This window comes from Uloborus diversus, chromosome 1 (assembly GCF_026930045.1).
Source record: "Uloborus diversus isolate 005 chromosome 1, Udiv.v.3.1, whole genome shotgun sequence".
NCBI lineage: Eukaryota > Metazoa > Arthropoda > Arachnida > Araneae > Uloboridae > Uloborus > Uloborus diversus.
In genome coordinates this window covers 245786900-245858250 of record NC_072731.1, presented here as the reverse complement: position 1 = coordinate 245858250, position 71351 = coordinate 245786900, and the positions used below count along the sequence as shown (strand labels likewise).

The window sequence follows — 71351 nt, the reverse complement described above, 5'->3', positions numbered from 1 at the left end:
TAAATACGTATACGGGTATCTGCAAGTATTTTTAATCTATACAGATATACATTCTACTATTAGACGTATATACTCGCTTATACTTGTATATATATATATAAACACTTATAATATACCCAGGTAGACAGGAATATACGCGTACGTACTGGAGTAGACACTTCCATAACAAGCATATGATATACAAGTAAACAGTGTGAGTTTAAATTTTTGGGCAAATTATTAAAATGTGTTAGAGGGGAGGATAAGAAGCAAAAATCATGAGGAACATATGGTCACATGCACAATGCTGACGCGCTACATGCACGCAAAGCCAGAAACTGATGGATGCAAAACAGGTCACAAATTTACTACACAAAGAAAATTTTACACAACATTTTAAGTCTCAAAGTTTTAAAGCGATTGATGAAATTTGCGACCTGCAGCTGTAATACATGAGCGTCGCAATCACAAAGAACTCTCTGTTACAATAACAGGACTTTTGAAATAGTTTCATCTGTCGCTGTGCCTTTGTCGCGATGCTTGTACTAGAGGCCGTAACTGTTAACAACTGCTCTAAAAATTTCTTAAAAACTGAAATGTTGGGTAAAATCATCTTTGTGTAACAAAATTGTGATTTGTTTGCATCTATCACTTTCTGGCTTTGTGTGTATGTAGTGCGTCAGCGAACGTAAATTCCTTAAAATTCTTTGCTTCTTATCCTCCCCTCGCACACTCCTTAGATTTTTGCCCAAGAGCTTGGATTCATTCTGTAGGCACACATGTATATAAGCTTATATACTCGTGTATACATACACGTACTGGTGTATACACGTAAATGTACGTACATACGTCTATACAGGTATATAATTGTGTTTTCACGTATACATACGTATACACTCGTGCTTCACAATATATATATATATGTGAGTACACTCGTGCAAACACGCACTGAATGCATCCACGAATAATCTCGTGTAAACCCGTATATGTGTGTATGTACACTTATATATGCGTGTATACGTCTACTGTACACTTATATACTCAGATATGCATGTATGTACGCGAGATACAAGTGCATACACGCATATGATGTTCGTTTACACGCGTATATACCCGTATGTACACGTGACACGTATATACTCGTGTAGACACGTATACACTCCTATAAGTAATCACGTATACATGCTTATATACTCGTGTATACACGTATATACTTGAGTAGGAACGTGCATGCATGTATCTAATGCATACATGTATCTACTCATATATGAACGTGTTTACTAATGTTTACACGGCACGTATATACTCATGTATACACACATATGCTTGTGCATATACTTGTAACTATAAAAATAACCGAAATATACAAATATTAGGGTTGTTTATAATGGTTTTGCATCTATTTTTAACTATGACCACTTTACCCCATACTATGACCACTTTCCCCCACCACATGGGGTAAAGTGGTCATAAATACAAAGGGAAAAGAAAGTTATAAAGCTACTTAAATCAATATTTATTTTCCTAAAACTCAATGTACTGTGTTCTTTAATAATGCAATGTAAAATAAAAACAAAAATTTTTTAAATGTTTAAAGAATTTATTGTATTTATTATTCACATAATTTGAAAACCTACGATTTTATGACCACTTTACCCCACCAGACCCTATTCAAATCATGAGCTTTTAGGCGACACTGAAATCATGTTTCTATGCAGATTAAAAGTAACTAATTTAAATATTAATAGAGTAGGAATGTATTAAAATGTACAACAATTTTACTTGCAAATCTGAATTTCCCAAAACGTAAATTAAAAAACTCAAGCTCTTTTTTTCTGGAAAACTACTTTACATAATACTTCGAAAATTACACTACATTTTATTTATCATAATAATTATTTCATTTGATATATTTTGGATTTTTATAATAAATAGCAGTACCAAGTTTCAGGGCTATAGGTGCAATAAGGCCTCCTGACCATCGGGCAGTGTTGGGCAAATTTGAAGGAAAATTTAAGATTAACAATTGATTAATTGGTAAACATAACCACAACAACTAACAATGGATCGATTGTAATTGTGGAAAATTACAATTTACAATTTTTTAATTGTTAAATGTTGTTAATTTACCATTAACTAATTGTTAATTGTAGTTTACTACAATTTATTACACACAAATTACACGATTTAAATTTTTTTTAAAACAGAGCGGTCTCCGAGACTTCACAGCCCGTTATGTTCTTCTTTCTCCCCTCCTCTGTAACAGATTAAACTAAAACTGATTTACACAACTTAAAACAAACATTTACATTTAGGAAAAGCTTGCTAGATGCTAGTTCACGCGGCGAGCAGCACCGAACGAAAATACAAAATCGAATAATACTTGAGACTCTGTACCCTGCACTGTACCTATTGATACATAAAATTTCATTGTTAGTTTTAATAGTTTAATAAAAACAAAAATTAATTGCAAAGTGCAGTTAATAGTTTTATTGCAATTAATTTAATTGCAATTACTTTTTTAACCAATTAACAAGGTAATTGAAAAAATATTTAATGCCCAACACTGCCATTGGGTAAAGAAAGAAACCTTGTCACCTTTATATACATAGATTATATTCTTTCATTTTTTCTTTTGGAAAATTAGTGCATTGTATTTGATTTCAAAATAACTATTACAGAATTTTGTAAATACCAGCTGCGTTGCATGGTCTACGTCAACAATAAAAGTTACTTCAAGTGATGCGTGTTCAATAATACGTCTTGAACAAAAAAAAAAAAAATCAGCAAAATTTTGTGGCAGATTTCAGGAAAATAACCAAAAAGGAAACATTTTAAATCCCCCAATTACAGGAAAAGCCTCAAAACAAAAGTTAGAATTTTATTTGTTCATATTCAAGAAAAAAAAAGGCAACAGATCTTTCGTCTCAATGATTTTCTTCACGCTATAAATTTTAATAAAAGCACTGTTGCGGAAAGTTGAGATGAAGCACTGAATAATAATTTGAATGGAGTAAAGCCTTCTAAAAATATAGAGATTTTATGTCAAAATCTAAGTATCATAATTAAGTTTTTAATTGATATTTCCACTAATTATAATCAGAGGACTATGTTAAATAGCCAAACATAAAGGTGGGAAAATTATGCATCTATTCATACCTGGTTCGATGGTCAGTTCACTGTCGTTCGGGAGAAGAAACTTGGACATAGATGACCACATAGATAGATACATAGGTACATACATAGATACATACGCTCAGTTTTTAATTATATAAGATCTAAGTATCATAAATAAGTTTCTAATTGATATCTCCGCTAATTATTATCGGAGGATTATGTTAAATAGCCAAACATAAAGACGGGAAAATTACGAATCTATTGATACCTGGTTCAATGGTCAGTTCACTGGCGTTCGGAAGAAGTAACTCGGACATAGATAGGTACATGCGCTCAGTTTTTAATTATGTAAGATAGCAGAATTTACTTCAAACAGCATTTGTACTGGAGAATTTAGAGTGTAATGTAATATGATCTATTAAGTGAGACTATAAATTAAGAAGACATTGTAAAAGGAAAATTTTTCTTTAAATATTTTTATTTAAAATTAACTGTTATTGCATACAAGAGAATGGTTTGAATAAAAATATTAGAGTATTTACAATATATTCACATTAAAAGTTATGCTAGGTTGCATTTATAGTTCTATAATTTACAAATATAACTCTTTTTTTTTATCGAATACAGCCGATACATTTTTAAAAATCAGAAACCGACTAAAATAATTGATAAATTTCTAAGATCCTAAAACATATCAATTAAAACATTTCCAGTTCCAAGGTATGCATATCTCTCCATCTTGTAACACTGAGTAATAATGAGAAATGTGTAACCGAATATCACGCAAATTGTATTTAAATATAGAAGAATTTTCAAGCATTCTCTCACAACACTGAATCATAAGATTAGGAGTTATATTGTCATCTTTTTCTAAGGCACCAAGTCCAAATTCAGACATGCATTTCATGTGCATTTGCCGTTCTTTGGTTTTCATTCTGCAAGAAAATATTTAAGAAATTACAATTATTCCCGAAAGAATTAAGTTTATGAAATATGTAACTTAATGGATAAAATGTTTCATCTAAAAAGTTACTTTAATTCAAAAGAAACATTTAAAAAAAATTTTTTTTTCTACAAACATGTAAAATGCCTTTTTGTTTTATTAAAATTATTCCTTTTTTTCTGTAAAAGCCTGATATTAAAGTTTCTTTACTATATTCAAAAAAAAAAAAAAAAGGAACAAGCAGTTGAACAGTTTGTCTTGAACTTAAGAAAAAGAAGTTTTACGAGGTTTTGAAGGGATTATAAAAATGTACAGCTGGAACATATTCAGGAATCAGGGAAAAATATCCGGTATTTTGATATATATCCGATATTATCAATTAGCAGAAACTACAGTTGTCAAAATAGTAAATGCATCCTCAAAACACTCTTTATTTTCTTACATTATAATTATAACATGTAGACTTAAAATTAAAGTTTCTTTCATTATTTATATCTAATATTTCATTTTACATTTCTATTAATTTTAATGGAGTTCACATTTAGGATTAGCTGTTTTACTCATTTTTCTTTTGTTAGCTACTTGTACAGTTGGATGATTCATCAGAAATAAATACTAGTGATGTAAAATACCTGGGTATTTATTTTTAGGGGTAAATACCCAGGGTATATACCCGGGTAAATACCCAAAATGGGTATTTACCTGGGTATTGATTTCAAAAATTTATATTCAACTAAAATACTTTTCTGTATGTATTCCACTATGTATATATACAGGGTGATTTGTTTTAACCTCCAAGACCAAGTTAAGATATTGAAAACTTGAAGTAAAAATAAAAATGAGTCAAAAAATACAAATTTTAACTTTTTACACGTGCCCCAAGTCCTCTGACTTATATTTAGGGAAATAATCTCCATTGAAAAACAATTACAAAAAAAGTTTGACATTAGTACAACCAATATTCACTGAGGTATGAAACGCAGCGTTTTGTGACTTACACCACTTTACACTCGCCCTCAGTAACATCTTTTTGGGGAAAATGTAGCAGTTAATGAGTGTTTATATAAAATTATATGTGTGCAGAGGGTGGTTTTTCAAATTGTTCAAGGTTTTGCAGCGTGTTTTGCGTATCACGGCATAACATTTGCATGAATTTTTGAATAGAAATGAAAAATGTAAATACCTTGTGTTTTTTACTTTGAAACCTATCATTCTTCTGAAAGGGTAATAAGTTTTAATCTCATCTTCTGATGGTCCCTTAAAACTTTCAAATATATCCTTGAGTTTTGATTGCACAAATGTCAAGTTTTTTTTGTGTCAGTAAGTTTTAAATGCAGATCATTTCTCTAAATATAAGTTAGGGGACCTAGGGCCGTATAAAAAGTTAATTTTTTTAGTTTTTGACTCATTTTTATTTTTTCTTCAAACTTCCAATATCTTTACTCTGCATCTGATTTTGAATATTTTTGCAATTGAAAGTATGCATCTAGGACTAACGGTTGCAAAAATAAAGGTCTTTTGCAGGTTAAAACAGAACACCCTGTATAACCAACCACATACAAAACAATAAATTTTTCCCTAAAATTTGTATTTTGATCACATATTTAAAGAATTATTGTGTGAAACAACTCAGCAAGCTAATATGATATTCACATTGTGTTGGATATGCCTAATCAATGTTGATAGCCAAATTTCACATATAAAAAGCCATTCTACAAAAAGTAAAAAGCTTAACTGTTTACAAAAAAAAAAAAAAAAGCAAACATCTTTTTTCATTTATGGCATTGAAAAGAAAGATTCTTTGGTTCACGATATGTTTCTTTCATAATTTCATTAAGTCTTTCAATGAAAAATATTATAAACTGTGTAATACATATGTATGTATCAGTTTTACCAATTATTTCATATTTAGATTTAAAAAAACAATTTCTCATTCACTTGCTGCATTTTTTTGTAAAATACCCAGTTTTTGGGTATTTACCCAGGCCTTGGGTAAATACCCAAAAAATATTTACCTACCCGCTGGGTATTTACCCGATCCACATCACTAGTCGTGCAGTCATAAGACATTTTCTTTTCTCCTGAGAAATGTTTAATATCTAATTAGGCACTTTTAATATGAATTAAAATACAAGTAAAAATGGAAGTTTATATTACTTATTAAATATGTATTATACATCATAAAAATACAGACCATAACTTTTTGGTTAATTTTAATAATAAATGAACAAAATTACTATGATTAATGTACTTTTTAAATTGAAAATACCATAGTTCAAAAAATAAATATCGAAAATATGAAGATATCATGATATTTTTAAAATAAATTTCGGATATATATCGTGATATATATATATTGGCGAACCCTGAACGTATTAAAGTTATTGTATGCCTCACAAATTAAAAGTATTCTGTATTGATATTGTTGGAGGTTTCGTTCCTTTAATTTCAACAAAGTTTGTGTGTAACTTTGTTTTTCTTTATTAGTGGCTCATCTAAATATGATATCAACTTTTCATCTTTGAAAACTAGAGAGAGAATGACCCAGAAACTCACTTCTCTAATGTCACAGCCAAGACCCATCCCCCTAAAATTCCTTTAAAAAATACATCTCCTAAAATACCTGAATTCGTACTAAAATTTCATTGTTGTTCCTGAAAAATTTCGAAAATTTTACATTGGCATCTTCGGGCGGAGGAGACCCTTCAAAGTATTTTATCTTAATCTGATGAATGGACATTTTACAAAACATTTCGTTAAAAATTGGAACCCTTCATAGTACTTTTTATTTTAGAACAGACCTTTCACAAAATTCTTTGTTTGAAAAACGAATTATTTACTGTTTAAAACAGATGTCTTACTATACCTAAAAGAAACAGGTAAAATGTTATGCATTTTATCTGTTTCTTAAAAACCTTTCCCGATTATTTATGAATTTCGAAATCCTTTTTCTCCGGAACCCGAGAAAGGTTGTCGATTCATCACAAAAAAACGGTGCACATCCCACATCATTGAACCGATTTAGAACTTTTTTCTAAACCGATGCATCAATACCGCAACGACCAAAAAACTCAACAACCAATGTACAGACACCGGTCTACCATCATTGCAGTTTTAATCTGTTAATTTTTTCTAATTTTTTAAATATTTTAATCGAGTATAATCTTTACCCATCATAAAAATGGGAGAGGATGGCACTTCATATTTTCATAAATAAATTGAGTTTATTAAAAATGCTTACTTATCATATTGTTCCAGAAGACTACTTGCTGCTTCTAAATTACTTGTAATGAAGTCCACTAATAAAAAAGCTGGGCAAGAAGCTGGTACTATAAACTGTCCAGTTGGAGATAACATTAATGGGCCAGCTTCACTAAAGAAATATTTTCAATGGACTTGAATTGAATTTGTTGATGACAAGTTTATACCACAAAAATAAAGATTACTGATATTCGATTTAAGCAAATATAAAATTAGAACATTTTAGAAATTAAAATAACAGAATTTTTTAAAAAAATACTAAGCACTTTTCATAATGCACTCAAAAGGACAAAATAACTTTTCTCGGTCAGAAAGGACAATTTAAGAATTCCTGTAGTTTGTCGAAAATTCCAAGAAAATGACACCACAAACGAAGAAAAGTGCGGCTCAAGTCATGAAGAGAATATCTCATAATTATCTAGCTTTCAATCATAACTTTGAGGGTTGAAACATGTATATTTTTCTCATTGGGAAAGTTTGGTTTGAAATGACTAGAACTGCACTTTTATTCGTTTGCGGGGTCATTTTCTTAGAATACAGTGAAGCACCGTTTATACGTTTCTGAAGGGACTGTATGAAAAAAGCGTACAAATGAAAAAAACGTATAGCAGGATACATTAATATGTATTACAACTCTGCAGGGACCAAATTAAAAAACGTATAAATGATAAAAATGTATAAAAGAGAAACGAATAAACGGTGCTTCACTGTAATTGAAAACTACAGGAATACTTAAAATGTCCTTTCTGACTCAGAAAAGTTATTTTGTTCTTTTTAGGGCATTATGAAAAGTGCTTAGTATTTTTTTTTTTTAAATTCTGTTCTTTAATTTTTTTTAGTTTAAAATATTTCAGAAATAGATTCACCATCACCAAACTTCACCTTATTTTTTCACATAAATGCTCTGTACTAAAAGGAAAAAAACCTGTTGGCACTAAAATTTATTCCTTGTTCCTCTCTAAGATCTATGCTTGCTAATTTCATGCCTGCTTCAGAGAAGCCTTGATTCAAAATTTTCATTATGGTTGCTTTTAACGTTACTGTTGCAAGGCAACAAAATTTGTAACAATGGGTTTTATATTTAAACATTTAATAGGGAAATTGCATGAAATTTGCAGTTTTCCATCCTAACTGAAATAATAATTTTGTTCTTGAATTTTAATTTTTCAGCGCTAAGTTGTACCTTAAGATTAAGCAAATCATTTAGTGAAATTTCGAAGTCTCTAAGTGGTCTAGTTGCAGAGATATAAGCAAAACCAGGCCTCAGATTTCTCCGTGACAATCAGGTCAAGTATAATAAAGGTGCTTAAAAAATACAAAAACTATGGGAATTCATGGCCAAATTTAGTGAAGATCCTACACAAAGCATGAATATGTATGAAGAGCATACACACATACTTCCAAAACATTTAGTCGATTGATCGGCTGATTTTTTTTTAATTGAAATTACATTTGGGTTTTAAAACAAGTAACTATGCGGAATGAATTTATTACTCCTAACCAAAAATTTACAACTCTAGCTGTTCTCTCCCTATTTGATTAAAAAATTTCAAATTATCATGATAGGGGTGAGAACAATGGATTCATGTATTTTTTTTCATAAAAAAATAAGGGATGGAAAAGGTTACTGGGGAAATTTAAAATAAAACTAACTTTAAATGTAAAAAGGGACCAGCTTTTGAAAAATGGTGTTGTGGGGACTTAAAACTAAAAAAGGGAGCCCTTTGCATAGGTCTTTTATGCCAATGTTTTCAGTACTTTCAGTGTGGTATGCAAAGGTAATATAAAACCCAATATTATCTATGTACATTACACATTTATACAAAAACATTAAATGTGTCCTGCTATTTTCTTAATATTGTGTCCGGATTTTTTTCAAAGCCACTATGGAGTCTGCATCTCTACATAGTATAAAATGAAGTCCCCAAAAAGCGTCTGTGTGTTTGAACTCGCAAAACTCAAGAACTACCTGGCCGATTGCGCTGAAATTTTCACAGTTCGTTCCTTTAAGTCCTGAAAAGGTTTGCAGACCAGTTCGAATAAAATTCGATGAATAGTTCTTTTTTTTTATTCCAATTTACGTTAAATTTCCACATAAATTCTCAAATATGAGGGTGAAAAATTACTTGCACAAATTAATATTACACATCGTTAGAAAAAGTAGAATTTTCCGCGTTCTACGCAATTTGTTTCAATGCTCTACCTTTATTACGGCGGGAGTTATTTGCGTTTTTAGCTCGACTTTTTTTAGGCTTAGCTGAAATTTATGCACAACTTTCTTCATAAAATAAATCAATAAAAAGTGAAGGAATTGTCCCACAGCTTTCTTTTTGACGTCATTGGAAGAAGCGACCTTTTTAACTCCAGATCTAACTCGACCTATGGTCGAAAAAATAAGCTTTTATCTCGAAAGGAAAAAAAGTTACAAGCCTTTTTAAATCAAGTTTCAGAAATCTCGATTCCATTCAAACAGTGAACCATTTTCTTTCGCATTTTAATCCTTAAACGTATTTTATTTTGTGTTTCCATGGTTACGCATTTTAAATCCATCTTTCTAGATTTAATTTCTTTGTCGACATTGTTAGGAAGGGAAATTGTGCATGATGTTTTTTTATTTATTTATATAAGCCTGATTGTTGAATGTACGTCACTTGATAAAATTTGTATTTTCAAGGTGGACCGGGCAAAGCTGGGCAACGCAGCTAGTTAGTAAATAAGACAATGGCCTAGCATCCCTTGCTCTGGAGTTTTGCAGTACAGCAATACTGCCGTTATACGCACAAAAGTCGTATCTGTACTTCTTATCAAAATTGAGTTAGGCACCAAGAGGTTTTTTGTCACATATTTCACTTAAATACAATGTTTTACAGTTATTTGTTAATGGGAGATATTTTTTGAAAAAGTTGCACCTGAATCAAATACGTGAAGGAGCAAAACTTTAAACAACAATGGGGTTGTTTCCTTCAGTCAAAAGTAATACTTTTAATCACTGAAATTGATAAAATAAGCAAATAATAATAATAATAATAATAATAATAACATGGACCCAGAAAATACTTTCATTTTCCCTACAGTTATTTTTTAATTATTTTTTCAAAATGTCCGATTTTTCAAACAAGGCGTGGTCTTGATGAAGTCACAAATGATGCACTTGGCGCATCTTTATACCGAGTTTCCACGTTATGATAACCAAGAAGCAAATTAAATATTGCGCTCTACGCTTGCTATCAACCATATTGTTGCCAACACACATAAGTAAAGATGCAAATTAAATATTTTGCTCAGTGAATGGCAACACTGAATGGCATTTCATCATTTGTGATGTCATTGGCAGAAGCGTGCATAAACAATGAAAGTGCACCGATTTAAGTAATTTTTTTAAAAATATTAAACTAAGTCAAATTATTTTAAAAAATGGTCAGATCCTATGTTTTTAAGCATGCTCTTTCAGAAAAAAATACTTTTAAAATTTTGAAAACTATCCCATTTCTTATTTTGAACTCGGTCGCAGATATGAGTTTTGTGCTTAGTATGGCAGAATACTGTACTCAAGAGAAGGAAATTCGAATGAATTATGTACAGTGTAATATTTTTCAGTCATACTACATACTAGCCAGTCTTCGTAATCATTTTTGACATTGTAGTTCAAAGGCAATTAGAAACATGAAGGATATTTTTTTTAAAAACTTACCATTCTACTACAATTTGAAATTTCTCAAGTCGTCGAGGCCATACAGATGGATAACCGTGAACCCATCTATACTTATACAAAGCTGATGTTAATTTATTTAGTTGCTGTATATATTTCTGCACCATAACTGTGGGTTGAAATTTCCGATGATCAACATTGATGCCCCGCAACACTTCAGAAAGATTTTTCTCAACAGTAGGTATTTCTTTGAGTAAATCATCATACTGATAAACTGAATTGATCATCTAAAAATAGTAGCGGTTTTAATAAACATTTTTCGATAAATTGAATCATGCAGTTTTTGAAAGAGAAAAAATTAAAGTGTACTTTGTTCAATAACAAAACAAAGAATTGAAGGGCTCGGGGCAAGAATGGGATATGCCTTGTGACGTGCTCCTTTCCATGGGTCCCTACTGCTGGCCGACCTTGATAGGTCACCCATGATTGACAGACAGCGCCGTCTAGTCTGTGCAATGAATAGGCTGGGACACCGCTAGGTCCTTTGATGGTGTCGCACCTTTTGAAGGCCAATTGCCATGGTTGCGTGTGATCTTTTGCCAAGTGCAGTGGGCGGGCTAGACTTTTTGATGCCTGTGGTCAAGCAAATCAAATCTCTTCCTGACTTAGCTACGATCACAGCGCCAAGAAGTCAACCAATCAAAAAAAATTAAAGTGGCACGGGCACGCCTCTTGTTAGGTTCCTGTGCCAAGAAAATTTTTTGGATCGGGGAGACAACACCAGGACTCTGTGGTGTGGAGTTGGGAAAAACATCAGCGGTCTCACGTACCTGTGGTACGGGACAAAATTTCTACAAGTGCGGAACTGTGTTCCAGAGGCACAATTGTTGTTGTGCCGTATCCTTATTTACTTACAAACTGTTCGTCTACAAAGTCCTCCGCTTGAGGCAAAGTGTCACTGAAGAACTGTGTATGTTCATTTTGCTGAATATGACTGTAAATAGTGTAAATACTCGTATATTCTGATAGTCCAGATTGCACTAATAAATTTCAAGTCCTGCAAAACTGTGTTATTACTTGGCGACGCGTAACACAACCATTTCACTACGCCACAGCCTCATGATGTGAATTTTTTAGTAGGCCAATTTTCAACTCATAAAAAATATTTGTAGAACTTTTCAAAGGTATTATACATTCTATATTCTGCAATACTAAAACCAGATTTGTTTTTCTCCAAATGAAATAATCCATTGTCATGTTTATTTCGGTTTTAGTTATGAGAAAGAAAAATTTTGATCAAAAAGGCACTCCTTGTGGCTTGTCACATTTCTGCCCCGAGCCGTTCAGTTGTTAAAATTTATAACAAAGAAATTTGTGTTCTCTCAAATATGGATGTTATAAAAAGATTTTTTTTCATAGTTTTAATTTGGCTTTATTTTAACCCTTTGGGGCACAGTGGCTTTGCTCGAAGTCACTCCTACCCACTTATTTTTTACTAGTGGTACCCGCACGGCTTTGCCCGTAGTAGAGAATTAAAAGGTCATTTGGTTCGCCTGTATATTTACAAATAATGGATGATGAATTTCTCACCAATTGGCTATATTCATTCGCTCTCCCATTCCACATCATGGTAATTTCGTAATTTACTCGTCCATCTTATGATAATTTTGCTCCGGAAAATGTTCTTAAAATTGAAATAGAAAAAGAACGAAATCGAATTTTTGAAAAATCGCTTCGAGGTGCACGCCCCCATGCTACAAACTAACTTCGTGCCGAATTTCATGAAAATCGGCCGAACGGTCTAGGCGCTATGCGCGTCACAGAGATCCAGACATCCTGACAGAGAGACTTTGGGCTTTATTATTAGTAGATAGCCAACTGACACATCAGTTTCAACAGTTGACTGAAAAATAATAAAATTCTAGGTAGCCTCAAAGAGTTAAATCATGCTAAGCTTGAGTTGTAGTTCATCGTATATTTGGCTCAGAACGGAAAGTTCTAATCCGGTCATTTGAGGTTGATGCTTCAAGAAATGAGGAAGTAGAGGTGGTTGAGTCACCTCGATCCCTTATTAAGTTGTTTTCTACCCCTTACGCAAGTATTCAGTAAGTTACCGACCTATAGCCAGGGCTAATGCAGAAATACATGAAATACACCGCTAGCTCAGTCATCTCCAGCCGAGGACTGCAGTTTCGTGCTTATTAGCACTCATCAGCCCGGCATAGGAGTGACTGAGCTGGAGGTGGAAAACCTCTTAAGGAACCAAGAGTGCCAAACAAACTGGTAGCTAATACAGAATTAGCATTGACCAGACGAGTGACCAAAGTAATGGTTCGGTTCAACTGGAATATTGAAGGCAAGGCAGGAATATTCAGTAAGTTACCCTGACTGAGCTCGCGGTGTATTTCAAGCATTTCTGCCTTAGCCCTGGCTATAGGGCGGTAACTTACTGAACATACCTGCCTTGTCTTCAACCTTCGAGTTGAACCGAACCATTGCTTCGGTCACTCGTCTGGTCAGTGCTAATTCTATATTAGCTGCCAGTTTTGGCACTCTTGGCTTCCTTAAGAGGTTTTCCACCTCCAGCTCATTCACTTCCTATGCCGGGCTGATTTGTGGTAATAAGAATGAAACTGCAGTCCTCGGCTGGAATTGACTGAGCTAGCGGTGTATTTCATGTACCTTACATAAATGTCTCACAACCACCTTTAGAAGTTCCATGGGAAGGCTTATCCCTAGATGCCCTATACCAACTTTTTTTAAAAAAACATTTATTGTTGCTCATTATTTTCTTTTGTACTAATGAACACCTTTTGAGACCTTGCAAAAATATTTTTCTTTGTTTACATACAGAAGTTTTCTAAGGGACAATTTTCCATTAAAAGTTTCCCAAACGTATGTAGAATATTGATTAGATTTATTAGAATCATAGAATATTTAGTTTTAATAATAGGATAAATATTAGCTTTAATATATCAATCAAATAGATTAAGATGATATTTTGCCATAGTAAGCTGACATTCTTACATGTGTTCTCTATACTTTGAAATACAGCTTATGAAAGTTAAAACAATTTTCATAGTTGTTGCATGACCTTTATCAGACAAGCGACTTTAAAATTAATCATAACATAGTACAGTATAACCTCGATTTTACAAATGTCAAGGGACTGGAAAAAGTTATCGTTAAATCAAGGATATCTTTAAATCGAGGATCATAGACATTTTATACAGTCAAACCTGGACCAGTGAAATGTATCATTAAATTTTGGAAATTGTTAAATTGGGTATCATTAAGTTATAAATGTATGTTGGCAATAATGTTCAAAAAATATTTTATAAGTATCTAAGACAGAGCAATTTCAACTTAAGTTTTCCAGTTTAAATAATGGTCATAATAATAATGAAATTAAATTTTTTTAATCAAACATTTTTAAACTTAACAAAATAAATAAATATATTTATCAGAAGTGTCACTAAGGGGGTGGACAGAGGGGGGCGACCTGCCATGAGTGTCACACTTCAGGGTGGTTACACCCAAAATTTATTTTAGAGTTTCTGAAAAATATAAATATTTCCATTCTGAGTTTTAACCCAATATTACAAATTCAGTATAATCAGTCAAAGCTAGTAACATCACTAATGGTAGATGGGGAGAGGGTGAATTTGTGCAGGTTAACACCCCTCTGGGGATGCGGTTTTCAAACACATCAAAAATGCTTGTGAGGGTGTGAAGCATTTCTTTTGAAGGTATCTAGAAAAATATTAAAATATCAACTGTCTCAGAATACTTGGTGTGCCACTGGGAAAGAAGAGGGTCACTAAAGACTTGGTTTTGGAAAAATGGGTTGTGATGTTTCTAAGCGAGGGAACATTGCTCCAGTTTTTGTCTTCGCCTTTAAAAAGTGTGCCAACATAGGAATGAATGTTTTACTAATCAAGAGATTGAGATGAAAATTAAAAATAACATTATGAACGTGGCAACTCCGTTTTATTTATAGCTATTCAATCTAATAGAAGTTGATTGAAAATAATTTTTGACTTTAGGTAAAGTTTTTATTTTGCTCATAAGCTACGTAAATCTCTGACAAGCAGCAGTAAATAAAATTAAAAAGTTTTAGATAACATAAAAAAAGTCAACAGAAACTGCTTTTTTAAACTAACGAAAACTAAAAAGTTATAAGTGTAAAAATGCATCAGCTTTTTTTTTTTTTTTGCTGGTTGACTGCAAATTACTGCCCCGGCTGTCTAGCCTCACTCTAGCCTAGGGTGTGTCACCTGTGCTAGATACACCACTGTTTATATATACATATATATAATATTCTAATTACTATTAGAAAGAGTTAAATAAGCAGTTACAAAAATTATAACTTACATCCAACCAATTTGTTCGAACATCTTCACTGCTCAGTATAATATGACCTTCAAAACTAACTCCAGTTTGACGCCCAAAAACAATTGTTCGACCTTTTAAAACAACCAAAACTTTTAATAAGAAACTACACATTACAGTTCATATACATTCAAAGAAATAAAAGTGCAAAAAGCGTTACAAATATAATTTTTACTCACCAGTGAGGACAGACATTCCTGCTGGATGCTGAATCGTCAATCCACGAAAACTTTGTAAACATCCTCTAAAATGCGTTATACCCCAACCACAGTTCCATAACACATCTTTAAGTTTTAAAGTATTTATTAATTCCTTGGATAATCTTTCAGTTTCATCTCTCAAAGGCTGGCCTTTTCTTAATCTACGTAAAGCTTCCTCAACATTTTCATTTAAAAAGAACCTATTTCAGAAATAAAATGAATGTATTTAAAATTACAAACAATGCTTTAGACTGGTTTAAATCTTCAACATTGTACGTTAACATACTTTATTTTATGTAATACACGTTGTTCCAAAAATATTGACCCATTTCTATGGAAACACTAATATATTAATTTTTTTTAATGAAATGTTCTCTTTAGAAAAAAAAAAAAACTCATAGTTTTCGGGAAACTGGTTGGTAAAATATATAAAGAGGAGCATCAACTGTACCAGCAAAAATACGGAAAACAGCCACCAAAATAACCAATTCAACTGCTCTAACGTCTTAAGACTTTTTTGCTTGGAGTAACATCAAATCCCTTGTATACAAAGTTAAAAGTTACAAGGCAGCAATATCTTTTTCAATTTTGTGCATAAGAACTCCACACAATTGCAAATAAGCAAAATGATTATAAAGAAATATAAATAATTGCACTTTCATTTCCAAAAAAAAGGGTAATATCATCAATAGGACACACAAGTTAAATTTATAATGCAACTTCTTGTTATCAGTACATATTGCTGTCAATGGAGGCGCTTGAGAAGCAGCACATCAAAACAATCTGAAGATAAATTGGTGGTCTATGATTACTTTTTGGTTTAAAGCAACAATGAATATTTGTCATATACAGTCAGGGGCACTCCATACTTAAGTTTGAAGGAGGGAATTTTCAATTTACCAACTCCAAGATTTACCGAATGATAAATACAGCACATATATGCACTAATACTTACATGTAATGAGAAGACCATCATTATAAAATGAGCTGATGTGTGCATCACATGGCTTCCTTTTACTCCAATTTATTGTCATTTCCCCATTACTGGCAATTTTAATGTGATTCAATTGTTTACTCTCTAAATATCAACAACAGTGGCCAAATTAAAACCAAATTTAAAAAAAAATCACCAAATTTGTTGCTAAGTTGGCAACAAAACTTGGCGACCAAAAGACTGGTGATATATCGCCAAGTGTACAACAAATTATAACACCACTTGAATTTACATCGAAATTAACAATGATTTCCCTCCAAAAAAGGGGCAAAAGATCCCCTTTGGAGCATCCGAATTGCAACCAAAAGGGAAGGTGCACAACTAGACCCCCACTAGGAGTCTACGTACGAAATTTCAACTTTTTAGGACATACCGTGTTTGAGTTATGCGAGATACATACACACATACATACGGACGTCACGAGAAAACTTGTTGTAATTAACTTGAGGGTCGTCAAAATGGATATTTCGGGTGTCTGTACGTTCCTAGGCATGTATCCACGTGCGGTCGGGTCAAAAAAAAAAAAAAAAAAACTCAACATTCATTCGGGGGTGAGAAAAATGGAAATTAAGGCCGATTTCTGAGTGAAAATTTTTTCGCGAATACTTCCTTTTTTGGAAAAGGAAGTAAAAATAAAAAAGAAATACAAATTCGTAATATACTTTTCTCCGCCTTATCCACCTTTTAGCATAAAGCTTTGTGCAAATCTTGCAATGCTGTATTCAAATTTGCTAAATCATCAAACAAAAGTTGTGAGATAAGCAGAGGGTGCCCTAAAGTAGGCAGGGCAGTTGCACTAGGGCAAGCAAAGGGTGCCACAAAGTATCCATAGTATCAATATATATATTACCGTTAAAGTATGAAATCCGTTCTTTTATAGAATACCTAGTTATTTCATGGAATAACTGATCGTGTCCGTTAAAGTGTAAAACTCTCTTGTATTTCATGGTTTAACTAGTTATGTCATAGAATAACGATCTGCTGCCCGTTAAAGTGTAAAATAATCTATATTATATATCTTGCACGACAAATACATTTACCTTCCACCCCTACTGCAATTATGAACTATTTCGGGCCATAGGGAGAGAACTTGTTTAGCATGTTAGGTTTTGTTTTAGAAATAATGTTCTTTGTAATTCCAAGTGTCATTTTAGTAATCCTTGTTGTAACAAATGATTTTATGGTACGCTTACATAAATACCATTTATACGCTGCATAAATTAAATAAATTGCTTCTTTTTCATTTTAATTGTCTATTTCTTTCGGTAGTTTATTTATAGAATACCTAGTTATTTCATTTTAGATAAATTGTTTATTTTACACTTTAACTGTATCTCTTTAGTTAATTTATAAAATACCTAGTTATTTCATAGAATAACTAGTTAAAGTGTCAAATTAATAACATATTACACACTTTAACGGACACAATCAGTTATTTCATGGAATAACTAGGTATTCTATAAAATAACTGCATTACATACTTTAACGGTAACATATATACGTAATAGAGATGGACTAGGGTGCCATGAGAAAATTCTAATTTTTCAAAGGGTGCCTCAAATTGCAAAAGTTTGGGAATCCCTGGAATAAGAGAATTTTTGGGAGTCACAGTGACCTCCCATCAGACATCCCTGTATACAGTCAACTATCTCTAATCATGCAGCTTGGGATTAAGCGAGGGATTTGCCATGGATAATCGCTAATTTCAAGTCTCTCTTTCTCCCTACATACACATATATATTGCTTCTTTAAACACTTTGTTTAGCTTTTTCCATTATTATCACTCCAAAATAAATTGACATCTAAAATAGAGTACCTCAAATCAATATCAGGCTCGTTTCTAATTCTTTGTTCAATGTCTTCAGCAGCTTTTTGCGCCTCATTCCACCAGCTAGAATGAAATACATCAGATTTTCTCTTTGCTGTGAATTCAGATGGTTTCTTGACAGGTTTTCTTTTAGGTTTCTTTTTCAGCAATGCATCTAAGTCTTCGGTGGGTAAATGGCAAGTAGATAAAATATTATGCAAAACACGATGCAAATCTTTCCCAAGTAGTTGTATGTTTACATGCTGAAAAGATTCATCTAGAAGAAAATTAAATGACCAGTTAGAAGTTGCACATTTAGAAAATAAAAAAAAACTGCAAAAAAGGTGTTTTTTTAGAGGTATAGAACTTTAAGTTGGTAACACTGTTTGATATGTGTGCCATTTTGATAGCTGTCACTTGTTTTGTGTTCAGTTCGGTTTGCCATTTCATCATGAGTAGACAACAAGGTGGTGCAACATGCCACAGAGCGCGTGTCACAATTGATTTATTGAAAGAAACGTTCGGTGAACGAATAATGTCGCGTAATGGACCCCTGAATTGGCCTGCAAGATCATGCGATTTAACACCGCTGGACTACTTTTTGTGGGGCTATGTGAAGTCTGGTCTACACCGATAAGCCACAGATGATTGACGCCTTGGAAGAGAACATTGGCCACCTTATCACTGACATACGGCCTCCATTGCTGCAAAAAGTGAGAAAATTGGACTTTCCGATTGGACTTTCTACGAGCCAGCCGAGGTGGCCATATGCCAGAAATCATAATTAAATAAAAATGGCAAAGAATCATCTTTCGAATAAAGCAACATTCATGGCAATTAACAACATTTAACTGTGTTTTATTTGAACCTAAAGTTCTCTACCTCTAAAAAAAACACCCTTTATATAGAGGGAGTTGGGGCTTTTTGGGGACTGGTCTTTTTTTATTTTAATTTTTGAACATCAAATAACACCGATAGTTATGCTGATTCTTTCAAAAGTGCAGATGGTTCCAGCCAAAAAAAAACACATACACACACACAGTAAAAGTTGGTAAGTTTTACTGTGGTAACTTGGTTATTACTTGGTTTAATTTAATATGTTATGTTGATGTTTAAATTCTAATACAAAAGGAAATAAGTTAGTTTACAATATTGTATAATGCTTATCATTAAAACTGCAGCAAAAGTTGTTTGTGTAAAACGGATCAAGTACTTGTACATTTTATTGTTTCTGAATAAAAATACAATATTGAAATCAAATGGTAGTTATATTGAACAAATTTAATTTCAGCAGTGCTGAGTGATTTTTAAAAAAGTTTTCAACTTAATTTTTTTAAACAGCTTTCACCAAGATTGAAGCATTATAAGTTGAATACCTTAACTAAAACAATTTCTTTTAGTTCACAATGGGGTTGTTTCCTTCAGTCGAAAATACTACTTTTAGTCACTGAAATGGATTGAATAAGCAAAAAAAACAAAAAAAACATAGACCCAGAAAATATTTTTATTTTCTCAACAGTTGTTTTTTAATTTATTTTTTTAAATGTCTGATTTTTCAAACAAGGCGGTCTTGATGAAGTCACAAATGATGCATAATGGCACATCTTTCTACCACGGTTCCACGTTACGATAATCAACAAGCGAATTAAAATTGCACTCTACGCTTGATATCAACCATATCGTTGCCAATACACGTGAGTAAAGATGTGAATTAAATATTTTGGTCTGTGAATGGCAACACTGAACGGCATTTCATCATTTGTGATGTCATCGGGCAGAAACATAAACAATGAAAGTGCACGGATTGAAGTAATTTTTTAAAAATATTAAACTTAAAGAAATTATTTAAAAAATGGTCATATCCGATGTTTTTAAGCATGCTCTTTCAGACAAAAATACTTTTAAAATTTCGGAAACGACCCCATTATCTGCATTTTTTTTTTTTTTTTGTCAGAAAGAAAAAAACTTCTGATAGCATTTTTTCAGATCTAAACCACAGGGCACCTTTGTCCACTTTTAGAAAACCACAAAAATAAAAACTTTTAGAAGAAATAGATAAACAATATTCTAGTAATAGCAAGAGTGAAGTTGATAAAGACCCAAGTTATGCTGATTCTTGCAAAAGTGCAGATGGTTCTGGTATACATAGCAGTAAAGTAAAAGTTGGTTAGTTTAATATTTGGATTAATTCAATTTGTTACGTTGATCTTTAAATTCTTACACAAAAGGAAATAAATTAGTTACAGAAATATTTGACAATATTTATCATTAAAATTGTACCAGAAGTTGTTTTGTAATGTGGATCAACATACTCCAGGCATGGGTTTGTCAACCAGGCAAGGTTCTGTTATAAAATTATTTTTTTAAAAAGGAACTAAACATTAAAAAAAAAAAATAATAATAATAATAAATTAATAATAAATAAAATAAATAAAAATAAATTGAAAATTAATTTGAATTTTGACATTTGGAATTCAAATTATGTTTTTTGCAATCACAAGTGTATGTGTAGGTGTGTGTGTTTGTGTCTGTGTGCAGGCATGAGTGTGTGGGTATGTATGTGTGTATGTTTGTATAGGTGTGTGTATGTGTAGGAGTATGCAGGCATGAGAGCGTGTGTATGTGTGTGCAGGAGTATGCAGGCATGAGAGTGTGTGTATGTATGTGCGTGTGTTTGTGTCTGTGTGCAGGTGTGTGTGTGTGTGTGTGTATGCAGGTGTGTGTGTGTGTGTGTGTGTATGCAGGTGTGTGTGTGTGTATGCAAGTTTATGTTGGATATGGACGCAACCTAGAGAAGGTTTTCGCTAGAGGAGCAGCATCATGAGGCGGGTTGACGGTGGTGTTGCAGAGGGAACGGGGGGGGGGGGGGGGAGGGGGGGAATAAAATCATAGGAATTCAAAACAGTTAAGTGAGAACAAGAAGCAATGTGATTGCTCAAAAAAAAAAAAAAAAAAAAAAACTCAGATGATGAGAAGCATTTAATAAAATTTAAGGATGAAAATCGAACTGTTCGTTTATTTTTTTGACAATATAAAAAATGAAAAGTAGAAAATGTGACAAACATACCCTGACTACCAATACCTCTAGGCATTGCATTTTTTTAAAAAGTAAATCTAATTTTAAAATTATGTAAATTATTTAAATGCAGTTATTAAAATTTGGAAGCTTTTTAAGGTTAATAAATGAGTTTAGTGAAAAAATTATATTATGTTTGCTTCAATATTCAATCATTTTGTTCAGAAAAAAAAAACAAGGTTTTTCTCTGACTCAATGAATCTTAAGTCTATCAAAAAACAGGTTTTTTGAAAACAGAGAGCTTTTTACAATTTTACATTGATATAAAATAAAGCAATAAAAAAAGATTATGGATTATAGACTACAAAGCTTTTAGCATCAGATGCTAAAGATCTCCTAAAGAGTGAGAGATTTTTCTCAAAATGTTGGAGCTATAAGTATAAAAAATAATCATGATGAATCATGTCACAAAAGAAGCTGAACTTACCATCATTTACTTTTCTAGATCCACTTCGCAAACAAAAGGTCAGTGATATTGGATTTGTTGGTAAGTTCTTGAGGACAGTTTCCAAATAAAAATTCAACTGTTTCAAAGAATTTTCATTTATTTCCTAAAGAGAAAAACAGTATGAGGGTTATTCCAAAAGTAAAGCTTTTACAGTGTATATAAATTTACTTCATTGCATAGAAATTTAGTCTTTTTATGTATCAATAATCATTAGTAGCTATAGTTATTGATATAGATACAGGGTATCCTGAAAAAGACTGACTGTTTTCAAAAATTTATAACCGGAAAATGGTTAATGATAAAAAAATAATTTTTGCAGAAAATTCATATGGTGAGCCATAAGTTTGGTCCCCCAGAATTCCAAATTTTAGTTCAAAACTTTTTTCATGGATGGCGCAGCAGACAGTAAGATTCTAAGCCAAAAAATAATTTTTGGAATTCACCGATTTTTCCTCTGATTGCGACATGGGACTGCAGTCGGTGGCATTCATTTTGAAAATAATGTTGTGTAATTTTGTTTATTAGAAACATTTTTTGAAAAACTATGATGTAATTTTCTGTCTTTCTTTGATTTACGGTCTTACAATCTGAAGCGCCACCTATTGGAAAAATTTTGAACTTAAATTTGGAACTTTGAGGGACGAAACTTACTGCCCACTGCAAGAATTTTCTGCAAAAATTATTTTTTTATCATTAACCATTCTCCTGTTATAAATTTTTAAAAACAGTCAGTCTTTTTCAGGACACCTGTATTACCAGTATTATTAGTTATTATTATATTTAATTTTAGTCATTTCTGTTCGGCTAAATGCCTATATTTTTGTTTCTTGAAGGATTTCACCAATATTGTTTAAAAAAAAAAAAACATTTTGTGACTTACCTTTTGCCATTCCGGGAGAAAAACCTTGCGCGGGAAATCCCATCCACCTGCCACCGACACTCAAATGTCCGAGTTTGAATCGGAAGTGTTCGGAAAAACATGTGGCACGCTATGATTGGTTGCCGTCATTCGGCAGACGTCGGTAAACTTTCGACAGAGCACATGTCGATCACATGAGGAAACCATGTTGAGGTGTTAAGTGCTGAATACCAAATTAAATAAGAATTGTGCAACCTGCAAGCTGTGTTTTCTCCGAGTTGTGTTGTTCTGGCAATATGCAAATAATGTAACGTCACATTGTTACGTGCAAGGTCGGATCTGGCTATAAATACTCCGACCTGCCGTAGCTCGATCGCTACTTTTCTTTTACTCGTCTCGTGTTGTTGGTGTTTGTAAATGTGTTTATCAATGTCATCATAAGTTTTTTGCTACTGGCCTCTCAGGTGAGGTCTGATCTTTTCTGAATAATGCACTGCTGATGTCTTCAGTTTGGAAAGCGCGTGCTGTTATGACGTCTATCAAAGTGAAAAGTTATAATTTTCCCTGATGTGGGTCGTTTGGTCTCCGAGGAAAGAGGATCGTGTCCATCTTCGATATGTTTTTCTCCTGATGTGGTGAACTTTGCTCACATGGTATGAGCTGACCAGCCTGCAATTCTGGTGGAAATTGCTATGCCGTCCATCTACCTGTGAAGTGTCACTATGGAACCTCGACAGGACTTTTGATACCTGCATGGACTTATTGTAAGATCTTTTTTTTAAATTTTTCTTCGGAGAACCAAATCATTGTGTTGTAATCATTTTCTCAATATATGTTAAATAAATGTTTTTCAGTGTAAAGAATGATTCATGTTTTATTTTCTTCGGGCAGACCACTCCCTCAAATTTTTAGTTGGAAATGAGTTGCCTAATTTTCAGCTTAGCTGTAGGCCATTAACCTCAAATTATATCCAACAATTTCTGATGCTGGAATATTTGAAGAAGTGGAAAACAGTTCAAAAACATTCACAATGATTCATTACATTACCAGGGGGCATATACAGGGTGGCGTGCAGGAATTTCCTTTTTTTGAATTTGGCACACAAAAAGTGTGGAGCATCACAGAGTGGTGAGGAGAGACCAATACAGACAGCATTGAGCTTTTACTGCGGAGGAGTATTTTTCTAACAGCTGCTTGATCGGAATGGGGATTTAAACTGGCCTGCAAGCTCGCCTGATTTAGCTCCCTGTGACTATTTCCTGTGGGGTTATCTGAAGTCGCGGGTTCATAACGATCGTCCAGGAGCCCTGGAAGACCTGCATGATGCAGGTGCGGACTGGGAAGGAAATTCGACCCTGGAGTCTTTAACATCTACCGGCCCTTGTGGGAGGTGGGGGGGGGGTACTATAGGAAATCTGAAAAACATGCACTCTTATGCGAGTAAACACCGTAAACAAGCATTGTAATGCTAATTTTGCAGTTTAACGATTACAATTTATAAAATTTTATTACTTACTAGTGGCACCCGCACGGCTTCGCCCGTAATAGAAAAATTAAAGGTCTTTTGGTTCGCCTGTATATTTACAAATAATGTATGGTGAAATTTCTCGCCCATTGGCTTGTGCCCATGTTACGGTTCCACGTTATGATAATTTCGTAATTTATGATAGTTTTTTTCTTAAAATTGGAATAAAAGAAGAACCACATCGAATTTTCGAAAAATCGCTTCGAGGTGCACAACCCCATGCTACATACTAACTTTGTGCCAAATTTCATGAAAATCGGTCGAACGGTTTAGGCGCTATGCGAGTCACAGACATCCTACAGATATCCTACAGACATCCAGACATCTAGACATCCTCCAGACAGAGAGACTTTCTGCTTTATTATTAGTAAAGATATCTTGGATGCAGGCTGCATCCAAGGGTGCCCATATGGGCAAGGGGTAGAGTGGTTCAAAAAACTTTTTTTCAGCTAGAGTCCAGGACATCCCCTAATTTTTTTTTTTAACACCTACTAATAGTATTATGCTGTAAAAGTTTTAGATTCTTACTCAAATTTTAAGACGGTGCTCAATGACCCCTTAATTTAACATTAGCCGTATCATAGAAAATGCTACAAATTGAGAAATATTTAATTTCCCCAGCTGTTTTTTTTAAATAATTGGTCTGTTGCAATGTATATGCATAATACTCGTGTATATTATAATATGCAGCATCGTTTTTTCAGTTCAATGTATTTTTTAAAAACCCCTACCCATACTGATGAAGTTTGGGGGAGGGGGTTGACACCCTCCTTCAGTTGAAATAGGCAGCTAAAATTCTTCGAGTATATTGCTATCTACAAGTCTAAAAATATTGAGGGGTGTCCCGGTACCAAGGAGAAACTGTTTTTTTGCATGTATTCTCGAACCACCCTAATGGGGGGGGGGGGGGCAAGTGGAAGCTCAAGCCCCCCCCCCCTTTGAAATCAGAACTTCTTTGCTTTTAGTACTTTTCTCTTTGCAAAAATGTCAAAATATTTCTTCTCTACCAATTAATGAATAAGTTATTAAAAATGTCAAATTTTAATAACTCTAATCTGTCCTGAAATCGGCTTCTATGGGGAAAATATCCTGCTAAACCGTGGGGAAAATATCTGAGGCCCCCTTAAAATTTTGAATGTGGGCGCCCTTGCCTGCATCTGAACCGAAACTGCCAATATATTGGTCAACATACTCCAAAGAGTTGACCAAAACTTCTGAGTTCAACTGAATCACTGACAATGGAGGGCAACACTTACAAGATATCATTTCCAAGACAATGTAAAGCATAATCTCCCAAAAAGAAAGTTCTCGCGTCCTACCCTGTATTTGAAAATTTCAAATGTCAAGCTAATCTTGAAATTAAAAAAAAAAAAAAAAAGATTACTTTAATTAGGTTATAGGCATTTGGAATAGCGTACTGGAAGCAGCTGTTCCTTGCAATGGGATGAATAGTTTTGTGAGGTCACTCGAAAAGATGGATAAATTGCCTAGGACCAGTCTAGCTCAACCAAAAGCCTATTGCTGTTTGCTGATTTTGTATTTGTATTGCAGTTACATTTTTACTTCTGTATCAGAAGCAATTTTGTGCATTCACAAAAAAGCTCTCACTCTAATTTCAAATCTGTATCCATTTTAGTCACCCATAAATCAATTTGACTAGTGTCCCCCCCCCCCCCCGATATCTGCATCCTTGAATCCTTTTTGAAGAGTATTCTGCTGTGGGCAGGTAAACAGCAGTATCTGCAGCAATGTGTTTTTGAGATATTAGAAGAAATGCATTTTGGATTCAATACTAACAATAGGGATAGGTTGTAATTACTTTTTTTTTTTCAGAAGAAACCGAATAAACAAGCTTGTACAACAGAGCTAATGTACAATAGATGACAAAAATGCAAAAGAAAAAAAATAAATAAATAAAAATTTGCAGTTAATCTGATACCTTTGAAGTTACACAAGACAAAGAGCTGGAATTATTTACCTTCTGTTTGGGATACTGATAAAATAGATCTGGATGAACTGCAAAATAGAAAGGTCTCAGAGCAGTAGCAACGTCTTGTTTCGAGAGGTAAATGTTTCTAGACTGAATGTAAGAACTTTCTCTAGCCAACTGGGGTAATTTCCTGGCTATGCTACAAAAAATATCAATAGGTAATCACCACAAAGGACAAAGTTTTAAGATAAAGAAGACTAGAAAATCGCACTATCTAAACATAAACAGGAAAAACTTTAATATAAATTTTAAAGAAATACATCATTTCAATAAATAAAAGCAATTTTTCCTATCAATAACATATACGCGGTTTTAATGATAACTTCAGTCATAAATTCACATGCATGCCTGATCAAACTTACTTAAATTTTAATAATATGGCCATTCAATAAGTTCAAAAAAGTAGGGGAGAGAAAATTTTCAACAATATATATATATATATATATACTTTAAATGAAGCAGATTTAAATGACTTTGATTGGTTACATTTTCACCATGATGTTTCATGGAGTTAGTACCGAGAGAGAAAATGCTAATAGCTCCATGATGTTTGCATGTTTGTTTACTAACTAACCTTGATCTTGAAATAATGTTGCCAAGAAATTTATAATCTTCTGGTTCGATTGAAAAAAATCATCAGGATTTTAGAGATTTTCTTCTCAAAAACAGGCAAGGAAAGTTAAATAAGAAGTGCAACAACCGTTGTTTTTGCGTTGGTATTTCTGCACCACTAAATTAAAATTATTTAATATTACAGGAAATAAGGGACATTTCTTCACATCAATTCTCAAGATATGTCCCTAAATCCAGATATTTTGTGTAGGCCCCTACTACCATGGAGCTTCATGGCATAGTAAAGGCTCCATAGTTTTAGGACCAACTGAAGACCAAAAAGAAGAATTTCTCTTTCATTTACAGTGTATACAGGGAGTTTATATTGAAACTAGAGTCCCTATATGAAATCGTATAGGGACTATTATTTAAACGACATCTTCTTTAAAGGTGTCTGGACTCTAAAGTTGTTTAGCGGCAAAACTATTACTCAGAAATTTCCGAAATTATTTGTACTACATAATGGAAGAATAGAAACTTGGTTGAGCCAAAAAAAAAAAAAAAAAGAAAGGAAAAGAAAATTAATTTAAATTCTGATGTTTTTAATTCAAAATTGTGTTTTTCGCAATCACGAGCTGCGACAGGACCCTACTCATTGGAGTTTATTGTTTCTAGAAACTGCTACTGTCCCCCCCCCAAACCAGCCCCTTCTCCTGGGCGGTTACGTGTGTATAGTTGTGTGTGTGTGTTGGCGCGTGCATGTGTAGGCTTGTGTGTGCATAGACTTGTGTATGCACGTAGGCGTGTGTGTGTGTGAGTATGAGCGTGCGTGTGTGTAGGACATGGACGCCACCGACCAGGAGAAGCGAACTTCGAGGGACATTGCACAGGACCGGAGGAGCGGCGCCTGCAGAGGACGGTGGGCGGGGGCGGGAGTGCTGCAGAGGGAGGCGGGGGGGGGGGAAATAAAATCAGCGTAACGTCAAGGACAGTCAAGTGAGAACAATAAGCAATCGTGATTGCTCAATAAAAATAAATTTAACGTCTTGAATTTAAATTATGTTTTTCGCAATCACAAATTGCGATATGACCCCACTCGTTGGGCTTCTTTTGTTTCTAGAAATGGAATGGAACGGAAATGGCCAAGAAATTTGTATCCGTCAAATCTGTACCTCAGAGTCAGACTTTAAAATCACTTAATCGCTACTTTTCAGGAGAGAGGGAAAACGTTTGTCTGGTGCATGCAACGGATGAGAAGCGCTCTCTTTCAACACTGGCTAATAATTACAAACTATTTTTTTTTTTTTTTTTTAGAATTACACTCTTATGGCTCGATGCGGAGTAAGACTTTACATGCCATGCACTAATAAACGGAAAACCGCAATGTTTGGACTAACGTCAGTCTGGTTCTGAAGTATAGATTAGAGCCCCTATAGCTGGAGCTCTACTATAGGGGCCTTAGTATAGATATTATGATTGGTGATTTTCTTGAACAGGTATTACGGGGCATACCTATGAAAAAAGAAAGAAACGCTGATTTGGAAACGGTAATAAAGATAAAGATTTTATGGCTGATATCCACCAGTTCACTTATCCAAAAGAGTACATGGATTCCTGGAAAAAGGGGACATGATACTTGAATTTTAAAAATTAATATTCCGTCACTTGCCATATACTATTCTCTTTAGAAATGAATGAACTTCCTGAATCTGAACCTTTTTTTCCCAAATAGTTTGGCGACTTCCAGAAAACCTAGGGCAAAATCAAGCTCTCTTTGTATTTTTACAGAGCAAAATATCTCTTTTTTGTTACATACTGTAATTTCAATACGCTTGTTATCAGAATATAATATTTAGGTTAACTTTTATCTTTTGAATGTCTGGTTAAATTGTTTGTTAAGTAATTTAAAACTTTTTTTTTTTTTCAACCATGAAATAGGGCCTTTTCTAAGGTGACAATTTGATGTCCTTCCGTTACCAAAATACTACATCTCAGTTAGTTCACCAAGAACCTCCTATGGGTATAGAAACTAATGTTTTTTTTTTTTAAATGAAAAGCAGAATTATGTCAATGAGGCATAGTTATAATTTTAATAGATATTCAACTTATATGGTTTTTAATGGTAACGGAAGGACAAAAAATACGGTCACGGAAAAACAATTATCTATATGCTGATACAGGGTAAAATTTTAGAATGCAAATAGGAAACAAACTATTGTTTAAACTTAGTAGTCACATTCAAAACACATATAAGTAATATTTGTACAAAAATTATGTGTGTTTTCATTAAAAAAAAAAAAAAAAAACTTTCATTTATTTATTTATTTTTTAATGTTTTGTGATTTTATTTCTTCTATTGTATGTGATAAAAAAAACATGAAAACTACGCTAAACAGTTCCAAAGCATTCGAAAATCATTTTGGTATGACATGTCTGTAATATGACAAGCCAATTTAAGCAGAAACAATTGCTTACAAACTTAATATTTACATTGGAACAATACAATATTGAAATTGCTTTCAGATTGTGTGCCACAAAAGTCAGTCACAGTAAAGGATTGTTGAGAGCATTGATTCAACCGTTAAGCTTACTGCGAAGAGATCCGTAAATTCAAAGATCAATTTTCAAAAAGATGGAGTAGCAACTTTTGAATATCTAATCCTGCAACTGTACAAAACTACATTTCTTACATCTGAGATAAGGGTAAAATAGCCCTGTTTTTCAGGATTTTTTTTTTAATCTAATGATGCGAGGAATTCAAAGATAATTTTCTATCGATACTCAGTTTTTCTTGAGCCGAAATCACACTTGAAACTTTAAAGTAGAAAATGCAATGTCCAGTTAACTATAGCCATTTATGCAGTGGTTGGAAGTAGCGCGCTACAAGTAGCGACGCTACTGTAGTAGCTACATTTTTGAGTAGTTTGTAGTGTAGCGCACTACTTTTTTAAAAAAAATAGTGTAGTGAGTAGTTAACTACAAAAAAATAGTAGTTTGTAGCGATTTCTGGAAACTACTTTCAAATAAACTGAAAAAAAAAAAAAAAAAAAAAAAATCGATGTTCAAACGAATTTGACTGGCGCAAATTTTACACAAGTACATCAGCCTCAGTATTCGAACCTCAGGTATTTCATTTTGACGCCATATCTGCTATCTGTTCGATGCCTTTAGTTTGTTTGCCGTCGTAATTTTTATGTTTCACCAATATTTACATTGAAAAAAGCACTTATTTTCGTGAAAATGAAGATATCGGTGATTTCGCGAGTTGAAAATTTGGTGAATTTTATATGAACAGACCGAAGATTGAAAAACAAAAATATTTTAGCGAGGCTTAAATTTTTGACAGTATTCACCAAATAAAAAGAAGCTACTGAAACTGTTATAGAAAAGGATGAAATTGAACTGTTCTGGAGGACTTACAATAAATGCGAGCATTACTGTGTATGAGAGTATGATAACGGATATTTTTCTTAGTGTCTTCTGATGAGCTAATTTATCAATCATTTTTTGTTCAATCCTCTTACGGTGTGTTTGTGTATTAGGGTGTCCCACCCCCCCAAGAAATCGAAAGTTGATTTTTCAAGTCGCACACTTATATCTTATCCCTTTACGTCAAAAAAAAAAAAAAAAAAATCATATAATTTGAACAACGGCAACAACTGCCGATTATGTCTGAAAGTGTGAACCAGTACTTGTGTAGTACTAGGTCAAATTAAAATAAAATGTTTTTCTTAGAAACTCAAAATTTCTGTTGATAAAACGTTGCTCCTATACCCCACATATGCACCACAAAAATATTTATTCAAAATAAAAACCATTTAGATATCCCACACGTGGCCTAACATTTACAATTTTCTTCAAAAAATTAAGTTTTTGATACATATTTTCAGATATGTAAGATTTTACGAAATTATCAAGCTAAAAAATATAAACTGTAAAGTAGAAAAGTAGGGAATTAGCTTTAAATATAAATTTTTGTTTTCCTGCAATTTTTAAGTCTCCCACATAGTACTCAAAGATATGGATTTTTTTCAGGTTGAGTTAAATTTTTCATTTAAAATATAGGGTCTGGTGGGATAAAGTGGTCATAAAATCGTAGGTTTTCAAATTAGGTGGATAATATATGCAACAAATTCTTTAAACACTTAACCTTTTTTAATTGTTATTTTACATTGCATTACTAAAGAACACGGTACATTGAATTTTAGGAAGAAAAATATTGATTTTAGTAGTTTTATAAAGATTTCTTTTCCCTATGTTTTTATGACCACTTTACCCCATGGGGTGGGGGAAAGTGGTCATAGCATAGGGTAAAGTGGTCATAGTTAAAAATAGATGCAAAACCATTGTAAAGAACTCTAATACTTGTATATTTCAGTTGTTTTTATAGTTACAAGTATATTTACGAGTACATGCTTGTATACACGAATATATACATGTCGTGTTATACACGAGTAAACACGTTCCTATAGGAGTAGATACATGTATACATCAGATACATGCATGCACGTGCCTACTCAAGTATATACGAGTATATAAGCATGTATACGTGATTACCTACAGGAGTGTATACGTGTCTACATGAGTACATACGTGTCACATGTATATATGTGTCACGTATATGTACGTGTCACATGTATATAAAAGTATATACGCTTATAAACGAATATCATATGCGCGTATGCATTTGTATCTCGAGAAAATAAGTGCATACTTGAGTATATATGTGTATAGTAGACGTATATACGCATATATAAGTGTACATACATACATATACGAGTATACACGAGTAATTCGTGGATACATGCTGTGCATCTTTGTACGTGTCTACTCATGTATATATAATATGGAAGCACGAGTATATACGCATGTATACGTGTAAACACGATTATATACCTGTATAGACATGTATACGTACATTTATGCGTATACACCAGTACATGTATGTATACACGAGAATATACGCTTATATACATGTCGGCTTACAGAGTGAATCTCAGCTCATGGGCAAAAATCAAAGGGGTGTGAGAGGGGAGGAAAAGAAGCAAGGAATCATAAGGAAGTTATAATCACTGACGCGCTACATGCACACAAAGCCAGAAACTGATGGATGCAAAGCAGGGCATAGATTTGTTGCACAAAGATGATTTTATCTAACATTTTAGTTTTTAAGAAATATTTAGAGCAGATGTTGAAAGTTACGGTCTGTAGTAGCTCTACAGACCGTAACTTTCTGTAGTTCTGTTCTGTTCTGTAGTTCTGTTCTCAAGAATGAATACACGCATAGCAATAAAGGCGCAGCGGCTGATGAAAGTTTTTCAAAAGTTTCGTTATTGCAACAGAGAGGGATCTGTGAATGCGACACATGTATTACAGCTGAAGGCCACAAATTTCATAAATCGCTTTAAAACTTTCATGTTGTGTAAAATTGTATTTGTGTAATATATATATATATATATATATATATATATATATATATATATATATATAAATTTGTGATTTTTTTTAGCATCCATCAATTTCTCACTTTGCGTGCATGTAGCGCGTCAGCATTGTGTTTGTGACCATATGTTCCTTATTGATTCTTACTTCTTATCCTCTCCTTAAACACCTTTTAATAATTTGCTCAAGAATGTAAACTCACCCTGTATACTTTTATATCATATGTTTGTATGTAAGTGTCTACTCGAGTTCGTACGCGTATATACGTGTCTACCTGAGTTTATAAGTGTTCTTATATATACGAGTATAAGCGAGCATATACGTGTATAGTAGAATGTATAGCTGTATGGATAAAAAATACTTGCAGATACCCATATACGTATTTATTGGCGCATTTATGTGAATACGTCTATGTAAATGTCTGCATGAGTATATATGCGTATATATACGCATATACTCGTATATTTAACCCCGTTTACTGTAAAAACAATACATATTAAGTAAAATTTACATTTAATTTGTATCTGCCTTATACCTAAAGATTAAGTGACATTAGAAGAACAATATTCGTTAAGCCTAATATTATGACCACTTTACCCCATCTTACTTAAATTGTTCTAAAAAATTATCTAAAATAGATTCAGCTAACTGCTAATGAGTAAGAGTTCTTGAGACATGTAGGAAGCTTCCTGTACAGTCAATCTGTTCCTAACTCTAACAAACAAAATTTTCAAAGGATGTTAAAATAGGTGTTTAGATTTTAAAACTTTTCATATTCACGCAAAATATTTTTTTTTACCGAATAAAATTTTGCCAGTTAAAAACTTTTGTACTTAAAATGTAGTTTCTAACTGCCTTACTCTAAAATAAAATTTTCACATTCATTCGAACATTTATTTCCAAGCTATAGCCGTTTATTTGACGTATGACCACTTTACCCCATTGACCACTTTCCCCCACCAGACCCTATTATTTTTTTATTATTCGTTTGTAATTGTTGATCTGTAAATGTGTTCGCCAGTAATTTTTGAACTTGATATTCTATTTAAATTTATATGTAATTTTTTGAAAGATAACTGAAAAAAAAAATCAATTTTTTAAATAAAATTATAAATTTTAGGTCAAGTGTGGCATATCTAAATGTTTTTTAATTTGAATAAATGTTCTTGTGGTACATGTGGGGTGTTGGGTATAGGGGCAACGTTTTATTAACATAAATTTCGAGTTTCTAAAAAAAGTGTTTTTTTTTTTTTTTCGATTTGGCCTAGCATACAAGTACTGTTTTACACTTTCAGGTGCAAGTCGACACGGGTTGCAAATTGTATGAAACTTTTTAAACGACTTCAAAAAAGGAGGTTATGATTTCGTATTGCGGCTTTTTATGTATGTTTTCGAATTGTTCCAACACTACTAGACCGATTTGAAAAAAAAAAAAAAAAAAAATTGTTTGGAAGGCTATACTTCCCAGATGGTCCCATTGTAACTTAGTCTGGATCTGATAAGGGGTCTCGGAGAAATCCAAGAAACTTTAAATTTCATACGTCACGGTCACGTGGTTTTGCTGTGATCGGTGTATTTTCACACCTAAGGTTTTGGCTTTCTCTTAAACCATATTTAATTCTCACGGCACATGGATGACTAATTTTCGCAACGCTGTGCTGCCTGCTAATTTATTATTATAGGTGTTACTAATATATTTATTACTGCGTAGCAAAGCAGTAAATTAAATATATTTTGCTGCTTTAATAGTTGAATCAATTACCTTAATATTTTATTTACTAATAAATAACTTTATTTAGGCACTAAAATATAATGTTCTTTATTTAATATTCCAGTTTTCAAATATATTTAGTGTTCAATTGCGGAGGAATTGAATACAGACCACCCATCCCCCACGATTTAATTTATATTCTTTAATAATATACATTATAACTGTGTATGATTTCTGAAGTTTGACCAATATTCTAGATTTACTATTTCCAGGGGCGCTGACTTGGAAAAATTATTGGGGGGGGGGGGGCTGGATGTCACCGGGGTCTAGGGAGTATGTTAAAGCACGGAGCCCCCCCCCCCCTACCAGAAAAAAATTCAGATTTTTGTGCCTTGAAAATGCCAGCTTACATATTTCTGGTGTGTATAATTTATACAAACAAACAATATGTGACATGGCGTTTTCAAAGCAAAACAATCTAAAAATTGGTACACAAATTTTCTGCTTCAATTAGATCATGTCACTTGCCTTAAGTGAGGGACAATTTTACAATTCCATTTTGTGGGGAGCCGTGAAGTGCCATAGCTAGGCTATGGCACCATACAAGGCAGTGCACTTGACTTGCATGGAAAGGAACTCCCAGTGGTACCGATTTATAACAACTATTGGGGGGAGGGTGCCATAACGGGGGGGAGGGGGGGATTTTCTAAATTTGAGATAAAAAATAGTGAGTTTTAAAGTTTTTTAAGCATTTTAGAGTCATATGATCAACATTAGAACCCCAAAAACTCGACTCTCGGTAAATCGACACTCTGAGAAACTCGGCGAGCCGACACATTTTTTGGCTTTGAAAAAAAAACATGCATGGTATTTTCGTAAAAAGCTAATTTATTTTACAGTAATAATTATGCTTTTAGTGTATTACAAAGCAGTGAATATATAGCTCTGAAAAGATTGAAATGATATTTAAGTAAATCTAAACTATCATTAAAAGAATAAAGCATAAAAGATTGCTGTCGCACTTTGATTACTATAAGTGAAATAACTAATTTAAGCTTGCTTTGGATAAGGCTCAGAGTTCATTAAATAAAAATAATGTCTCAAAATTAATGCTTTAATAGAGTTAAAAAGGTTAATACAGATAACTTTATTAACTTTAATAATTGAAGAAAACTATCACGCCTTCCATTTAATGTACAAAATCAAACCCTGATATATTTTTTCCAGATCAGCAACACTTAGATGAGAGCGCCGCCGGCGACAGACTTCACCCGAAGGTTCGCGCACTGGGAAAAATTCTATGAGTGCTCTCAGCAGCATAACACTATCATTATTCACACCACTCGTTTTCAATTAACCTGTTTACTACCGCAATAGTTATTTGTTTTAATTCATTACTGAATGTATTTTACAATGTAACTATCTTCAAACAAGGAAAGTAAAAAATACCAACATAATTTTGTAATTTTAGAAACCATAATATGACAAATAATGTTCTCAAATTATTGAGGGGGCTCTGCCCCCTAAAACAAAACTATTGAGGGGGCTCGGCCCCCTCAAGCCCTATGGAGCCGGCGCCACTGACTATTTCACGATACCGCCAGCTCAATTTGAAATTAGGGTTATATTAATTAGCAGGCTTCAAAAAAAAAAAAAAAAAAGGAGGAGGTTCTGAACTCGTTGGATTTGTTTTTCCTTTGTACAATGTTCCATAAATACTCAAAGACACCTGTACTCAGGGGCGTGCACAGGGGGGGGGGGGGAGGGACACCTGTTGGTCCGGGCCCGAGCCTAAAGGGGACCCAATATTTTTATAACTAAGGATCAAATACAGGGTTAACAATATGGAAAGGGTTCCGGAAAAGTCATTTATGATGGGCTCCAAAATTTCTATGCACGCCCCTGCCTGTACCGATAAGGAAAATTCTTTTTTTGTTTGAAACGGTATTCTTCCTCGGCGGTCTATTGGTCATCAAGTTCAGGTTTGATGAAATTGAAGGAACTCTTTAAATATCATACTCACATTTAAATCGATTTGTACTTTATTAACTTTGTATATCGTCTCACTTAGTGAACCGGTTTTTATGCTTTTTTTTTGTTTAGTGGTGGTTTTGTTTAGGGGTGGTCTAACTTAGGTTCCAAATCTTTGATTTACCCTATTTGTTCTTTAGGGAATAGTTAAGGGTAAAACAATACATTTCATGCAATTTCCCTCACAAACGATTAAATATAAAACCCATTGATAAACAAAGGCCATTAAACAAAGGTATATACTTTCTTTACCTATAGTTAAAGAAAGTACTAAAAAAAAATATTATTAGGAGTAATGCTAATGAAAATTTTGAATTGAGGATTCTCTGAAGCAAACATAAAATTCATTCTAGTTTAATTTTTAAACTTCATCTATAGTGAGGCCATGGGAAGAAACACGCGACTTTTATCACGAGTTACATGAACGTATTGTGAAACATAAATTACAATTTACAATGTTACAATTCTAAAATTTAAACTTAAAGCGATTTCGTTTATTTATTTATTTTTTTTAGTGTCTCGTGCATTTGCTTGCGGAAAGCAAACTTTGATAAAGTTGAACAACTAATGATGAATACAATTTTTTTTGTAATTAGTTACGCATTTGCAAAAGTCTTTCTACACAGTCGTCGAAAGTCTCCGAGACGCTCGCCGTGTTATTTACACCACTAACAAGCAAAAAATAAATTACTTAAAAAAAAAAAAAAAAAACCCGCCTTCAAAAAATACCCAGGAACTAAAAAGCAAAAAATAACTGATTACACTTACATTCTATTTCATACAAAAACATAGAAATGAAATTTATTTTGCAATTCCAGTACAAAAATCAACTGAACTAAACACCGAATTATAAAATAAACACTGATTTAAATTGCTATACGATGAATTATTTTAAATACCTAACTAGTTATATACGATCTCTTAATTTTTAATAACCTTTTGAAATCGGAGCCTCCTATAAACTACTACCTAACGTAACTGAGTAGGTTTAGTTTTAAAGACTAATTTCGCGTATAGTTAAATTAGTGTTTAATTCAGGATTCGGTGGGCTGTCAGTTGCGTTATGTAGTTGTTTATAGGCGGCCCCGACTTCAAAAGGTTGTTAAAAATTAAGAGATCGTACATAACTAGTTAGGTATCTTACTAATATTATATATGCGAAAGTTTGTCTGTATGGATGTATGTATGGATGTATGGATGGATGTATGGATGTTTGTTACTCTTTCACGCAAAAACTACTGAACGGATTTTGATGAAACTTTACAATAATATAGCTTATGCATCAGAATAACACATAGGGTAGTTTTCGTCCCGTTATGGGGGGCAAAACCCCCTTAGGGGGGCAATAAAACACAATTTTTGTATAAATTCTCTAATATTGGGATGAAAAAATACTTGCACATATTTACATTATATGTCCATCGAAAGCTCTGATTTTTCCGCTGAAGATGGCACCTGTTCGAAATTTCTAAGTAGAATAAAAAACGAGTTATGAGCTTTTTAGATCCATGTTTGAAGGCTTTCCTCAACTTAATACAGTATTTAGTGTATCATCTCAACTCCCTGTCGATAGCGACAATTGTTGTATTGTTGACTATCTTTGCTTTTCGTGACTGTTCAAGGCTTTTCTCAAGTCAAATCTTGAAGTAAGATTTTTGTACAAGATTGGCAAATAATACATGATTTGGCTGATGATTTTCCATTTAAACGGAACTTTAATGTAATTAATGGTTTTTATTATTATTTATGCTGATTGAACACTTACTCATTATCCAAACAACCAGCAGATCGCCAAAATATTTGCAGAAAGATTTCCGTAGCTGATGCATTTGGCAGTTTTTTCAACGTTGCTGTTTTTGAAGCCGAAGACTACGTCATAATGTTTCTCAGCTTTCACCATGTAAACAAAATATCGCCAATCAAAAAATTTTCAAAAGACTTTTTTTACTGTATTAAATAATCCAGCAACTAAATTAGGCAAATCCATAAACAGCACAAAAACTTCCATTAATTTTCCTTTTTGCACAATTTCAAACAATCACCAAATTTTATTACTTATTTCGGTAACATTTCGGATGAAACTGTTTAACGCCATTTTATGGTGACCAAAAATATCTCAGCATCTGGCGACGATATCTCTGTAACGAAAATTAATATATCGTTTTACAAAGTAAGGAAAGAATGGGGGAGCATCATCGAAGGTACCCCGAAACGACTTTCGCAAATTCGGTAAAATCGCACCAAGAGCCACAATGATTAAATTTCCCGAAATAACTAAAGCAAGTATAAGGGGATTACGAGCGCAGCTACTTTTTTTTAATCACTTCGTACTTCATTAGCCATACAGAGAAGGTTTTAGACTCCATGTTAAAAAAAAAGTATCAACAGATTAATCTTTTTAAACATGAGAAGATTAATTTCATGTTTTTTAAATTTGTGTATATGCTTAAATATAGTGCTTTCGTTTCTAAATCAATACTACTTTGTTCTTTATACTTATTGCTACTTTAGTTTTATGGGTAAGGAAGAAACTCGATTTTTAATCACGTCAAAAAGATGTGTTTTAAATTCTTTCACTTAAAACAGAAAGCAAAAGCAAGTAACGATTTTTTCTAATAATTATTACTGACCCAGGCAACGGCGGGTATTTTTGCTAGTTTAAAATAATTCATCATATAGCAATTTAAATCAGTGTTTATTTTATAATTTGGTGTTTAGTTCAGTTGATTTTTGTACTGGAATTTCATTTAATTAAAACAAATTTCATTTCTATGTTTGGTTAAGAAATAGAAGGTAAGTGTAATCAGTTTTTTTATGCTTTTTAGTTCCTGGGTATTTTTTGAAGGTTTTTTTTTTAATTTAAAAGTGATTTATTTTCACGATTGTTTTTACACAAGAGCATAAATACAAGAGTGTATGCAATTTGAAAAATTGACTTTTGTTTTTGAGGGACAACCTATTGTGTATGCTTTGTATTTACTTATTTTTTGGAAAGTAGCGAAGTAGCGACTACTTTTCAGAAGTAGTTTGTAGTTGCTACATTTTGAAAAAAGTAGTTGTAGTTGTAGTTAACTACATTTGTAACAAAGTAGTTGTAGTTGTAGTTCGCTACAAAAAAAAATGTAGTTATTCCAACCACTGCATTTATGTATATAGATGTAGTTAACTACAGCTACAACTTTTTTTTTTTAAATGTAGCGATACAAACTACTTTTAAAATGCAGTTGCTACTTTTTAAAAAATAAATAAAACGCATTCCCACACACACAGTTTAAGGATTGAACGAAAGAAATTCGAAAAGTGGTTTACATTACTAAATTAGCTTATTTGAATATGGTATATTATTAAGAATTATCTATTGTCCCCCCCCCCCGCCTTTTTTTGCAACCAATTTATCATTCTAAACCATTTTGTGTGATTTTTACGAATATTCGCTGCAAGAAAGTATCCAAAAATTAAAGGTTGAAGGAATTCCAAATTTTTTACCCTTTCTTGCCAGCGAATATTAAGTTTAAATGCTAGAAATTTATGAAATATTTATTATTTTCTTAAGTATTTAAAGCTCTTTAATTTCCTTCAAGAAGTAGTCTACATTGAGAGCTACACATCTAAATATGTTTGTTTCTTTGAACCTTTGATCTGAATGGGATCGTTTCCAAAATTTTAAAAATATTTTTTTTCTGAAAGAGCATGCTTAAAAACATAGGATCTGACCATTTTTTAAATAATTTATTTAAGTTTAATATTTTTAAAAAATTACTTAAATCGTTGCGCTTTCATTGTTTACACTTCTGTCGTGTGACATCACAAATGATGAAATGCCATTCAATGTTGCCATTCACAGAACAAAATATTTAATTCGCATCTTTACTCACGTGTATTGGCAACGATATGAATGATAGCAAGCGTAGAGCGCAATATTTCATTCGCTTCTTGATTATCATAACGTGGAAACGCAGTACAAAGATGCGACAAATTGCATCATTTGTAATGTCATCAAGACCACGCCTTGTTTGAAAAATCGGACATTTTAAAAAAATAATTAAAAAATAACTGTTGAGAAAATGAAAGAATTTTCTGGGTCCATGTTATTTTCTTTGCTCATTCTATCCATTTCAATGACTAAAAGTACTACTTTTGACTGAAGGAAACAACCCCATTGGTAGATTGAATATTGGTTATTCTAGCATTATACTAGTCAAAAACTGAAATTTTCCATTATAGGAATTTAATTTTGAGCTTCAAGAGACGGGTTCGGACCTGGACACAATCCCTTTTCTTACGTCATTAATAAAATTAAATAAAAACGCTTTTTCAATTCTGCCAAATATTCTCAAAAATTTAAAATTATATAATAATTGACTTGTGTTTAAGTATCAACACTCAATCACTAACAGGCCCGACGAAAGGTCATGTCAGCCTAGTCCGAAACTAGGACCCCAAGGACACTGACGCGAAAGAAGGAAAGAACGACAAGAAGGAAATAAAAAGGAAGAACGATAAAGAAAGGAAGAAAGAAAAAAAAAGGAGAAAGAAAAGGGGGGGGGGACTCCGAATAAGAGAAAACGTAAAGATTAAGTAAAATTTACTCTTTTGGTACTTTCTGTTGTGGCACTTAAAATATAGTTAATTATTTTCTAGTAAGCAGTTTTGATTTTTTTTCTCCCCCCCTCTTTTCTTCTTCTTTTCCCCTCTTTTCTTTCCCTTTTTTCTTCTTTTTTCTTTCTTTAGGGGGCGGGAGGGGCCTGGTGACTTAACTGACAAGGGGCCCGCCTTGGCTTTCTGCGGCCCTGAGTGCTTATATTCTAATACTAGTGGTACCCGCACGGTTTTGCCCGTAGTAGAAAATTAAAAGGTCATTTGGTTCGCCTCTATATTTACAAATATTGAATGATGATTTCCTCGCCAATTTGCTATATTCATTTGCTTGATCATGTTACGGTTCCACGTTATGATAATTTCGCAATTTAGTCGTCCACGTTGTGATAATTTGCTCGGTAAAATTTTCTTAAAAGTGGAATAAAAAAAAAGAACAAAATCAAATTTTCGAAAAATCGCTTCGAGGTGCTCACCCCCATGCTACAAACTAACTTTGCCGAATTTCATGAAAATTGACCGAACGGTCTAGGCCCTATGCGCGTCACAGAGATCCAGACAGAGAGACTTTCAGCTTTATTATTAGTAACTAGAGGTACCCGCACGGCTTTGCCCGTAATAGAAAAATTAACAGGTCTTTTGGATCGCCTGTATATTTACAAATAATGTATGGTGAATTTTTTCGCCAGTTGGCTTGTACCCATGTTACGGTTCCACGTCATGATAATTTCGTATCTCGCCAATTGGCTTGTGCCCATGTAACGGTTCCACGTTATGATAATTTCGTAAATAATGTATCGTGAATTTTCTCGCCAACTGGCTTGTACCCATGTTACAGTTCCACGTTATGATAATTTCGTATCTCGCCAATTGGCTTGTGCCCATGTAACGGTTCCACGTAATGATAATTTCGTAATTTACTCGTCCATCTTATGATAGTTTTGTTGTTAAAATTGGAATAGAAAAAAAACCACATCGAATTTTCGAAAAATCGCTTCGAGGTGCACACCGCCATGCTACAAACTAACTTTGTGCCAAATTTCATGAAAATCGGCAGAACGGTCAAGGCGCTATGCGCGTCACAGAGATCCAGACATCCATAGACATCCAGACATCCTACAGACATCCAGACATCCTACAGACATCCAGACATCCTACAGACATCCAGACAGAGAGACTTTCAGCTTTATTATTAGTATAGAAGATGCTTTGTTTTCTTTATGTTCTTTTCAAATTGCTGTAAAAAGAATATTTTATCGATAAGTCAATTAAAAAAAATATTTAATGAAATAAATGAATTAATTTATCTCTTTGAAAGAGTCACTGGCTTCTTGAGCCCCATTAACATCCGTTGAGGTCCTTACCCATCTACCTTTAAGATTTTACATCGATTTCAACTGAAAAAACTTCACAGAAATAGGGTGAATCCCCCCCCCCCGCTCAATTAGCTGCTGCCCGGGGCAAGGGACCCGGGTTACTCCCTCTAGATCCGACATTGATAATATCTCTAACATATACTACTATGTACCTCCTATGCGAAAAAATATCCACTTGATATCCAAATAAGGTATGAAAAGAAAGAAAGATTTTCATAATCACTGAGCATTTAGATATGCTCTATGATCTTTATCTGTCATGAACGATAGATGATATACTGCACACAGAAACATCAGTAACAGAGCAAAGTTTAATTACATCTCCCATTGCTATTCTTCGAAATAGGTAAACGTGTGCGATCAAGGTGACGGAGTAGAATTAACTTTAGGAAATAGTTGGAATTTTGATCGAAGATAAGGTGCACGAAAGTAAGTAGTTTTAAAATTAGACAATGAATTTAAATGACAATATTTGCTAATTAGTATTTTGGGGCCACCCCAAATTTTCTTTTCTGTATTTATATTTAGCTTATAACTTTTTGGATCTATCGTATAAAAGCTCATGTAATCGCTAAAGCTATTTGCCAAACAAAGAAGATTTCGATAATGGGGTCGTTTCCAAAATTTTAAAAGTATTTTTTTCTGAAAGAGCATGCTTAAAAACATTGGATCTGACATTTTTTTTAAAATAATTTGTTTAAGTTTAATATTAAAAAAAAAAAAAAAAAAACTTAAATCGGCGCGCTTTCATTGTTTATGCTTCAGTCCGATGACATCACAAATGATGAAATGCCATTCTGTGTTGCCATCCACAGAGCAAAATATTTAATTCGCATCTTTACTCACGTGTATTGGCAACGATAGGGTTGATAACAAGCGTAGAGCGCAATTTTAATTCGCTTCTTGATTATCATAACGTGGAAACGTGGTAGAAAGATGCGCCAAAGAGCATCATTTGTGACGTCATCAAGACCACGCCTTGTTTCAAAAATCCGACATTTAAAAAAAATTAATTAAAAAATAGCTGTTGGGAAAATGAAAGTATTTTCTGGGTCCATGTTTTTTTTTTTTTTTTTTGCTTATTCTATCAATTTCAGTGACAAAAAGTACTACTTTTGACTGAAGGAAACAACACCATTGGGAAACTCGCAGCTTCCAAATCCTTTGCATGCGTTAGCAAAGAGTAGGCTAGGGAAGTATCTATTTGCATATGGTACTATATACAAATATAGTACCCTATACTATACTAAATATAGTACTCTATATACTACTATAAAACAATAGGATTACCAAAATAAAATTTTTCAAGCGAAAATTTAACTACCGCGTCATTTCCCAATTATTGAAATACAGTGGACTCTCTCCATCTGAACACTCCCTTATGTGAACACCCCGATATTCTGAACACATTTTGATGGTCCCGGCGAAACTTCAGACTTAACATAGGCGACGTATCTGTAGAACACCCCAGTATTATGAACAGTATTTTTAACCCCCTTCAGTAATGTCCTCTCTATATACTGAACATGTTCGCAATCGGTTCCTGGGAATTCTTATGAGCTTATGAATCATCCATAAACTCATTTCTTTTGCATTGACAAAGACGTTCCTTATAACTCCGAAACACGAGTCTGCAGTAATCTGCAGTTTGTGCTTGTTTGACGTTGTTATTTCTTATTTTAGTGTGTATGATAGTATAAAGTATGCAGTATTACGGCCCATTGATGTTTTTTTTTTTGCATGATTAACCCCCGACAAGGTCGGGGGATTATAAGTTTGACGTGTCTCTCTGTTAATGTGATTAATTAAAAACCCCTAAAAGGTTTTTCGCGATTTTTGCAGCGAAAATATATTTAAAAATTCTTAAATTTGGTACCAAAATAAAGAGCTTTTTTTTTCTGCGTCTGATAGAATGTGTTTGGAACTTCCATGTTATATAGGATTCGAATTATAACGCTTTTTAAAGCAGATTTTAAATACGGCTAAGCCTTTTTTCAGCGATTAGTAACCGAATTCATTGTTGGCCGACAAGGAAATTAAAAGCATAGTCTATGATTAAAAGCAATTATTATTTTAAATTTTTATCTGTTGCCAGTTTCCATTTGTTAACAAATAAAATACTTGTAATTGATATTAATAGTTTAAGGCTTTTAAAAGGATTTTTAATTGTCCCTCTTGATTCTACATTTGCGACCCAGTCGGGAGTTTTTTTAATTTTTAATATTAGTTGCTTGTATTTAATTCGCAACTCCAGCGCTCGAATACGCTACCTTGCGGTGATTTACAAAACTGCTGAAAAAACTAAAACATTGTTCCACGTGTGTCTGTTGACGTAAACAAAGGCAGTTTGTTCTGAGTATTTATTAACGCAATCGATGTGTCTTAGATTGCTTTCAGCTACAGAAATTCTTTCGTCCCTTAGTAGTATTCTCGAGCTTCTCAAAATAATGTTAGTTTTCCTTATTTCCTTCTAAAACGTGAGTTGATTGAGAAATGGTGAAAGCGTTCACTAGAAAACTCTGGATTAACAAACTTGGATAACGTTATACCAGGTAAATATTTTTATTGTTTTGTGTAAAGTTGTAAGAATGTTTTTTTTTTTTTAATTTTAAATTAATTTAACTAACCATATTTTGCAGCAGCATTTAGTTGGAATGGACAGTATGCAAAATATTTTCTTGAATATATCGTAGAACGAAATGAAAAATATTCAACCGCGCGAGAAAGAATTTATTTTATTGCTTTTATTCTCAGCTGAAAGGTTTCGCCAAATTTGTTTAGGGTTATAGCTTTAGTATTGTGCGAGCAAAGTAACCTTGGCGAGATTCCGCATTTTAGTTATTTTTTATCATGAATGGAATAAAATGGTAGAAAGATTACAGAATTCGATAAGTAAAAAGAAATAATGGTAGATCAATTAAAAAGAAAACTACCACCTTTTGTTGATAATTTGCATAGCATGACAGAATTAAATCATAATTCAGAAATTAGAAATATACGAAACAGAAATTTTTTTAATTAACCGATTCGGCAATTTGAGAAAAATAACTCAGCTACAAATGCAAAAAATTAGCGCTAGCCAAGCAAGGCAAAGAATTATCATCTTCTTTTGATAATAATTCGTAATATCATATAATTAAATTATCTAGCATTAATTGTTATTCTTGTCAGTCTTATGGCCACAATGAAAATGTAGTTCCATCAAAAATTGATAAATATCGAATTCAACATCGTGGAAATGGCTGCGAACTACGAACTACGTAGTTTGCATTAATATTTGACGTTTATAGCAATGCTTCTTGAATTCTCATTTCTTTCTACGTGGCCCAGAATATCAACAAGACTTAGAAAATTAATTTAAAACGAATAAAGCGAAAAAATCATGCATACGAATAAAATTTACTAGGCTTATTAGCATTTTCTTCGTTACCACGTGCGTTTGTTTTACCTTTTTCGTCCGCCATTAGAAAGTGGCTACAGTGCCCCCTATAGTTCGTTGGAGCTGCGAATAAATTTATCCAAACTAATAACTTTTAGCGCAATGGAGTAATAATCTGCATCAAGTTTTTGATTGAGAAAACTTTAATTCGTCAGAAACGAATTCAAGTTCTCTACTTACATTGATTTCTTTCTTTACTTTTCTCACATTTCAGAAGAAGAACAAACTTAATGGAGACCGAAAGAAAATATTTAGCAAAAGCTTTTTTGGATTTACCGCAACCAAAACATCAAGTCCAGTGCCAATATGTATGGATCGATGGCACCTTGAAGAATTTGCGATGTAAATCAATAACATTGGGCACAATTCCTCGAAACCCAAAAGGTAAGATAATATATGTTTTGAATTTTGAGTAGAATGGTATTTCTGGTACTGTTTGAAATATGTAAGATCTCATGTTTGGAGAAAAAAAGAATCAGTGTATTTCATCCATCAGATTGTCTTTGTTTCTTTCCAAGAAATACATGGCATTTACTCTTTAGAAGTAATGTCCGTTTTTCACAAGAAGGCACTTGACTCCCCCCCTGTCACATGGTATCCGATGATTCTATTTCGCTGTTTTCGGCAGAAGGTGTATTCGGATCATAGCATTTTGTTGTAAAAGCAGCAGTTTTTAAAATGTAACAACAACTAAAATGACAACAGACACGTGAAGCAAGTGGTGTAAAGGACACTAACACTTTTTTTGCATATTAAAATGTACCCCCAAATTAAGGCTGTCTGGTTGTCTCTTTTAGAAGCGCGTGGATTGCGCATCGATCACCCCCGCGTAAAATGGAACTCTGCGTTCGAGGAGGCGTGGCGAAGTGCCCTCTCGTGAAAAACGGACAATAGAACGCATGCCCTCGAGAAATTTAGCTTCCGAATGGTGATCTCAAAAAAATGACGTCATTGCTGACATTCTATTGCCAGATACAAACTTCGATAAAATATAGTCACTTTATACCAGTCTTTTGGTAAAATGTGTTAAATACCAGGAAGTAAACCTTCCTTTTACATTTTTTAAGCAAAAACTTGCAAAGTAACAAGTAAAATTCTGTAAACTAAAATAAGAAGGTGTCTTTAGACGTGCTTGAAAATCAAGTAGCCTGTGTATCTCCAGCTTTATAGGAACAGAATTTAAGTGTTAACTAGCCGCCAGGACTGCCAGATTAACCGCCTTCGGTGACCATAACGCTGCCGCCAAATCTTTTGAAAATAAATAAATATATATATAAAAAAACGAAAGCAAAACTCAAATCGGTGTTGGAAAATAAGATTCAGCAAAACGTTAACGCTGTGGCAATTGGGTTTGAGAGCTCCCACTAAGAACAGCGATATCTTTTTAATACAGTGGTGGTAAAAAAAATTGCATCACCCGCGCTGCAAAGGAGAGGAATATCATCCCGACTGCATTCAACACACAGTCAAGCATCCCGTATCCCAGATGATTTGGGGATGTATTTCTGATCAAGGAGTTGGTGGGCTTCACTCTGTGCAAGGTACAGTACAACAGTGAACGCTCATGTGTATATTGGCATTTTGGAGGAGAAATTGCTTCCTACTATCCGGGATCACTTTACTTCAGTTCCAAACGTCATTTTCCAGGATGATTCTGCTCCGTGCCATAGGGCAAAACTGGTAAGTAACAACTCAAAAACCTTGATTCTGCCATTTGACTTAAATTGACATGGGTTAAATTTTTTTTTTCTCTCTAAACTCACACGCAGGGTCAGAAATGGAAAAATGAGCATGGGGTCAGCAGTTTGCCTTGGCCCGGAAACAGCCCCGATCTACGTAAGCAATGATCGGGTTCCTGCTGTTAAATGTTTATTTCATAGGTTTTGCAGAATTTCACATACATTCATCGTTAATCGGTCGACAAAACTTCTCACATAATCCCCTTGCTGTGAAAATGCGAGGGTGATGCAATTTTTTTACCATCACTGTATGACAGTGGTTTGAGAAAATGTTCGCTCAAAAGTAAGCCCATTCATTGCATCAATATTTCACTAATGTTGAACTTGAAATATCTACCCCTTTGTAATGTTGTACGATTTGTGAAGTGCAGCAAAACTATTAATACTCATATTATAATAATTAAATATGGTGCGTAAAATCTATTTCAAGTAAAATATGCTTTTTTTTTTGTAACTCACCGAATAAATTGTAACACCAGGATAGCAGTTATGAAATCTGGATATTACGAAAACTGCAGGGGGTAGAACTATTTTCGTAAGGCGGGGGGGGGGGGGGGGGCGCAGGTAAAAATTTTTTAGAAACCACTATGTTAAGTAATATAAAGCATGAATTTCCTTCTTCTCTTTCAATTTTTTTTGATGGCAAGGTATCAAATATTTTAAAGTTCTCCTAACCAGGAAATCACACGATAGGTAAATGAAAAAAAAGAAAAAAATAAGTAAGTAGCAATCGAAAGAGCATTGTAAAACATGTTTCTGGACGCATAAGTTATTTGCCCTCGTGTCCCCGTCATAGAGATATAAGGTCTTAAACTCATTGGGAAATTTTAAGAAAAGTCGCCAAATTTAACGAGTTTCGGTGAGTGATGGAAAACCTGTTTCCTAAGCTTTGCAGATGGATATTCTGCCACATGCAGACGCTGAAAACATGTGGTACCTTCAATTTGTCGCCAAGTCTTTAAATTTGGAGCTTTTCTTAAAATTTCGGCAGACTTTAAGGCTTTGTATCTCGGTAACGGGTGGACGAGAGTAAATAAATTTTACGTCAAAAATATGTACTATCAAGATCCTTTTTCCATTGCTACCTATTTTGAATTTCTTCATTATTGCATTATTCGTGTGGTTCCCTGGAAAGAGTTTCCTAGTTCCTGTTTGGTAAAAGGAAAATCTCACAACTTATCTACTTTTTGAAGTGGGATGGAGGCGAAAACTTTCGTCAGTTATTTTGTTTGTTGGATGACAAGTTTCATTTTTAACTAGTATGTTGTGGCCATCACGAAACTTTCTTCTATATTTTTCCTTTTTCTGATCCCTCCCCATGCTTGAGGAGGAAGCAATATTCCTAACAAAAACAAAATTACACATGCAAAAACTTGACGACCATCCCAATGTCTGAATTATTGTAAAAACAAAACAAAGAGCGAAAATGGAAAGTTACTTTAAAAGCCTTACTTGAATTAATTACAAATATTTTATTTATTAACAAACATAAGATGGAAACAGTTAAAAATTTTAAATCATTGAGATAATATTTCCTATCATTTCCATACAATTAAAATCACGAGAAATACGCAGACGACAATCTATTACGATTTATCTTTCTTATTGTTGCATTAATAAAACTATTTTTATTCGGAAAAAAAAAAAATCAACACCTCTTGGAGCGATTGGAGTCAAAATTGAACCAAAGCCTGTTTACGTATGGATTCACATATATTCCAAATTTCAACCAGAACGTAGCATTACTTCTTGAGATAGGGCACTCACAATGGAAAAAAAGAACGAGCGATTGCGCTACCCCCCCTTTTTAGCTGTTGACACCAAAATAAAATCAGCTCTTATACCCACTAAGGGCTACTTGTCAAAAATTTTTTGTTTGATTCCGTTAGTTATTTCTTGAGATACAGCAGTCACAATTGACGACAAAAAACGTTCTATAATTCAACCCCCGTTTGAGCTATTGACACCAAAATTGAATCAGCACCTGCTCCTGTTAAGGGCAACATATGGACCAAATTTTATTTGATTCCGCCAGTTACTTCCTGAGGAATAGCAAGCACGCGTAACTCAAAAAACATCCCATTGCTCCACCCCCCTTGGAGGAATTCGCGCCAAAAACCAATGGGCACAAGTTCACATAGGGGCACATATGTGTACCAAATTTCGTTCAATTTCATGCGGTAGTTTTTGCTGTAGAGCGGCCACAAAAAACTGGTCACACACAGACGTGACACACATACACACACACACACACACACACACACATACACACACACACAGACAGACAGACATTTTCCAAAAATAGTCGAAATGGACTCAGCACACCTTAAAACGTTCGAATCCGTCAAAATTCGAAATTCGAAAATTTGCACGAATCCAATACTTTCTTCTATATATTAGATATAGAAGAAAGTAAAAATTGGTCGACAAAACGTTCACGACACCTATTATGTGACGTGTATTTACTATTTACAGTGAAGCAAGCACGAGGAGATTCGATTCTACTGTAATTAAAACACTCCTAGAACTCTTGGTCTTACTCTAAATTGTTGATCTAAGTTTTTTTAGTGTATTTGCATGCATGGAAATAGTGTGAGTAGGGCAGGGAGGGGCAATTGCTCCTCCCTAGAAGAGAACATCCGACTCCCACGCTCTTTCCAAATGTCACCAAAGATAATTTAAGATTACAATTTTAGGATTCCAATTTCGAAAAATTTCCGAGGAAGAGCCACATAACCGCTTTTTCTGACTTCATCTGACTAAAACTAGCATAAAATGATTTAATGATTTTTTAGGGGGAGTGGAGGACACTTATTTCAAGCATTCCAAAGTCCGCCTATGAGAAAGGGGGCGGGTGGCAACTGAAAACCACTACCTTTTTGCTCCTCCTCCCTAATGGGAACCCTGGCTACGCTACGCCCATGCTTACATGCAAGAACTGCTTCTTCACCGAGCTCCTTTATTGTTTGTTTACAATTTTTAATTCTTAACGCACAATAAGACGTATAAAATTTACTAATGGTTGAATTCTTTATTTTTAGAGCTTCCTATAATGGAATTTTGTGGATCAGGAACAGACTATGAAGCTGGAAATATAGCAGACATTTATGCAAAGCCCGTTAAGATACATAAAGATCCTTTCAGAGGTGGAGATAACAGAATTATTTTTTGTGAAACATACACGCGAGAAGGCTTACCAACTTGTAAGTTAAATTACGTAAGAAAATAGTATTTCTTTCCTACGGTACATTTTGGAATATCTGATTTAAAGTCCCCAAATACACATTTTGATCATTACGACCGCATTCAGTAAAAATTGCGATTGGTGTTTTCGATAAGTTTGGAAATATTTACTGACAAGGGCACTTCGAACATAAATTTTTGGGAAGTCAGAAATTCTCAATTTGCCGAATGGAACTCTAAATTTCACCGAATGATGATAATTTTGCCGAATAGAACTCCAAATTCTGTCGAATGATGATAATTTTGCCGAATCGTCAGACAAAATTTGCCGAGTAAGGAAATTTTTGAGAGGTGACCGCCAGTAAAAATTCGATATTTTGCGATTTGGAGGTTTGTTGCAAAGTTTTTTTTTTTTTTTTTTTTTTTAAATATCGTTAGAGTATTTAAGGGAAAATATTTCACTAAAAGCAGTCTTTACTAATAATTATCTGCATTTATATTAAGACGTAGATGACTAATTTTTCAGTTTCCTTAATTTTATGAAATCAGTTTTAAAGTAAGGTAGAATCCATCTCAATTCAACAAGGGGGTGTAACATGATTGTCTCCGATTTTTTTTTGAATTTAACATTTGTTAAAATTCATAAAAAATTAAGAAATAAGTTTTTTTTTTTTTTGCCCAAAAAAAATTTCTGCGCCGAGATGCAGGCCGCCAAAGATGGCGGTGCTGTCATGATTTCTCACATGGGATTTTCGTTAAAATCTTTTAAGTACATTATCTCAGAAACGGCAGAACATATTTTGTTGCGGTTTGTTCTATTTAAAAGGATGTTTTTCTTTGTTTAAAAAATATGCAACATTTTGAAACATGTGATTCAGTTTTTTTTTTCCACAGTCTTTTGAAAAAAAAAAGTTTAAAATGATTTTTTTTTTATTTTTCTCAAATATGTCCACTTTAAAAATTTTCATTCTTTTACAGTTTATTAGTACTATTGAGCACTACGTTTTCTGAAAAGGAGAACTTTCACTTTTTCGTTTAAGAGATTTTAGAGGCATTTGAAAAAACGAGGATTTTTAAGGAACCCTTTACGTAATGACAGACCAGAAAATTCAAAAAAAATTTTTGCAACAAGTGGTCAGAAAACACTTTTAATTAAGTTACATAGCGAAATTTTCATTTTGAGTCTCCACTTTATCCAGGAGTTTTATTATTTTATGAAAACAAGAACGCAATCTCCAGCCGATTGGTTGCATTTCCCCACGCAACCTTTCAGCGTAGCGCCTAAAGAATGGTTAAGCACAATATATGCCATCTTGTTCTCACTAAATTCAACATCCTGAATAAAATGGCGACTCAAAATTCTCCCCCTCCCCCTGTGCTATCTCCTGATTCACGCTGAGCCTGTGCTCAAGCTTTGTAGAGGAAAGGACAATAGCGCCCGTAGACAGAATCATTATGGGGCGAATCGCAGTACGGTTCCGTCTTTTTACTCCCTCTGAAACTGTGAAAGCGGTTCGAATAATCAGAGATTCGGATAGTCGGAGTTCGGATAATTGGAATTCTACTGAACATCAAGTACTTTACTAGTTGACAACACTTCATTTATAACACATGAAACCAGCATGTGAGTCGATATAGCGTATAGTTGTAATAAAGACTCGTTGCATATTTGTTGATTTTATATCTTTCAGTCGCAAATAATCGTCACAGACTTTATACTACTGAAGAGAAAATTCAGCGTTCATGGAAAAGAAGTGTTTGCCAATCATATTCTCTACTCAGGAGTGACGGGAAACCTTTATCGTACATGAATGCAGCTTATGAACCCACTTCAAGTAAATGTATTTTTCAAATTTTTATTCATTATGACAAACAAAGGAAGTCTTTTTTTTTTTTTTTTTGGATTTTCACATACACAATGTTGCACGAATGTAAAACGTAAGACATTGTTAGATAAAAAGCTACTACAATATTACGCATTTTTTCTTTCTTTCTTTCGTTTATAACAAGAAAGCATTAATGAAATGTGTCTATGAATGGTCGCTATGAATAAAGCCACGCGTCTTTCTTTGGTTTTAAGCATTTAGTACAGTAAAAATAGGGGTCGGACCCAAACATCCAAAAAAAAAAAAAAGCTAAACCTGGAGGTAAAAAGTCCCACCCCATTGTGCGTCGGGTTTTGGAATGGGGGGCATCTAAAAATTGCTATTTTGAGTATTTTTTCATAATTTTTAGAGTAAATTTAAAGTGAGAATATTATGTTATACTAAATTTAAAAGCATGAAATTAAAGGTTTTTGACCCCCTAGAGGGATGACATAACCCGCCAATGCTACAGAGCCCCCCTATCCCCTTAAAACGAAGTAGTACCCCCGAACCCCCCTCCATACATTTCATATGGAAACATTATTTAATGCTAAGTTAAAGTTAGAAATCAAGTGTGTCCATCCTCCAAGAGCGATGGCGCACCTCCTCTCTAAGCTACAGCACCCTCCCCTCTGCCAAATAAAATAAATCTTCACCCCCCCCCCCCCACCTTTTATTTCAAGTAAAAGTATTATTTCATGCAAATCTAAAATGCATTAAATCAGGACTGTCCACCCCATAAGAACAGTAGCTCAGGTCCCTAAACGAAATTATATACTGAAATATTATCCTTCCCCCCCCCTCTGATGGTGCACATTTGATTAAATGGCCAGAAAAAGTACGCTGAACTGTCTTTTGCTTTCAAATGATTTCTCCTAAGCTTGTAACAAAAAGTCTTCGTAATCAAGATGTTTTTTGGAATCTAGATCCTCAGCAAAATCGTTATTGTTGCAGCTATGTCTAACAAAGTTTGTGCATATAATTTAGCACTTCAGTCCACTTTCAGACTTTTCAAACATTCACTATATCCAATAAACCCCTCAGAGCAAGCACAAGATTTGAGACGCAGAAAGTCTTCTAGAGCAGAAGGCTTGGCTGTTGTAACAGGACACAGATTATATTTCTGTGGTGCTTTCTTTGCACCCATCAAAAATGACACTAGCTTTCTCATACTTACAAGTGACCTATACACTGCATTGCTGGCATATTTCCTTGAAGCTTACATATCAGTACCAAAAATATGATCAAGCAGCAGGTATCTTCCATCTATTACATATGAAGCAGTGAGAAGCAAAGGGATGTAAGTGGCCCAATTAAATATTTGGCGATAACCAGTACAAATGGTTGGTGAACCTCTCCTCTATCTTGGGGCAAGAAATGGTATTAGTAGACCTGGTAGTTGCTTCTGTACAGCATGATTTAGAAAAGAAAATCAATGAAAGCCTACCTAGGATCTTATCTTTAAACGCGTTTTATTCAAAAATTGAAAATGTCCACTTACATCCCTTTGCTTCTCACTGCCTCATATATGACACCAGCTGTTCGTTCTATGATGTTGGATGAACCTTTTGCTCCAGATAATAGCACTTTAACGATACAGGATTTCTTTCCTTCTGAAACCAGATTCATCGAATACTGATGGAGGATCAGCGCATAGCTCGGACCAGAAGTTTTTAGCAGTTTGTTATTCCATCTTTACTGTTCATACCATTTGGTGTAAAAGATGGTTTGGGCTTACACATCTTTACAGATAGTAACTACTCTCGTAACAGTAGCTAAAATTGTTTGCCTTCAATTTCCTTTGATGTTACTACCCGAACGTTAAAGGTCGCAACTCACCTTATCATCAGCGAGCAATACCACTACCAACTTGAGAGGGAAGAAACTTCTGGGGGCTTTAGAAACGGATTGTGATTTTCAAACTGGGAGACAAAAAGGTGTAAATATTTAGCATTCTATTGTTGTATTGCTTATTGCTCTCATCAAGACTTATTCTATCATTGAATCATTACAGGTTCTAGATCACCTGAATTTGTCACTGCGTTAGATCGTTGGATAGCTGATGTTTGATGTGATCAAATTTTTTTTATCGCATAATGTACTCTAAAGTTTCAGATAGTGCTGCAAGTACATGTGCGCATATTTAGCATAATTCACATAACCTGCTGCGTAAAAGAGAGGCAGCTTGGTGTTTGCAAATGAGAACCCCCACCGACTTAGAAGGTGCAGAATTGCAACATTGCCCGTCTCACTATTGGCAATTCCGGTTTCTCCCACCCTTACGGTGATGGCAAAAGATTGTAGAAAAGTTGAAGTAAGTTAATCAAGAAGAAGTAGGGAAACTGGTCAATTTTGACTTTTTTTTATGCTGCACAGGAATTTTGTTTTCCAGCGCTCTAAACAGTTTAATAACTCCAGTCGCAAATAATTTGGTTACTAAGCTCGCTTAGATCTTTTATAATTATCATTCTTACATTACCATATCATTGTGTGGTATTTTGTGCTTCGGAAAAGTTTAAATCAGGGAAATTTTTTCGTGAATTTCACTGCAATAGTTGATTTTAGAATGTAAATTCAGGGTCCCCCCCCCAAAAAAAAAGCGATGGCGCACCCCTTAAGTGTGACAGAGTACCCATCCAGAATAAAAGTCCTTAAAAAAAAAGAAATACCCCTTGAAAAAACTGCCTTAAAAATTCCAATGAGGCAAAGCTGCTCCATGGACCCCGCCCCCCCCCATTCTCCCCCCCCCCGCCTGTGCACCCCTGTTAATTAGAATTTTTTTCTGTGAGAGTTTATTGTTTTACTATTATAGAGAGGTTTCTGCGAGGTTTGAAAATTTTTTTTAATAGAAATATTATTTTTATTTTAATAGAGGATTATTTCGTCCCCCCCTTCCCTCCAAAACCCGACGCGCAAAGTGCTGGGACTTTTTACCCCTTCTTGCTGGAAGGGTAAGAAGTAATTTGCAACAGGTTTCATCTTTTTTTTTTTTGGATGTTTGGGTTTGGCCATTTTTTGGCCTAATTTTACTGTACTAATTCAATTAACGACAATTTTTCAATGGAAAATTGTATTTACGTCTTATCCTTCTGCTTTACAGAATCTAAATGCTATAAATATTAAATCCCTCAAATATTTCTGCTAATTTATAGCGCCTTCTTTTTCTTGCCAATCCTCATTGATCTGAAATCTTATCAGGTCCATTAGTCCTCAAACTCTCCAACACCAAAAGGTCTACATGAAATACACCGCCAGCTCAGTCAATTCCAGCCGAGGACTGCAGTTCCGTGCTTATTAGCACTCAGCAGCCCGGCATAGGAAGTGAATGAGCTGGAGGTGGAAAACCTCTTAAGGAAGCCAAGAGTGCCAAACAAACTGGTACCTTATACAGAATTAGCACTGACCAGACGAGTGACCGAAGCAATGGTTCGGTACAGCTCGAAGATTGAAGGCAAGGCATGGTATTTTCAGCACTCTTGGCTTCCTTAAGAGGTTTTCCACCTCCAGCTCAGTCACTTCCTATGTCGAGCTGATGAGTGCTAATAAGCACGAAACTGCAGTCCTCGGCTGGAAATGACTGAGCTGGCGGTGTATTTCATGTATTTCTGCCTTAGCCCTGGCTATGAGGCGGTAACTCACTGAAAATACCAAAAGGTCTATCTAGTATGTTCTCATGCGACAAGGCAGCACATCAGACAGGGCCTGATTACCGCACAGGCCAACTAGGCCTGGGCCTGGGGCCTCATCTTCTCAAGGGGCCCCAAATTACATGTAAAATTATGCATAGCATTACAACTATAAAAAAAAAACCCCAAGGACTTTAAAGTAATAATAATAAATAATGACTTGTTAATTAGAAAAAACTTACTTAAAGGAGAATTTTTATTCATTCTGTCAGTGGCGAATTTACCATGTCACACAGTTATGAAGGGGAGGGGGACGAAGAGTATTCCTAAATGCACATGAAAAATGATTTACATAGTTCTGTGTTAGACAAAATGGTCCCGAAAATGCAGGACCCCCCAAACCTGTAACCACTGCATTCCGCTATAGAGCCTTCGGGGGCCTCCAAATTATTGTGGGCTTGGGGCCTCACTTTTAGTTAGTCGGACACTGACATCAGAGCAGGTGTCAATTGCACTGGTACATCTCGAGAAAATCTTAACGCTATGGTAGAATCTTAGACACCTAAGGTGACCAGAAGACAACCAAAAAAGAACTGTCTGGGCTCACTTGTCACCTCCAAAGTGCACAGCACCACCAACGACAGAGGCGGGATACCAAGGATGGGAATTTATATTGTAAAGAATGGAGTCGTTTCTAAAATTTTAAAAGTATTTTTTTCTGAAAGAGCATGCTTAAAAACATAGGATCTGACCATTTTTTAAATAATTTGTTTAAGTTTAATATTTTTAAAAAAATACTTAAAACGGCGCGCTTTCATTGTTTACGCTTCTGCCGATGACATTACAAATAATTTCAGTGTTGCCATTCACAAAGTAAAATATTTAATTCGCATCTTTACTCGCGTGTATTGGCAACGATAGGGTTGATAGCAAGCGTAGAGCGCAATATTTAATTCGCTTCTTGATTATCATAACGTGGAAACGCAGTACAAAGATGCGACAAATTGCATCATTTGTGACGTCATCAAGACCACGCCTTGTTTGAAAAATCGAACATTTTAAAAAAATAATTAAAAAATAACTGTTGGGAAAGTGAAATTATTTTCTGGGTCCAAGTTATTTCTTTTGCTCATTCTATCGATTTCAGTGACGAAAAGTAGACTTTTGACTGAAAGAAACAACAGTCGGGACCCATTCAAATTTTACGGGGTTCCTTGATTGGTCAAAAAGGAATGGACTCCGACCGTTGATCCTTCCAGTTTGCTTTTGAATTTATGATTTGTCTTATGTGTGTATCGATTGTAAAACTATTTCAATGGTGTAGTTATTCAGTAGTACTTGATAACATTCTAAACTAATTGGTTTGTATTTTTTTTTTTTTTTTGAGCAATCACGATTGCTTATTGTTCTTACTTGACTGTTTTTGGCGTCTTTTGATTTTTCCCACCACCACCCTCCGCAGCATCACCGTCGACGGGCTCCTCACGCTGCTGCTCCTATAGCGAAAGCCGTCTCCAGGTTGCATCCATGTCCTACACACACGCGCATACATACACAACTACACGCACGCACACACACACAAACACCTACACACATACACAAACGCATACACACGTACAAACACATACACACACGCATACATACAGACACCCACACATACACATAACTACCCACACATTCATGCCTGCACACAGACACAAACACATATGCCTAAACACATATACACATACCCCCCCCCCCCCACAAACATTCATACACACAACTACCCACACACTTATGCCAGCACACAGACACAAACACACATGCCTACACACATATACACATAACCCCTACACACAAACACATACAGCCACACACAAACACACGCCTACATACACACACTCGTGATTGCGAAAAACATAATTTGAATTCAAGATGTCAAAATTCAAATTTTTTTTTTTTTTTTTTTTTTTTTTTTTACGCTGTCGGGCTTTTTGTTTTTATTTAATATTTTTTTCATATTTTTAATAGAGAGCGGATTCCGCTGTGGCTGGGAAATTGCTGAAGCCCATTACAGAGCTTGTTTGTACGCTGGAGTTCATATAAGCAGCATGGAGCCCATCAGAAATACAGGACAGGTGAAGTATTGAAACTGATGCCTTCTGCCTTTATATAGGAGTTTAGTAAGACCCCATTTTTGGAGTATGCTGAGCAGTTTTGGTCGCCTTATCTGAGGAAAGATATTTCTGCATTGGAAAGGGTTCAAAGAAGGATTGCTAGACTAGTAAGGGAATTTTCAGATTTAGATTATGATACTAGACTTAATAGGCTTAAAATGTATAGCCTGGAGCAAAGGAGGGTCAGAGGGGACATGATTCAGTTGTTTAAATTTATCAAAATGAATGATGTTAATGGAATAAATTTTTGCACCGAAAGCAGGACGAGGGGTCATTGTTTTAAGTTATTCAAATCTCACGCTAACCTGGAAATAAGGAAAAACTACTACTTTAGTCAGGGGTGCCCACAGGGGGGGATTATGGCGCAAGTTGCGCCATCAAAATTTTTGGGGGGGATTTTTTTCCCAAAAGTTTTGATTTTCGTTAGAACATGAAATTTTTGATTTTTTGAAAGAAAAAAATATTTTAACTTATTCAACAAGAAATAGATGCATAAATAATACTCTTCCCACGTACTCCTTTCCAAAATTTAATGACCGTGTCTCTTTTTCAATAAAGGGAACATCAGAGACGGGACGGAGTTGTGTCCGTTTCAAAGTTGGATCAGACGATTTGCTTTCTTCTTAATAAGTTATAAATTTTCTGAAAGTAGCACAATTCTGCATGATGAATACGTGCGACAGTAATAAGAGGGAGAGAGATCAAAAATGAATATAAAATAAAAAGTTTTTCCCTGTTTTTTATTCATTGTTTGTAATAATTCTGACCACTATGCTCTAGTCTTTCATTGATTCATTTGCACCTTGACAATCGTTAAGAACTAGTTTTGAAGTTTGCGATTAACATATTTTTAATCCCTCCCCCCTATTAGGGATTGCAATACCGGACTAAACATTCAATACCGGTACTCGGTATTTTTGAAACGTGATACCGGAATACCGGCATTAATACCGGTATTTGAAATTTCTCAAAAAATGCTTGAAAACATATTGTTTCTTTTCCACACTTCTTAATTTTGTACAAAAATTGTATTATACTTATGAAAACGTATTTTGAACAAATTTGAATGAAGGCGGAACAAATGTTATAAGAAAATATCAATAATCAATAAAATATCAATAATAGCAAAAATCATAATCCATCTATCAATTGTCTCTAAGCCTGGAACTTATTTTAGTGCTCAACTTTTCTGCAGTTGCAAATAATCTCTCTGAATTCACGCTGGTTGTTGGTACTGTTAACAATGCGCGATACACCACCTCTAATTGTCTAGAAGTCCTTCATCTCCAAATAATTTGCTCTCTTGCGTGTTATTTTTGGATAATTCCTTTTGTGTGTATGTAATTTTGTATTGTGTGTATTTTAATTATTTTTTTAATTATAGCTTGTAGCTATTTCTTTCCGAGAGACGATACCTTTCCAATATTAACATAATTTTCTCTTGAGCTGGGGAGACTTGTGTTTGCTTTTTATTAGCCCTTTGGTTTGAAATCGACGATAAATTTAACTAAATTTTATCTTGTTAATTTCTCTTATTCGTTTCGCTTTTTTTTTTTTCCAAAATTTTTCACAATGATAATTATGTAAATATCTCAAAATATGTTTCAATTGATTATGCTTTACCTCTATGCAAATTTTCAAGGCACTATATAACTTCTAAATATTATCTTGCTAAGTAGAAAGTCAGATAGCGAGACAGGACAACAAATCAATACTGGTGACAACAAATTACCAATTTTTATGCAAACAAGAAAAGAAATCATAAAGTATTACTACAACTGATGTTTGCAATAAATTGTTCATAGTACAAATGCATTCAAAATTACACTCGAGTTTAGCGTTCGCAAAAAGGAAAGTGAGTGATTAGGGGAATGGAGAAAATAAAAACATGGTGCACAAAAGCGCACGAAAATGCAATTCATCTCTCCATCTAGCAATGACAATATTATTGTGCAATTTTCACTTCGTTTGTTTAATGATATTTTTTAAGGTAGTGCTTTTGAAGCCAAATTTTTACATCAATAGATTGACTTCGGTTCTGTATTATGAAAAAATAAATGTACATTTAAAATAAAAGTATACAATTAGTAAGATAAATTTAAACTTCTGCAATTGAATGTATTTATTATTTTCAGCTAATACCGAAAATACTGTTGTTTTACCTAAGCAAATACCAGTATTACGAAATCATCAAATTGCTCGAAATACCGGTATACCGGTATATCGGTATTGCAATCATTACGCCCAATTGACAATTACTGTATTTTCTTCATTAACTAGCTTAAGTTTATGTAGAATTTTTCATTTCACTTTACTGTCACTACTAGTATTAAACTGATTGTTTCAATTTATCATTAGATGATTTTCATTAAAACTTTCAGTGACGTTGGTTTTCGCTGATGGAAGCAGAACAGTCTGTTGTTCTTAAGGTGTTTTAATTATTTTTCGTAAATCATTTTTACTTTCTTCTATATCTGATATGCATAGAAGGATATTTGGTTCGTTAAAATCAGTGGCGTATATATGTTAAAATTTTGGAGGGGCCGATATGACCAGAGACTTAGCCCCCCTTTTTTCCCCCTTTTTACAATCTAAAATTTTTGGAAGGCTATTGTGCCAGCTCTACAATTTTTTGGAGGCGGATCAATTCTTCCGAGGTGATAAAGAAAAGAGGAAAGGGGAGGTTTTAACTCCCTCCGGAACGTTTTTCAAAATTGAAGTTACCTTCCGAAATTTAAAATTGAAGTCAATTTTCTGCCATCTCAGGAAAGGAAGGGTTCGAGGACAGGCGACCCACCCCTCAGAGGTTTTCGATTTCTCAGTTTAAAAACGTAAGTTGGTTCAAATTTTCTTAACTGGAAACATAAAAGCGCTTTCAGACCATCTTTGGTAGTAAAGTTAGAGCAATGGTGATGGTTTGGAAACCCTCCTCCGGAATTGCTTTGGAATTGATGTCCTAAAAATGTATTTTATGCTCTTTTAATGGCGTTAAAAAACGGAATCAGGAGCTGCCTCCCAGAAATTTGATTACATTGAAATTTTAAGAAACGCAAATGTTATGACTCATTGAAAGGGAAGGGTGCTCTCTCTCTCGGAATTTTTTTTTCGAAATTAAAGGCCTAAAAATTAATTTTTAGTCTATGTTTGATAATGTTAGGGGAATGAAAAAGATTTAAGAGCTTTCCTGAAAATAAATTTTATTGGCGTTGAGGCTAATAAATGCTATTTTAAATTATCTTAAATGATGTTAGGGAAAAGGGGGAGAAATTCGGGATATATATATATATATATATCTCCTTTATAAAAACATATTTGGAAATTAGCTTTGAATGCATTGGAAACAGGTGACGGTAGGGGAGTAATCTCTACCAGAAATTGCTTGAATTTTAAATTCCTTAAATGCCATTTAGACTACTGACTAAATTATTGAAGAAAATGCGGTTAGATGAGCTCTCGCTCTAAATTTTTTGGAAATTGATGTTATAAAATTGCACTTTCTAGTTATCTTAGGTGACATTGGGGCGGACAGTGGGGATCAGGTGCTCTCACATGGAAATTTTCCGTAACTAAAAATCTAAAAGTGAATTTTAGGATCTCTTTGGTCGCGTGAAGGGGTCAATATGATCCATTTTTGCTTCCTTGCTTGGAGCCGCATTTAAATTTGTTACACTCTAAAATTTCCACCGAGGTACTGGCCTGGAATTTCTGCCACAAAACCGGCACAGCGGCAGAGCATCTTTTTTTTTTTCATTTCGCCACTGATGAAGGAATAAAAAGTTACAGACCACCTCTAGCTCGGCTGCTCTCTGTTGCAAGTTTCTGTTCTTTTACTTTTTTTTTTTTGAGCTAAATGTTCGGAATTTATCTAAACAAAACGCCAACAGAATTATATTTATTTTTTAAAAAATCTTGATTTAAGTAGGACCCGGGCCCCCTTAGCCCACCCCTTATATACGTCCTCGGTTAAAATTCTGGAGTTCTAATTTTTGATATGTGCTGAATAGCTGAATCCATTTTTGAGGATTTTCGAAAAATAACAGCCAGAGTACTTGTGTGTGATCCATCTTTTTTGGCTATGCGACTTCAATTTTGGAAAACTTCCAGGAGAGCGCCCCAACTGTAACGCCCGAACAAGACCCTCTTTATCATCAAGAGTCATCTAAAACTGCTTTTTTAGAACTGAAATTCTGAAAAATGTATAGGAGAGAGCTTCTGGTCCCCCCCTCTCTCTTAACACAATCAAAGATAATCCTGGAATTGCGTTTTTGGAGTATCTATTTCGAAAAACTGCCGGGCGAATGGCACCGAAATTCACCTTCTACTAATATTATCAAGATCTACCAAAACTGCGTTTTTTAAGCTATAAGTTCACAAATTTAAGTGGAGCACCCCTCTACCTTCCTCCACTCGCGTCAACATTATTAAAGACTGACTGAAATTTGATTTTCAGGTTTTCAATTTTGAGAAAATTCCGGTAGAGTTTCCAAAAACTCTTTTTCATTACGTCACAAAGGTCGGATACAATTGCAATTTTAGAGGATCAATTTCAAAAAATTGCCTGTCTCCTAACCATAGAGAGCCTAAAATAGCCTTTTAAAGACTTAAATTACGAAAAATTTCCGGGGGCGAGTCCCCGAATCTCTTTTCCCCTAACATTACCGCAGATAGTCTAAAACTGCGTTCTTAGAACTAAAATTTTGAAAACTTATCGGAGGAGAGCCCCGAATCCGTCCTCTCTCCCTAACACAATGGTAGACTACAATTGCGTTTTCGAAGTTTCAATATTGAAAAATTACCGGGAAGGGGACATTGAATCTTTTACCCCTCTAACATCACCAGACATCTTCTAAAACTGGTTTTAAAACTACAATTTCGAAATTTTTCCGGGGAAGAAACCCCCCGGACCCCCTAGCTAAGTGACTATAATATTCCCGTTTCAAGGTTCACATTGTATACATCTAGTAATGACTCCATTCAAAAATCAGAAAAGATGAATCCACACTCCCTGTAATTATTCATACACTAGCATTCCCGTACCCGGCATTGCTCGGGTAATGGAATTAGCAGGGTTAACAGTGCTTGGTGCACCTAGTTTCGAAAATCCCCTATAATAATTACTTATTACCTATAATTTTTTCTAATTTTGGGAGGATCCCGGGGCCCCTGGACTCCTTATATATATACCCTTGTCCTTAACCGATCTTTAACTGTTATTAAAGATCCTTTTAAAGTATTGATTATCTTTGCAAACACAGGCCATCCACATCTTATTGTTATACCTATGTTTAAGCAAGAACTTCTTTGTATGCAACATATTTAGTTTTTTTTTCTGGTGCTATAAAATTATTAAGCTGCTTGATGAACTGACTTTCGAGCAAGATACATAAAATTGGTCGTGAAAAAAAAAGTCCTCTCTTAAATCGATCCCTGCTACTTTTAATGTCTGTCCTTGTGACTTATTAACGGTTATTGCAAAGCAAACTTTTACAGGAAACTGCACTCTTATAAATTCAAAAGGATAGTCCACCTGTGATGATGTTCTTAAAAACTTCGTTTCTAGTTTTGAATAAAAAAATTTTGAAAAAAAAATAGAACCGACTTCAAAATTGCTCTAAAAAGTGAAAAATAATTTTATTCTTTAAACACCATCGATAATGCTTTTAAACATAATTTTTGAAGTTGGCGCAAAAACAAAACGTAAAATCCAGTGTAACCATGCTTCGTTCATATTTTTTTCAGAAAAGCATCCAAAGTTACGAACGAAACATTTATATCGTTATTCAAATATATTGTCATCAATGCATAATTTATGTGATAGTGAAGAAATCGGGCCTGGTTAAATTTATAGTTGTAGTTGAGTTATGACTGTGAATGATTTTATCTATCGTTTTTGCGCCAACTTCAAAAATTATGTTTAAAAGCATTATCGATGGTGTTTAAAGAATAAAATTATTTTTCACTTTTTAGAGCAATTTTGAAGTCGGTTCTATTTTTTTTTCAAAATTGTTTTATTTCATTCTTTTTAGTGTAAATGTAGATATTTCAGTAAAAGTAAGAAGTTACCTAATAAGAAGTTCGGCTCTATATCACTGTATTGCTTTAGAAAATCATTTATTCAAAATTATCATTACAATTACTATTTATGTTATATGGCACCAAACTTTTATAACAATGAGTTTCATATTGTCGCGTAGATGAAGATAGCGAAGACTATGTGAAAGCCAAATGAAGCGAATACTCGTTAGTCTCAACTCGAGATCTTTATTCAGAACCACGAATGAACGCTACATCTCCTTATATACAACTTGAGAAAGTGCTGGAACTTTCCAGACTTGGAAAGATACTGAAATTAATAGAACATTCGAGAATATACGGGAAACAGTAGAAACGAAATTTTAGTAAAATGCACCGTATCCTAGTCGGGATTTGAACCCGGGTCGCTCGTGTGGGAGGCGAGAATTCTACCACTGAGCCACCGTTATCTACGGATGAAAAGTGCGAACTTCGCTACAATATCATTTTAATCATTTAATAGGGAAATTGCATAAAATGTACTATTTTTTGCCCATAACTTTTTTCTAAAGAACAAATATGATCAAACAAAGTAATGGGACCTAAGTTGGAGCCATCCCCTATCCATTAAAAAAAGAATCATCAAAATCGGTTCACTAGGTGAGACGCTATGAGTGGACAAAAAAAAAAAAAAAAAAACATACATACGGTATGAACTGATAACCGCCTCCTTTTTGAAGTCGGTTAAAAAATGAAAGCAAAAGACAGAAACATTATTATTTGACTTGAGAAAAGCCTCGAGAATCACGTGAGAAACAAAAACAATATCAAATTTAAAATTCACCATCGAGCAAAAGTTGAGAAGAAGTACTGAATAATGATTTGAATGGAGGAAAGCCTCCAAAAATAAGGGATTTGAATTTCAATGACAGGTTTTAATTTCACAGAAATTAAGGGGTTTTAATTAATTTCTCCTGAACTAATCGATTTTTCGAAAAATCCTTTCTTAGTGGATACTTTCGTAATCATGTGGACATGCCTGCCAAATTTCAAGTCCGAGGCTTCAGCGGTATTGGCTGTGCGTTGATATATATATATATATCTCAGGACATTGATTTTTATATATTAAGATTTGCAAAATAAATAAATAAATAAGGTGCAGTGAAACTCGGGTGTCTCCAAAACTTGTTTACTCAAAGTCAACGCTGTAAATTTTGGGAAGGCGAAGCGGAACAACCCAACAATATTTCAGTTCAAATGGTATTTGTTAGCGCTACCCCCCCCCCCCTCCTCCCAAAAAGCCGAGAATTTGAGTGGAAATTAAACTCTAAACACTTATATTTAACCCGATTCGAGAGCGAGATAATTTTTTTTTTTTTTGGGGGGGGGGGGGGAATTTGCGCCATTGAGCTTGGGGGGGGATGGGCACCCCTGACTTTAGTAGGGTTGTGGGCACTTGGAACAGCTTACCAGAAGAGGTGGTAATGAGCAAGGGGGTGGATAGCTTTAAGAGGGCCATTGATCTTCATTGGGGACTAATAAATTGACTAGGACCAGCCTAGCTGGGCCAAGAGCCTGTTGCTGGTAGTCACATTTGTATTTGTATTTGATAATACATAAAAACGATGGTGTAATTTTACACCATCGTTTTACGTGAGTATAAATTGCCTCTTGGTGTTGGGTGAATATATTAATTCTTAATTAGCCTTTGAAATAATTACTATGATTATCAGTCAATCTTATGATTAGTTTTAACTGTAAAGATGTTGGCAGTGCAAAAAAAGCTTTTACTGTATCAGTTATCGAAAACGAAAATCATCTGATTTAAATTCACTGCTTTAGGGCAGTTTTGCATTTGCTATTTTCAAATTCCATTATTTTTTTTCTTCAACCAAATGAAGGAGAATCATATTAAGTAACAGGAGGTAAAGAACTATACTGCCGTGGGCAGGTAAATGGCAGTATCTGCAGAAATTAGTTTCTTTACTAATAATAAAGCTGAAAGTCTCTCTGTCTGGATGTCTGGATCTCTGTGACGCGCATAGCGCCTAGACCGTTCGCCGATTTTCATGAAATTCGGCACAAAGTTAGTTCGTAGCATGGGGGTGTGCAACACGAAGCGATTTTTCGAAAATTCAATTTTGTTCTTTTACTATTCCAATTTTAAGAACATTTTCCCGAGCAAAATTATCATAAGATGGACGAGTAAATTACCAAGTTATCATAACGTGGAACCGTAACATGGGCGAGCCAATTGGCGAGAAATTCACCATACATTATTTTTAAATATACAGGCGAACCAAAAGATCGTTTAATTTTCTACTACGAGCAAAGCCGTGCGGGTACCACTAGTTTGAAATATTTGAAGAGAAATATGTGTTGGATACAATACTAAGAATGGGGAAATGTTGGAATTAGACGTTATTTTCGCGCCTTTTTTTCAGCGGAAACCAAATAAGCAAGCTTGTACAATAAAGCTAACGTACAATCTTTATCTTTACTAATAATAAAGCTGAAAGTCTCTCTGTCCGGATCTCTCTCTCTCTCTGTCTGTCAGGATCTCTCTCTGTCAGGATCTCTGTGACGCGCATATCGCCTAGACCGTTCGGCCGATTTTCATGAAATTCGTCACAAAGTTAGTTTGTAGCATGGGGTGTGCATCTCGAAGAGTTTTTTCGAAAATTCAATGTGCTTCTTTTTCTATACCAATTTTAAGAACATTTTCCCGAACATAATTATCATAAGATGGACGAGTAAATTACGAAATAATCATAACGTGGAACCGTAACATGGGCACAAGCCAATTGGCGAGAAAAATCACCATACATTATTTGTAAATATACAGGCGAACCAAAAGACCTTTTAATTTTCTACTACGAGCAAAGCCGTCCTGGTACCACACATTAGTTTGAAATATTTGTAGAAATGTGTGTTGGATACAATACTAAGAATGGAGAAATGTTGGAATTAGACGTTATTTTCGCGCCTTTTTTTCAGCGGAAACCTAATAAGCAAGCTTGTACAATAAAACTAACGTACAATAGATGATAAAAATGCAAAAAAAAAAAAAAAAAAAAAAAAAAAAACGAAAAATGTGCAGTTATTGCCCTTTACCTGCCTATGGCAGTACACGGCAGAAATGCAAGAAATGTTTCCTTTAACTTCATCTACAACAACTTCTTCAATAAAAAAATGCAAAAAAAAAAAAAGTGCAGTTACTGCCCTTTACCTGCCCACGGCAGTACACCCTGCAGTAGAAATGCAAGAATTGTTTCCTTTAACTTCATCTACAACAACTTCTTTAATGAAAAAAAAACCTATAACTGCCACCCGAGTTTTAGATAACATGATAGCTGGATTAATAATATAGCTGACTGTTAATACAATAGCTAATAATGTATGAGAGCTAAATTTATCTATGCAAATGAATAAGTGAATGTATTCTTAATTTCAGTGGAAATATACAGTTGGTTCATGCTCGCCTGTTGCACTTGGGGACGACGTCTGGATGAGTAGATTCATTTTGATCAGGGTAGCCGAAGATTTTGGCGTTACAGTGAGCTTCGATACCGCTCCGTCCTCGATCCTCTTCGAGCCCATTCACATAGAGGTGATATTCAATACAGAAGAAATCGGCCAGCAAGATAGAAAAAAGTAAGAAAATCCTCTTATAAATGATAGCCGATGATAAAGTAACCCGCGTGTTTCAACAATGAAACTCGCGCCACGGCATGATAATTTGATAATTCGCAACTCCAGAGCTTGAATACGCTACCTTGCAGTGATTAACAATAGTATCGAAAAAGGTAAAACTTTCCATTCCACGTGTTTTCTTTGGGGTAAATTACAGGCTTTAGACAGTTTGTAGTGTAATGTGATTTTAGAAGAAGAGAAAAGAAAGCTTCCTACAAACACGATAAAAAATTTCTGACATTCACTAAGTTTCAAAGCAAGCAATAAGTTACGGCATTTGTTTGTTTTACCTTTTTCATCCGCCATTAGACAGTGGCTTCAGCGCCCCCTGTAGTTAATTTGAGTTGCGAATAAGTTTTGGTAATGTTTAAAATTCAGGGAAAATCTTTATTGCGAAAAGGCTGAACTCAATCCAGTAACTTAACTCTTTTGCTGGTAAGACTGTCATTTTAGGAGAATGAAGAAACGTAAAAATGGTCAACAATAACCGCTATCTACTGGAGTTAAGGGTTAATCCACTGGAGTTAGGGTTAAAAGTTAAACTCCCAAAATATCACCAAACAGGCAATGGCTGCGTTCAAATGTAGAAGCAAATTTTAACCCGTCATACCATGACGGGCAACTTTCTAGTACTTGAATATTGTTCAAGATTCATTGAGCAATCACGAATTGCTTATTGTTTTCAGTTGACTGTTGAATGATGTCCATCCTTTTTATTTTTTTTTTCCGCCTTCCTCTGCCGCACCTCCGTCGACCAGCCCCTCCCGACATCGCCGCCCATATTCAAAATTTTAAGAAGGAGGGGGGGGGGGGGGGTCAGATATTTTCCCCATGGTTTAACAGGATATTTTCCCCATAGAAACCGATTTCAGTACAGATTAGAGTTATTAAAGTTTGACATTTTTAATAAATTATTGATTGATGGCTGGAGAAGAAATGTTTTTACATTTTTGCAAAGAAAAAAGTACTAAAAGCCAGGAAGTTCCGATTTCTAAGGGGGGGGGGGACTTGAGCCCCCTCTTTCCCCCTATATGGGCGCCCTTGCCTCCCGATGCTGCTCCTCTAGAGAGCCCGGTCTCCAGGTTGCGTCCATATCCTACAAACACGCGAACATACTCCCACATACACGAGCGAAGTCGATACTTCGTTCCGAAAATTTTTGCGTTGCTGGCGAGGAATTTACGTTAGCTCTAAAAATCGTTACTCGTGGAAAACTCGCGATACAGCCATTTCGCGCAAAGCGTAATTTAGACATCGTCCGCGCATCACGTTCGCCACGTAAAGCGGACCGACGTACGTTTTCCGAAAAGGGAGAAGCATTCCTACATTGCGAACGCGAGTAAAGCACATGGCAATACTCTCACCCAATAGAGAGAGAGCGTGCTCATCTCGAGGAGACCAATGAAATGCGACTCCCAACTCTACGAGACGTCAGATATCTGGCTTCTCGTCCCGTCGACGGGTACCGTACAATACGGCTTGCTGCCATGGCAACGCCGACCAAAAACTGGTTTTAGGGAGGAAAAAGTGCCAGCTCACGTCGCAGGGACTGATTTACGGCGGGGCTTTCAGGGCCCGGGCCACCAAAGGAAAGGGGGCACCAAATTTCCGTCATCATTTATTCATTTATTTATTTATTTATTTTGAGCAAAAAGACAGAGTGCACCAATATTCGAGAAAGTGCAAAAGATCTTTAAAAATCTTACTCCTGTGATTTGGAGGAATCTTTTCCTGATGAATTTATTCATATTAGTTCAATCATCGGAAAAAAAAAAGTTTAATGACCGAAAAGTTGAAATGTAGATACAGCCCTGAAATTGTTTTTGACTTTGCCATTCTCCTATTGTAGTGGAGAACGATCATTTTCGCTATTGAAGAGAACTAAGTGTCCTTTGCGTACTCTCATTTCTGATAGTAAATTATCTTCATTAGCTCTATTATCAATAGAAGGAAATTTGACCGCAAAACTTGGTTATAAGGACATTATAGAAGAATTTACTACAAGAAAACAAAGGAACGCAGAAAGCACATTATGATTTACCTTAACCATCATAGTTTCTCCATCTGCGACTGTAAAATATTTTCTTACATGAAAATCAGGAATTTATTTTAGAGTTTTCTTTCTATCAAAATAATACCCAAAAATTACCTTCATATTTTTTTTTTGGGGGGGGGGGCACCATATTTGTCAGTGCCCCGGGGCACCCAAGTGTGTAATGCAACATTCAAACAGCGGCCGCACATCACGTTCGCCACGTAATAAAGCGGACAGAGTAACGTTTTCCGAAAAGGGAGAAGCATTCATACTTTGCGGAACGCGAAAAAGTCACATGTCAGTCTCTCATCCAATAGAGAGAGCGGGCTCATCTCGTAGAGACCAATGCAATGCGACGCCCAACTCCACGGACCGTCAGAAATCTGGCTTCTCGTCCCGTCGACAGGTCCCGTACAATACGGCTTGCTGTCATGGCAACGCCGGTCGAAAACTGGTTTTAGGGAGAAAAGCATACTTCGGTGACGGATGTGCGGACGTAGTGTGAATGTTGCATAAATCGGTCCCTGCTCACGTGCCGTACGGACGACGTCTGAATGAAGTCGTATCGCGTTGTAACCGGAGTCGACTGTACTCTACTTTTATTGTATTCTTAAATGGTAAATCCACCGTTCATTATGTGACACACAAAGTTTTTCTCGCTCTTCTTGCAGATACACGAAGAAGATGATTCTAACTTGATAATGCTTCTTAAAATATTCATTTTATGAGCTGCAAAAACTCTAAAACGTTTGCATAGAAAATCTTTGCGGGACTGAATATCTCGTGAGATTCTGACTCATGTTTTCAAATTTACTGGAATCTTTTCTTGTCACCAGAATGCTAATTTTTTTTAAAAACATAATAATAATAATAATAACAACAATAACAATAATAAGAATACAAATAATAATAATAAAATTATTATTATTGTTGTTGTTGTTATTATTATTATTTTGAAACATTCCAATTTTGGTCAGGTAATCTTTCTGACCACTCAGTCACTGAAGTCCCAAGTCCATGAATTTAAATGTAGAGAAAAGATAAGCAATTAGCTTTTGTCCGCATAAGAACTCAGTTTAAAAAATGCAATATAAGAATTAAAAACTAATTTAAGTTTGTCAGACAGACTGGCATTCTAACCAATACACATTACTCAATCAAAAAACCATTGCTTACTTGTTTGTAACATTTAAAGTAAAATAATTATTTTATAAAAATACTTTCATGTTTTTAATGGTAATTTTGTGGGGAAATTCATTTTAACTTTATGCTTTTTGCTAACCGTAACGATATGTATTTTTATTACAGATTAATAGATGGATTGTTTGCCAAATTTGTAACAAAGGAGCAATCGTTGAAAGTGGTAACTCTACCCAATCGAGTTCTACTCGATCATATTAATGCAGATGCTGACCCATACTCAATTATAAACAAAACAATGGACTGCTGATTTGTGTTTCTAACTTCCTGATGTTTTCATGTTACACATCTTATGTACGTGTGTGCCTCATTTTATTTTAAAAATTCGATAAAAACATTGAATCTTCATTACTGGATGTTTTCGCTTTTAAAGGCTTTAAGTGATTTACTTGCAGTCATAGTAGGGCTGCGGAGTCGGAGAGAAAATGACCTGCTCCGACACCGAGAATTTTAGA

The 71351-nt window shown here is 34.4% G+C and overlaps 2 protein-coding genes across 2 annotated transcripts; one reads left to right on the top strand and one right to left on the bottom strand.

Annotated features, from left to right (window-relative positions):
- Window positions 1–3598: 3598 nt before the first annotated feature.
- On the bottom strand, window positions 3599–26782 carry LOC129226428 (T-cell activation inhibitor, mitochondrial-like). The gene is made up of 9 exons (XM_054861034.1): window positions 26603–26782; window positions 26229–26379; window positions 21846–21969; window positions 18352–18619; window positions 15521–15741; window positions 15324–15415; window positions 10992–11236; window positions 7281–7412; window positions 3599–4031 (listed from the first exon to the last, which is right to left on the bottom strand). Exons 1-9 carry the CDS (start codon window positions 26623–26625, stop codon window positions 3791–3793), a joined length of 1497 nt encoding a protein of 498 aa, XP_054717009.1. The 5' UTR covers window positions 26626–26782; the 3' UTR covers window positions 3599–3790.
- A 15521-nt stretch (window positions 26783–42303) lies between these two features.
- LOC129219747 (glutamine synthetase 2 cytoplasmic-like) lies at window positions 42304–71146 on the top strand. Its single transcript, XM_054854043.1, has 7 exons — window positions 42304–42377; window positions 45602–45771; window positions 50168–50329; window positions 52001–52144; window positions 57811–57917; window positions 67423–67622; window positions 71005–71146. Exons 2-7 carry the CDS (start codon window positions 45618–45620, stop codon window positions 71144–71146), a joined length of 909 nt encoding a protein of 302 aa, XP_054710018.1. The 5' UTR covers window positions 42304–42377; window positions 45602–45617.
- Window positions 71147–71351: the final 205 nt, after the last annotated feature.

Excerpts from the sequence above, each read along its gene's own strand:
- LOC129226428 (XM_054861034.1), bottom strand. The coding sequence starts at position 26,625 with ATGGCCATATTATTAAAATTTAA. Across the intron at positions 15,416-15,520 it reads AGGAATGTCTGTCCTCACTG|GTCGAACAATTGTTTTTGGG; the intron begins GTGAGTAAAAAT and ends TTGTTTTAAAAG. Across the intron at positions 11,237-15,323 it reads TTCGAACAAATTGGTTGGAT|ATGATCAATTCAGTTTATCA; the intron begins GTAAGTTATAAT and ends TACTATTTTTAG.
- LOC129219747 (XM_054854043.1), top strand. The coding sequence starts at position 45,618 with ATGGAGACCGAAAGAAAATATTTAGCAAAAGCTTTTTTGGATTTACCG. Across the intron at positions 50,330-52,000 it reads GCGAGAAGGCTTACCAACTT|TCGCAAATAATCGTCACAGA; the intron begins GTAAGTTAAATT and ends TATATCTTTCAG. Across the intron at positions 67,623-71,004 it reads GGCCAGCAAGATAGAAAAAA|ATTAATAGATGGATTGTTTG; the intron begins GTAAGAAAATCC and ends TTTTTATTACAG.